This window comes from Nycticebus coucang, chromosome 1, assembly GCF_027406575.1.
Source record: "Nycticebus coucang isolate mNycCou1 chromosome 1, mNycCou1.pri, whole genome shotgun sequence".
In the NCBI taxonomy this organism is placed as follows: Eukaryota; Metazoa; Chordata; class Mammalia; order Primates; family Lorisidae; genus Nycticebus; species Nycticebus coucang.
The window spans coordinates 151889616-151948831 of record NC_069780.1 but is presented as its reverse complement, the minus strand read 5'-3'; the positions used below and the strand labels follow the sequence as shown (position 1 = coordinate 151948831).

Sequence of the window (59216 nt, the reverse complement as noted above, 5' to 3'; positions counted from 1 at the left end):
TGTGTAGAAGAATCACACTGTACTTTTCTTTGGAGAACCTCATTGCATGTGCAGAGCAAATGGGTTGCCAGGGGGTGGGCAGATGACTAAGTCCGAGTCAGAACATCTCTCTTTGAGGCCTGGCTCTGTGACTTCCTGACCATGCAGTCCTTGCCAAATCACATAATCACTCTGAATTTCACTTTCTAATTGGTAAAAAGTGACTAACAAAGGCTGTCTCATTTGGGAAGGCCAAATGAGAGAAGAGATGCAAAAGAGTTTTCTGAACTATAAAGTGCTGGGCAGATGTAAAGAATTAACCATCTATGAGAAAGTAGCAGGTTGGGGAGATGGGGGTGGGTGAATGTATGCTAAGGAGGATGAGGGCGATTTTTATATTCAGTTGTAGGGAAGGCAGAAAGCCAGGGCAAAGCTGCTCTCTCTAGCTGCACTTGAAACCCCCGTTTCCTCTCTTCACTATTTATTAACTGCCCTGCCTATGAGCTAGGAAGTACGGGCCTTTTACCTCCCACAATCTCCCACAATCACAAGGAGGAGGGAGCCAGCGCTGAACCACAGAGAAGCTGAGCTGCTACCAATCACTACTGTTTATTAAGTTCCTACTATGTGCCAGGCACGATGCCAAGGGTTTTACATACACGATCTTATTTATTTCTCATGTCAGAAAATGAGATAGTTCTGATTATTATTCCCCATTTTATAGGTGAGGAAACTGAGAGTAAGAGAAGTCATTTGCTCAAGATTTTAATGAAACAGAAGTCTGCACCGAGAGTCAAATGTAGGTGGTCTGATTCTGAAACCCACGATCTCAAACACTAGGCTCACATATGTCCGTACACTCTCAGCTTCCAGTTTCCAAAGAGACCAAATACAGAGGAGGGGGGTGGGTGCTGAGGCCAACCTGGCCTGGCAACTCCATTTCCTACTCACCCCACAGACCTCTGTTGGCACGATAATGTTCTGTTCTATGGGATTGACTAAGCATTTGTCTGGTAACCTGTATCTTTTTGCTGGGGAAAGAAAAGGAGAGCAGAAAACTTTTGCTCCTAGAGATTCTGGCCAATGGATACCATAAAGTTAGTTAATTCTAGTGAGGCCACAGTGGAATGAGAGCTATAATTAAGGCAGGATTTGGTGAGGTGGTCATAGCCACAAAATACCTGGGACCTGAGGATGGGGGTAGTTGTTAACAGTGGCAGCCGTTAGTCCCCCAACTACATCCCTCATCTCCATAAACCAGTGGAGTCACTGTCTATAGCAAACATATACTTGGCATCCGTGGAGTGCCAGATACATAACATACAATAATGCACTTAAGATGTGAGAGAAAGCAGAATCTGATGAAAAGAGACTGGTGCTTCAGTAAGTAACTGAATTCTAAAGAGAAGACACTTAGGGATGGAGTTGTCAGGGAGACATTTATGAAGGAGGGAGTGAATTGGAATTTCAAGTGTAGGTGGAGTTTGACCAAATGAGAAGGGGTGGGGATTGAAAGGAGTAATGTCAGAGGAGCCGACATTGAGGGAGAAAGTACTGGTGTGAAGGTCAATTCAAAACAAGTGGAAAGGAGCACTGGTGCATTAGAGCGCTTTTAGCTAAACGGAAAGTTCTTAAACAAGGCCAGGTGCCATGGCTCATGCCTGTAATTTCACCCCTTTGAGAGGCTGGATAACAAAAGGAGACTCCATCACTACAAAATTTTTTTAAAAAATTAGCCAGCTGTGGCAGTGTGCACCTGTAGTCCCAACTACTGGGGAGGCTGAGGCAGGAGGAATCCTGGAGCCCAGGAGCTGAAGGTTGCAGTGAGCTATTATTGTGTCACTGGGCTCTGGGTGACAGATGCTGTGCCTAAAAAAAAAAAAAAAAGGCTTATATAACTTTATTTTATTTATTTATTTTTTTTTTTGTAGAGACAGAGTTTCACTTTATTGCCCTCAGTAGAGTGCCGTGGCATCACACAGCTCACAGCAACCTCCAACTCCTGGGCTTAGGCGATTCTTCTGCCTCAGCCTCCCGAGTAGCTGGGACTACAGGCGCCCGCCACAATGCCCAGCTATTTTTTTGTTGCAGTTTGGCCGGGGCTGGATTTGAACCCGCCACCCTTGGCATATGGGGCCAGCGCCCTGCTTACTGAGCCACAGGCGCCGCCCGGCTTATATAACTTTATTTGTGGACTATTTTTACAGAGTCCAAAGTTAAAATGGATTGCCATATTCAGCAGCCAAACAGTGCCTTTAAAGACCAAATCTTTTTCATGTCTCTGCTCTGTAGTTCAGAGTCATCTTCAAAATCAGGCCATGTGCTCCCCTGTTTCACACCCAAGAGGAGCGAGATTGATTTATCTTTCACAGAAATCATAAACTAAACCACTCTCTGTATTTCATTGACTCACACTGGTTTTAGAGCTGCTTGTTCTAAACCTATCACCGATAAAGGAAATGAAATGTTATGATTGGCTTAGACCAGCAGACTCAAGCTTTGGCTTGCACCACAATCACCTTGAGGGCTTATAAAAATATATATTGCTGCTTGCTTTGCCCCAGGTTCTGATTCAGTAGGTCTGGCATTGGAATTTGCATTTATAACAAGTTACCATATGATCTTGTGCTGCTGGTCTGGGGCCACAACTTTGAGAGCTACTATTGTAGAATAATCGCTTGGGGTATAATAAATATTGGGGTGCCAACCACAATGTCTTCTTTAAGTTCAAGTCAGGGACTTTTCTCTACATGTAAACACAGGCTAGCAAATTAGGATTCATCAATAAAATGTGTAATTCCAACTGGGTGATCTTTGTCCTGTGTCCAAGGATCTAAGAGAGAGAGAAAGAGGGAGAAAGGGAGAGAGAGAGAGAGAGAAAAAGAATCTATCAGTTATCAACCACACTTTACATCGTTGGATCCATCCTGATGTGTAGAAAGAGCATTGCTTTTTATGTATATGGAAACTATTCTTTACTCAACATAGCTAGAGTTTTTGCTATCTTTTTTGATTAATATTTTTAACATTATGATTTATTTTATGAAATTATAAGGGATTGATTGCCACTAATTCATTTTATGCCTCATGTTCATTGACTTAGAGTTCTTACAAAAATATGAAACATTTTGTATTAAGCTAAAAGGTTATGTTTTTAAAACTTTGCTCATAATGTGGCTCACAGTAAAAACAGAGTTCAGAAATATAAATGGAATTTGTTGCCAAGTATTTCTGGTTCATCCAGAACTAAAAGTTTTTATTGAAAATTAACAACATCTGGCAGTCTTAGTCCAGGCCATATAATTTTGGGAAGCAAAATAGTAAAAGACTATCCCTGTTTTTCTTTTCTAATCTAGTTTATTTTTCTTGGCTTTTTCTACTTAAACGTTACCAAAGACTGAATTTGAAACTCTATTACCTAGCAGACACCTCCAATCTTACGGAATCAGATTTAACTTCCTTAAGCTCTTTCTTAAGAAACTGATAACAAGCCATGTATGGGATGCCGATTAAGAATTTACTTAAACCACTTCCTTCCAACCCCATGCAAAATCACAAACCTAAGCACAAATCAGATGAGGATCGTAGCCACCTCACTGCTCTTTGCAAAAGCATGAATTGTGAAATTTTAGTTAATACTAGATCGTTTGAACTTTGTTTTAAACCTTTAATTACACTTTCTTTTTATGCCAAAATAACCACATCTGGTTCCAATCCTTCAGGATAAGGACAATTTGGGGTGAGACTAGCAGACTAGCAACATTTAAAGAGTTCAAACCTGGTAGAATTTTTTGAGCTACAGAGATTCTAGCAGTGTTTCGTTCTTAATTTCCATTCATTGTAGGAATCTCCTTAATATGCCTAAAAGATGGTTTTTAAAGTTTAGTTGCTAGGCTTGGCACCTGTAGCTCAAGTGGCTAAGGTGCCAGCCACATACAACAGAGCTGGAGGGTTCGAATCTAGCCTGGGCCTGCCAAACAACAATGACAACTACAACCAAAAAATAGCCGGGCGTTGTGGCAGGCGCCTGTAGTCCCACTTACTTGGGAGGCTGAGGCAAGAGAATTGCTTAACTACAGTTGGAGGTTGCTGTGAGCTGTGATGCCACTGCACTCTACCCAGGGCGACAGCTTGAGGCTCTGTTTGAAAAAATAAATAAATGAATAAATAAAAAATAAAATTTAGTTGCTAATTCCCATTACAGGGAGGCCAGCACTTCAGAGGGTGGGTAATTGGTTTCACTATTGAGTAGCTTTGGCCAGAGTTTTTCTTATAGTGAGTCACAATGCATCTTCCAATACATTTGCTTTAGAGCACTACAGATTATGCTATGGACTGATTTTGCCCCCCGCTAAACTCATCTGTTGAAGTCCCAACCCCCTATGTGACTATATTTGCAGGTTAATTAAGGCAAAACTTGAGATCATAAGGGTGGGATCTCTAAGGAAAGGCCATATGGGGACACAGTGAAAAACTGTGGCCATTTGCAAACCATGAAGAGAGGCCTCCCCAGAAACAGAATATTCTGGTATTTTGATGCTGGACTTCCCAGTCTCCAAACTGTGGAAATCAATTTCTATTGTTTAAGCCACCCAGGCGATGGTGTTTTGTTATGCAGCCTGGATAGACTGACGTTATAAATGCGCTGCCTTTTCTATACCAGCTTTCCCAGTTATCATGTCCATCCTCACGTTTACGTTTTAAAATTAAACTTCACATGCGTTCCATTCTTCTTTATCTGATACGATTTCCAGGTTGCTGTCCAGACTGACTGTCCATTCTGCAGTCACTCCAGTGTGTGTTTGCTTCATCAAAATGATGGTGTCCAGAACACAATAGTCTAAGTGCTTTCTTACTATTAAATACCTTACTATTTAAGGTAGAATACATTAAAACATAACTTTCTGTGAGCTAGAATCCATATCTTCTTGTGGGTCACATGTAACGTTGGTTTTGCTTTTTCCAAAAATGTATCGTATGTAGGTTAAAGTTGTGGTCACCCAAAATCTGCATATTTTTAAGATAAGCTTCTTCCTGGGGCCTGGTAATTCACTCAGTTCTTGGATTATTGAGTATGAAACTGTATGAAAAATGTGTAAGTTTATTATTTTTTATTGTTGTTGCAGTTTGGCCGGGACCAGGTTTGAACCTGCCAGCCTTGGTATATGGGGCTGGCGCCCTACCCACTGAGCCACAAGTGCCACCCAAAATGTGAAAGTTTAAAGAAAACTGATTTTTCACCATATAGATGTGAAATCCAAAAGGCAGTTGGTTTAATGGTGAAATGAATTCTGTATTGAAAAGCTGGCCCCGTGTAAGACCTTCCTATTCAAAAGCTGATGCTCTATAAAGGATTCTGGACTATTAGCAGAATTTAACCCCCAGCTTTACAAGTGGCTTTCAGCAAGTCACTCACTCTTTCTAAGCCTGAATTTCCTTATCTGTAAGGAAGCGTTGGACTGCATTAGTAGATTTTTTAGGTCTGAGATTTCATAGACTATACAATTAAAAAAACAAACAAAAAAATGAGCTTGTGGCTGTAGTTGCAGCTACTCAGAGGGCAGAGGCGGGGGATCACTACTTGTGCCCAGGAGTTCCATCCAGGCTGCAGTACACTCTAGCCTGGGCAATAGAATAAGACCCTGTCTCTAAAAAACAAGCAACACCCCCAAACAAAACTGAAATGAAAAAATATATATTTGGGTGCTTTGCAGCTACTTTTAAATGATTCACTTTTTGTTTTGCCAAATTACAAAGAATGTTAAACATACACATCAAGGTTCTTAGTATCATACCCTCTAAGACAAGAGAATCACACCCCCCCACCCTACACTCAATTATCATCTACTGTCACTACTATTTTACAAAATAAAAGGCCACTTTAACACTAAAATTGGGAAGAACAACACAATCTCAGAATGATAATTGATAAATTTACATGCACATTTTCTCTAAAGGCTGGCTTAAATTGTCACTTAACTGAATAACCTTCTGGAATTCACTGAACTAGATCATCTCTAAGTCCAGACCCTCAAGTTAGGTGTGGGGATTTTGAACTCTGGGTGGCAGGGGGATGATAAACTAGGGAGTGTAAAGTTATTACCCATTAACCCATTCATGTATTAATTCAACAAATATTTATTGAGTACCTATCATGTGCCAGATATTTAAAAGCTGGGTATGTTAATAAACAAAATCGACAAAAATCTCTGTCCTCATGATACTTATACTGTATACTAGAGGGAGGTGAGAGAAAATAAATAATAAACATAATATAGAAGTCACTTGTATACAGTGTACTATTTTAGAAGATGCTAACTGCCATGGAAAACCAGAGAAATAGAGAAGGGTAGGGAATTTGGGGACATTCTTCTGGTCACAGCACAGCAAAGAGTACTGGATTCATTAATATAATTGTCACTTTTCTGCTTCTATGAATTGCCCAAACACAGCCATGAGTAAATTGATTAATTTAGAAATTTATTATTTACATCACATATTTAATATCTCTAATGCAGTGTTCTTGTAGACTATGGTAATTAATTCAGCTTAGGAAATTGTCACTGAGTTATTTATTTAGAATAACAGCTTGTGATTTTATTAGTATAGTATCTGATTTTGAAAATGCCTTTATTCAATCAATTGATTAATCATCCATCATTTAGTCAACAACTATTTATGGACTGCTTGTTATTTATGCAGAAGGCTGAATTAAAGTTACATTTATAGAGGCCAGGCCTGGTGCCTTGTGCCTGGGAGGCCAAGGCAGGGGAAGATCCCTTGAGCTCACGAGTTTGAGACCAGCCTGAACAAGAGCCAGACTTGGTTTCTACTAAAAATAAAAAAATTAGCTGGATGTCGTGACAGGCACCTGTACTCCCAGCTACTCTAGAGACTAATGTAGTAGCATTGTTTGAATGCAAGAGTTTGAGGTTGCTGTGAGCTAGCCATGGCACTCTAGCCTGGTCTACAGAGTGAGACTGTGTCTCCAAAAAAGAAAAAAGTTATAGAATTATGAACTCTAGAATTCCTGGATGTTTATAAACAGGGAATTAACCTAAACAATATTGCTGCCTTTGTTTTGGTGTTTTGCTGTATCATTATGTAAGTACATGTTAGCTGGCCTCATAATACTTCTCTAGAAGATAGGGTAGCATGTTTTCCTCCTTGTACATGGAGGGATACTTGAGTGCCTTACTCTTTGTCATTGAGGAAATGTTATTAATAACATTGCAATGGAGACCTTCAGTTTGGGGGTTATTGTCTAGCAATATCTGACAAAATCTTGAGCCAGTTAGTTTAAGAGGTCACTTACCTTTGGCTCCAGGTCTCTTTGGGAAAAGAGGGGCCTTCAATGTCCCACTCGGATGATCCACTTCTGGGTTCTACACCCTTGGTGCCAAAAAACCTCAGATATCAAAAGTTTTTGGTTCTGTCTCAGCCAGCGTGGTTCAGGGTTCCCTCTGGTCCAAGGTCAGCAAGTAACGAGGAGGGTGCAGGGGTAAGAGTGGGCTGGGTAAGACCAAAAGAGGGAACCCACCATGTTTATTATAGTTCCTTCATCTTGCTGCTACTTCCAGTTTGCTATTTAGCCTTTCCCTACACAATTACAGCAAAAAGGGAAAATAATCATCAAAAAGGAATTCTAAATATGTGATCCCGACCATTTAGCTTTTAGAAATGTCATGTCCAGGCCTTAACTTTTGGACATTCACAAAATGGGCAGAAGGAGTGTTAGCTCATGGGAGAGAGGTATTTTGTTTTGTTTTATTTCATTTTTTTGAGACAGAGTCCCACTTTGTGGCCCTGGGTAGAGTGCTGTGGTGTCTTAGCTCTTAGTAACCTCAAACTCTTAGGCTCAAGCGATCCTTTTGCCTCAGTTTTTCTATTTTTACTAGAGATGGGTGGGTAGGTGGGGAGCTTTTGCTTTTGTTTAGGCTGGTCTTAAACTCCTAAGCTCAGGCAATCCACCTTCCTCAGACTCCCAAGGTGCTGGGATTATTGAAAACACCTTCAGGAAGGTTGTCAACTACAAGTCTCCTCCGTCCCCCAGGATGTCATGCTAGCAAAGTCAGCCCTGGCTACACATTAAAATTAACTGTGAACATGCTTAGGTCTGGGGCCCACCACAAGCCATTCTGAGTTCATTGGTCTGGGGTAGAATCCTGGCTGATATTTTATTAAAGTCCAGGTACTTTTAAGGTTCACCCAGGACTGCTATCCCTAATCCCAGTGTCCTGTTCCCAGGTGTGTCAGAATCTGGAGAGAAAAATTGGAGAAACCCAAGTCCAGTGATCCTCCAAGTGTGATGTGCAGAATAGCACCATCAGCATCACCTGAACATTTAGAAATGGAAATTCTTGGGCTTAACTCCAGACTTTCAAAATCAGAAACTCTCAGGGTATGACCTAGTAACCTGTGGTTTAAAAATCCTTTAGGCAATTTTCATCAAGCTAAATTTGGGAACCACTGTCCTCATCTAACCTATAGTATTCTAACTGTTCATTTGAACATAATTGAGTTAGATATCTTCTTATCTGACAAAGAGAACATTCTAGTTATAAGCAGGAACACAGGGCTTTGTTTAGCAGAAGAAAAAAATTGAAGTGTAAAGATAGGAAGGTCGGACATTAACTAGGTTGGAATCTGGGGGTTGGGACAAAGATTGTATATAATTTTTATTTTGAGGTATAGGATCCTTCCCAGGAAATCACATAATATAGGTAGCCATCTTCTTTTGAGCTAAAGCTCCCCCCTTTTTAGGAGACAAAGCCTTGCTCTGTTGTCCAGCTGGAATGCAGGGGTATCATCACAGCTTACGGCAACCTCAAACTCTTAGGCTTAAGCAAGTCTTCTGCCTCAGCTCCTGAATAGCTGGAGCTATGGGCATGTGCCACTATGCCCGGCTAATTTTTTCTATTTTTAGTAGAGATGGGTTCTTACTTTTGCACAGACTGGTCTCAAACTCTTAGCCTCAAGCAATTCAATTGCCTTGGCCTTCCAGGGTGCTAGGATTGCAGGCATGAGTCACCCTAAGACTCTTTTTTAGTGGACTATAAGTTTATATTATTTTTACCTACTCTAGGCAGGTCCAGGGTCAGCAAATAACAAGGAGGGTAGAGGGGTAAGAGTGGGCTGGGGAAAGACCAAAAGAGGGCCCCATAATCAAGTAAGGTTTTCAAAGACAGAGATGTTTAGCAAACAAAACCTTGCACTGAACAAATGAACAGGGAAATACACAAAGCAACCCTGAACCAAGATGTCTCCCCAGGAACCTCGGGTCCGCTACCACAGTAATAACTCTGATGACATCATGGCAGACTGCTCTGGTTGCCAGACTAGGGGCAGAAGAGTGAGGTTTTCTGATTTGGTGCCTCAATAACCCCTTAGCCCTGCTGGAATCTTTAGATAAGAATCTTCGTAGGTGAAGCTAGGCGCAGTGCCTGTAGTTCCAGCTCTCGGGAGGCCTGAGGCAGAAGGATCCCTTGAGCCCAAAGGTTTGAGTTGAATCCCCTGCCCCTATATATGAATTTTTTTAAAAAGGAATCTTTGTAGGTGGGATAATGTGTGTGCTTTCGGACATTCTGTTTATTATCATATTTCCAGCTTTCAAACATATCGATGAGGAGTTGAACAATGTCTTAAAGCAGGAGAATTATTTTAATCATGAAAAAATCTTCCTAGTTGATGAACTTTCATACAGAGACAAATTCCTTTCTGGTGGCAGAAAGTATTATATTATCGGAGACCTGGGATCATGTTAAATTTTCCTGAAATAGATCCAAGGAGTTAAGTTGCTTCAGAGCTCACCTGTTTCAAATAGCTCATACATTCCTGAGGAGTAAATCACTGTTACTGGGGCTGAAGACATGCTTGAAGTCAGAATGCGATGGTAATGATTCACTCTGGGATTTCATTTCAAGCCACAGGAACTAAAAATGCAAGTACAGTTCCCAATGTGAAACACGACCTGTAATCTTAATCCATTTAACTTCCTCAAATTGCTGTGATATTCAAAACAGTCTATTTCTTCATTGAGCACAGATGAGTTTCCTCTGTGGTAAATGTCACCATCTGAGCCAAAGACATGTCCAGGCTACCTGTGCGTTCTCCTTCAAGGAAAGCAAACCTGCTTGGTCTATTCTAGAGCGTGTGCTTTGGAATCAGATTACCTGGGTTCGAATCCACCAACATGGCTTGGTAGGTATATACCTTTGGATGGATATCTTTTTTTTTTAGAGAGTCTCACTATGTCATCCTCAATAGAGTGCCGTAGTGTCACAGCTCATAGCAACCTAAAACTCTTGGGCTTAAGAGATTCTCTTGCCTCAGCCTCCCAAGTAGCTGGGACTATGGGCACCCACCACAATACCTGGCTATTTTTTTTTTTTCCCTGTTGTAGTTGTCATTGTTGTTTTAGCTAGCCTGGGCAGGGCTCAAACCTGCCAACTTCGGTGTATGTGGCTGACACCCTACTCACTGACCTACGGGCACCGAGCCTGAATGGATCTCTTAACTTTCGTTCTGAAAGTGCAGTTTCCCCACCTCAAATTGGAATAATAATAAAATGGAATAATAATAATAGTGATATCATGGTATTATCAATAGAATCAGTTCTGGTATAAAGGGAGGGGCCGGTAAACATTAGTGCTAATTTGAGGATGCAATAACGTAATGGTTAAGGGCAGGATTTTAAGGGTAGTGGCTTACCATTGAATCCCAGCACTGCCACTTAGTAGGTGAATAATATTGGAAATGTTACCTAATATCTCCCTGTTTCTGTTTCCTCATCTATAAAATGGGGATAGTCATATTATTTCACAAGTTGCAAGAAGGATCAAATAAATTAACACCTGGATGTGTTTAGAATAGTAATTGGCACACAGCAAGCCTGGATTAAATATTTAGGTAATAGTTTTACACAGAAATCGTGACACAGGACTCCTTATGGGATATATAGTAATAGACTAGGAACCTGATCTCAAGTAGAATCAGGTAAATATTATTTTCCTTAACCTATTTGCCTGGTTAACACTGGCTAATTCATCAAAGATGAAGTTGAAAAGGAATCCAGAGGGAATTGGAACAACCTGTCACCTGGTGTGTTCCTCACATTTGTAGTGTTGACCTAAAGAAAGAAGCTGAGGCAAAATTACAGAGAGTTTATTTGGGCCAAGTCTGAAAGCAGTTGTCCAGGAAACACAGGAAAGTGCTCTGGAGAACAAAGGTGAGGCTCAGGTTTTTAAAGAAAAAGGATGAATCAGGAGAGGGGGTGATTACAAAGGTTGTTCATGAGCAATTCTCATTGGTTAATAGGAATGACATTGACTGGTGATTGGCTATACATTGTTGCACTATAAGGTCTGAGTTATGGTGTTCAGTGTTTATCACTTTGTGCATACTTGACATCAGTTAGTCTGGGGCCCTGTAGTAAGTGGTTTCAAGAGGTAATTATTTAGCTTAAGGAGAAAGTGTGAGACATGACTCCTGACACATTATAAATGACTTTTTGGGCCTGATAATTTGAAAAGGTCCACATTCTTCAGATAAAAAATGTTTTTTCCCCCCTTTTTGTTTTCTTTCTTTCTTTTTTTTTTTTTTTTATTGAGACAGGGTCTTACTTTGTCACCCTCGGTAGAGTGCTGTGGTGTCATAGCTCACAGCAACCTCAAACTCTTGGGCTCAAGCGATTCTCTTGCCTCAGCCTCCCAGGTAGCTGGGACTACAGGCGACTGCCACAACACCTGGCTATTGTTGTTTGTTTGTTTAGCAGGCCTGGCCAGATTCGGACCCACCACCCCTGGAGCAGGTGGCCAGCTCCCTAGCCATTGAGCTACAGGCACCCAGCTTTTTCTCCTTTCTTATAGGGCACTGGAGAGAATATAAATGAAGCCCAACTACCACATTTAACACTTAAAAGTTATACACCCAGCTAAACAACTGTTAAATAAAGCATTTTCATTTTCTGTGCTCCTATCTTGACAAATACATCTTCATAGAAACCTAGAAGTTCAGGTTCAAACAGAATTCTTAGAGTCCCATGCCAAAGGTTGGCAGTCCAGAGGGAACCAGCAGCCAGCCGCTGGGCCCCAGGCCCTGGCCTCCAGCTTCTTCCTACCCCCAGCCCCAGTGTCCAGGGTCCATGCCCCAGCTCCTACCCCACACATATACTACCGGTGCAGTGTGCCACCTGGCAATCTCCAGGGAAGGGTACAGCAGGCGTTCTGGAAGCTGGCCTGGGCTCTTGGGGCAAAAATTTCCAGAGTCTTAGAATGTGAATGAGTTCAGAATTTTTTCTAAAGGGGGAGAATTACGGACTAAATCTTTTTGTTCCCCCCAAATTCCCAATGTGGCTGTATTTGGAGATGGGGCCTCTAATGACCCTATTAAGCTTAAGTGAAGTCATAAGGATGGAGCTGACCCAGCAGGCTTGGTGTTCTCATAAGAAGAGACGCCAGCCAGTGCCTGTGCTCATGCTCTTGCGTGTGTTCTGTCTTCTGTCTCTTTCCCTCCTGCCCCTCCAGAGGAAAGGCCATATGAGTACACAGTGAGAAGGAGACCTTGCAAGCCAGGAAGAGGCCCTCACCAGAAACTAACCATGGTGGCACTATGCTCTTGGACTTCTAGAACTGTGGAAATGCATTCTGTTGTTTAAGCTACCCAGTCTCTCTCTCTCTCTCTCTGTTTATGGAAGTCTGAGCTAATACCTGGATGTGGGGCTGGCTCCTGTTAGGCACAGCCCTTGGCCCTGCAGACTCCTTGATTTGTGTTTAAGGAAAGGCAGTAAAAAGCTCAAGTTCCTTCTAAAGAGCAGGTCTCAGGAAAGGGACCCCTCTGAGTTCTAAGGACAGAACTGCTCCCCAAAGGTGCTCAGGGAGAAGTGGAGAAACTTTGAATTTTAATTGTACTTGGTTTAGGAAGAAAGGCTGACTCGGTGTGGGAATTTAGGCCAAGAACTGAGTGGACCTTGACGATTGTGGTAATGGACTATTCAATTCAGCTAGAAATTATCTTTGGTAATGGACTATTCAATTCAGCTAGAAATTATCTTAGGGGTGGACCTTGACGGTTATGGTAATGGACTATTCAATTCAGGTAGAAATTATCTTAGGGGTCATCTAGCTCTCACACAGTTGGAGAAATTGAGGTCCAGAGACTCTGCAGAGGTTGACCAGAACTCTGCTCAGATCATAGCTCTCTAAAATCTTAGGCATATACCCTTCATGTCTTAGGTTATAAAAGTTTCCTAGTTTGTGGATTAACTTTGAGGCCAACTGAGTTAGCTAGGAGAAGATCTTTAGAGTACTTTAAGAATTCTTGTCTCACTGCAGGCCAGAGCTTCTCTTGTTTGCCAAACCCAGAGCTGATGAAGCAAAAGCATTTGGTTAAAAATCATACATAGTTGTGGGTGTAATTATTAGTGTTTCTCTTAACATTTATTAACTAAAGAAAAGAAAAAGTGCACAACAACATTTTGGGGGGTGAGGCTTTGGATATTCACAGATTGTTATTCACCCCGATCAGACAAATATATGACTAACAGAGCAAATATAGCCCTATGAGGTTAAAATGCAATGTTTGTTTACATTAAAAGTCTATTAGGTCACATGAAGGAAGTAGATTTCGAGAGTGGGAAGAGGTGGCCAAGCGGTATCTCAATAATGGAGTTCATATCCCCCTCCCATTCCTGAGGGCCTAGGGAGCAGGGAGGTAGGCAGTCAGGACTTCAGAGGATTGCTGTCTAAAGAAATAGAATCAGCGTCCGGCACACCTGTAGTTCTATGTTGCCTTTGTCCTTCCTTTGACAATGGACACCCCGTTTGATGACATTGACAGTCCTTCCAGGCAAGGAGAAAGGCCTAATTATGGTAATCATTTTTGTTTTTTGAGGGTGTTTTCATTTTCAAATGGACACATTTGAGTTAATTGGCCATGTACTTTTATTATTTCTCCTTGAGAAGTGACAATATTAAGATTCAGAGGGATTAAATGATTGGCACAAAGTCAAAAACTAGGAATTGTGTTTATGTCTTCTGGCTTTAATTCCTCTAGTAGAATGTAGTAAAAATAATATCTAAAACACACAAGGGACTCAAATAACTCAACAGTAAAAAAAAAAAATGAATCCCATTAAAAGGTGGGCAAAAGATATAAATAGACATTTCTCAAAAGAAAACATGCAAATGGGCCAACAGGTATATGAAAAATGCTCTTTATCACTAATCATCAGGGAAATGCAAATCAAAACTACAATGAGGTACCATCTTACCTGATTGGCTACTAATAAAAAGACAAAAAATAACAGATGCTGGTGAGGATGCAGAGAAAAGGAAACTCTTATGCACTGTAGGTGGGAATGTAAACTAGCCACTTACACCAGTATAGAGATTTCTCAAAAAATAGAGAATAGAACTACCATAAGGTCTTCTAATCCCACTCCTGGATATTTATCTAAAGGAAAAGAAATTAGTATGTTAAAAAGATACCTGCACCCCCATGTTTACTATAGCACTAGTCACAAGAGTAAAGGTACAGAATCAATTTAAGTATTCATAAACGGATGAATAGGTAATGAGCATGTGCTATACATACACAAAAGAATACTATTCAGCCACAAAAAAGAATGAAATCATGTCATTTGCAGTAAGATGGATAGAACTGGGGGTCATTATGTTAAGTGATGTAAGCCACGCACAAAAAGACAAACATCTCATCTTTTCACTCAAATGTGGGAACTAAAAAAAGTTTATCTCAAAGAGATGGAGGGTAGAATAATAGATACCAGAGGCTGAGAAGAGTGTGTGGGTGTGGAGGAAGAGAGGTTGGTTATTGGGAACAAACATCCATTTAGATGGAAGAAATAAGTTCTACTGTTTGATAGCAGGGTAGGGTGACTATAATTAGCAACCATGTATTGTATAATTCAAAATATCTGGAAGAAGGAACCCGAAATTGTCTCAAAACATAGAAATGATAAATACTCAAAGTGGTAGATAACTTAAATACCTAGAATTGATCATCACGTATTCTATGCATGTAACAAAATATTGCGTGTACCTCACAAATATGTACAAATATTATGTATTAAAAAATTAAAAATTAAAAAATGAAAAGGACTCAAGAATATGAACATATCTTATTTAGACCTGGCTGTGCTTATTAAGTGATATTACTTTAAGAGGGAAAGCAGATATACATTTCATCTTTTCCTAATAGGGCTCCAAGTTTGTGAATGGCCTTTGCTAGTAGCTTGGGTAGTCCAGGGGGTTTCCAGACCTCTCTTCTATTTCCAGGAGGACAGAGTTGTGGCCCCTTTTTCATATGGCAGCTCTGCCTTTGCCAGAAATGATCAAGGGCCACACCCACTGCTCTTAGGTTTGAGGGGATAAGATCTGGGTAGTGTCTCTAATCTCTCTAATTGATTATCTGTCTTGATTTATCTCCTCAAAGGAGTAAAAGTCACTCAAAACAAATAATTCTCTTCAAATAATCTAATGTGCATTGGCTTTTTTTTAAATTATAAAATACATTTTATGGATTTCTTTGTGGAAAAGTTATGTAGAAGAGTATAGGTGGCCCCTGTGCTCAGTGGGTAGGGCGCCGGCCACATACACCCGGCCCAGGCCAGCTAAAAACAACAATGACAACTGCAAAAACAAACAAAATAGCTGAGTGTTGTGGCAGGTGCCTGTAGTCCCAGCTATTTGGAGGCTGAGGCAAGAGAATTGCTTAGAGTTTGAGGTTGCTGTGAGCTGTGACGCTACGGCTCTCTACCCAGGGTGACAGCTTGAGACTGTCTCAAACAAAAAAAAAAGAAAAAGTATAAAGAGAAAATAAAGTTTACCTCTAATTCCACCCCTCAGAAACAGTCACTGTGAAGAGCTTCAGGTATTTCAAGACTTTTTGCTCTAGGCTGGGCATGGTGGCTCCGGCCTAAAACCGTAGTAATCTGGGAGGCTGAGGCAGGTGGATTGCTTAAGCTCAGGAGTTCAAGACCAGCCTGAGTAAGAGTGAGATACCATCTCTACTAAAAGTAGAAAAATTAGCAGGGCATTGTGGTGGGTGCCTGTAGTCTCAGCTACTCAGAAGGCTGAGGCAAGAAGATTGCTTGAACCTAGGAGTTTGAGGTTGCTGTGAGCTGTGAGACCATAGCACTCTACTCAGGGCATCAGAGTGAGACTCTGTCTTAAAAAAAAAAAAAGATTTTTTGCTCTGTATTTAGAATATTTACACAACAATAGTATATATACAGTGTTTCATATCTCTGTTTTTTCATTTAACATTAAATATTAATGCATTTCCCCATGCCATTAAATATTTTTAAAACCAACATACTTATTTTATGAATGTACTATAATTTACTTAAATGCTTTCCTGTTAGCAGGCATTTAGGTTTGCATGTAATTTTCTAGTTTTATAAATGATTCTATAATACATATTCTTAACACGATTCCCTATTTCTATCGCTAAAATCTTTAAGATTGAATCTTAGAAGTGGAGTTATTAGATTGAAGACCGTGAGTCTTTTATTTATTTTATTTTATTTATTTATTTATTTTTATGGTGAAAAGTTATATATTTAGAATTGGCCAGCTGGACTTGATTTAGATGATCCCAATTTTGTTGGCAACATCCAAAGCATCATAATCAGGAGCCAGTCGAACATATGCCTTCTTCTCACCATCAGGCCTGATCAGGGTGTTGACCTTGGCCACACCAATGTCATAAAGCTTCTTCACAGCCTGTTTGATCTGGTGCTTGTTGGCTTTGACATCCACAATGAACACAAGTGTGTTGTTGTCTTCTATCTTCTTCATGGCAGACTCAGTGGTCAGGGGGAACTTGATGATGGCATAGTGGTCAAGCTTGTTTCTCCCGGGGGCACTCTTCTGAGGACATTTGGGCTGCCTCCGCAGTCTCAGAGTCTTTGGCTGCCGGAAGGTGGGTGATGTACGGATCTTCTTTTTTTTGTGGCTGTGGATGCCTTTTGGCACTGCCTTCTTGGCCTTCAATGCCTTTGCTTTGGCTTCCGCTTTGGGAGGGGCAGGAGCTTCCTTCTTCGCTTTCCGCGACATCTTGTGAAAAGCCGTGAGTCTTTTAAAGAACCTTGATACTTAAAGTCAAATTGCTCTTCAAAGAGGTATTACTGTTAATCCCACCAGAGCAGTGTCGGACAGGGCCTGTTTCACTACAGACTCCCAGGAGATTCTTGCCTAATGGGTTAGCTATGAGATCTGGCTCCTAATCAGGCTGTCTAGGATGAATCCTGACTCAACTGCTTCCTACCTGTGTGAACAGGGCAGAGTTGCTGAGCAGCTCTGTGCCTTGGTTTCCCTGCTATTAAATGAGTGTAGCAGCACTGACTACTTTCTAGGGTTGTTATGAAGTTTAAGTAATATATCATAGGTATTCAATGAATGCTAATCTATTATTAATAAAATTATCTTCCAATTTGACATATGAAAAACTGTACCTCGTTTTTGCATTAAGTTGCATTATTTGATTACTTGTGATGATAAAACTTTTAAATGTTTATTGGAGAATTTGTGTGTGTGTGTTGTTGTCTATTCAAGTCCATTGACTCCGCTTAATTGGAGTAGGTGTTTCCTTGTTACAGATTTGGTAGAGTCCTTTCTGTATTATGGTATTTATCTCATGTATGTCATAAACACTAAAAATATTTTTCATAGTTTTAAATTTGTTTTTAATCCTTGTTTATAAATTTTTTTGATGTAGAGTCTTAAATTTCTAAGTCAACAATGAAATCAAATATAATGTCTTTTTTGACATTTTTTTCTATAGGTTTTTTTGTTTAGAAATCCATCCTTTCTCCTGCAAGACACAACTACAACAGGGACCTTACCTGACAAACGCAAACATTGTTACCTAATCATTTGTATTCTGATTTTAATTTGAAATTAAAAAAAAAAGAAATTCAGCCTCTGTCCCACGTCAGTTATATAATTTATCATTCATAAATCAAAACTTTTTTTTTTTTTTTTTAGACAGAGTCTCATTTACTCACCCTTGGTAGAATGCTGGGGCGTCACAGCTCACTCCAACCTCAAACTCTTGGGTTTAAGAGATTCTCTTGTCTCAGCTTCCCAGGTAGCTGGGACTACAGGCACCCGCCACAATACCCAGCTATTTTTAGAGATGAGGTTTCGCTCTGAATCAGGTTGGTCTCTAACCTGTGAGCTCAGGCAATCCACTCTCCTCTGCCTCCCAAGTGCTGGGATTACAGGCGTGAGCCACTGTACCCGGCCCTATAAATTGAAATTTTTTTAACTTTTATTTTCCTATTTTTGTAGAGACAAGGTTTCACTATGTTGACCAGGCTGGTCCTGAACTTTTGGCCTCAAGTGATCCTCCTAACTTAGACTCCCAAAGTACTAGGATTATAGCTATGAACCACCTCACCAGGCCTGATTTTTTTTTTTATATGTTTTAAGGTTTATTTTGAAGTTCCCTGAAAGATTCTATTTTTGTATCAATACCTTAATTATTTTAGTTCTATAATATATTTCAATACCTGATAGCCTTTTTCTTTCTAACATTTCTTTATAATACTCAAATGCTAATTCTTTCAGTTTATGTTAACATTACTAAGTATCTGCACATTAGAAAATCTTTTTAATTAGATTTGGCTTAAGTCTATATATAAATTTTATTTTAGGGACATGGAATATTTCTTCATTGATTATGATTTTATCTATACAGTTTTGCAAATTTGCTGTTTTTTGTGGTTGGTTTCATATAGCCTACTCATTTCTTGCTAGGATTGTTTCAACCATTTTTAATATTTTTGTTGTATGTGGGTATATTTCTCCTGTTATATTGCCTAACTTACTGCAATAAGACAATGTAATGTCTTAAATGGATGGGACATTTACAGATTCCTGAATATTTTATATTTGAAGAATATATCTGAAGAATATATCAGAAGAATTTTCTTAGGAATTCTAGAAGGTTTGTAGTTGAGCCAGTTTGGTTTTCTAAGTGTATAATCAGATTATCTGGAAATAACATTAATCTTTTTCAAATCATTGTATCTCTTATTTCTGTTTTACGGATTTTGACAGTTGTACTGTCTGAAGCAGGAGTAGCCAACATTTTTTTTCTCCACTGCACAAAGGAAGAATAAGAGTTGCCATGGGTCAAAGATTAAATACACAAACACGAACAAAAGCTGATTAGTTAAAAAACAAAAAAAGTCCATTGTCTTGGGCTACACATTAATCACAGAAACACTAATGGAAGCTGATTAGCAAAAAAACGAAAAAACAAAAAAAAAAAGGTCCATGCTAAAAAAGTCCTTATGAAATCAGCATATGGCCCCATAGGCCAGCGGTTGGACACCCCTGGTATAAAGCAATCTCTTTTTCCTGCTCTCTCCTCTCCTGCAATGAGTGGAGGATGAGGTTGGGGGAGGAGAGGGAGGAGTGGAGCAAGGCTGGTGCTTATGTGGGACAGGGAGGAAGATGCCTGCAGGCTGCAGCAACTATTCAGAGCTGCAGTCAGCCTGGTTCCTGCAGCCTTGGGTGCTGGCCAGGGGATTGCCCAAGGCAGATAATATGCTGTGGTTGGGGATTTGCTACCTTCCTTCCCCTTCTTTCCCTTCCTCAGCTTTGCTCTTCTCTCTCCCTTCTGCCTTGATGGGAACACGGCAGTGGTGACAGCCTCTGCACTGAGCAGGGGCCAACATTATTTTTGCTCTGGTAGAAGCTTGTTCATCTTTGGCTAGAAGATCAGACCTGGACTTGGCGGCAAGGGCCCCTTAGGCACCTGCCCTGACATGATTTTTCCCTCTCTCTATCTTTCCCGCGGCCATTTTCCTTTGAGCCACCAGTAACTCTCACCCTGACTCCAGCAATTGCTTTCCAAATGGCTCTTCTCCAATCTAGAGGGTCATGTTTTAAAAACCCAAATCAAAATGCACTCCCTTATTAAAAACCTTGCAATGGCTAGAGGTGGTGTCATGCACCTATAGTCCAGCTACTTGGGAGGCTGAGGGGGGAGGATTGCTTGAGCCCATGTTTTCAGGTTGTTTTGATGGTGCTTGTAAATACCTACTGCACTCCAGCCTGGGCAACTCAGAGAGACTCTCTCTTAAACCAAATTAACTAACAAACCTTTTAATAGTTTCCCACAGCTGTTAGAATAAAATATAAACTTGCTAACGTGGCCCTGTGTGATTGATCTTTTCCCATCTCCAGTAGCGTCCTATGCCACCTGCCTTCTCCTTGTTCTCCGGGATACTGCTCTGTCTCCTTTCCTGTCCCTAGAGCACACCAAGTGCATTTTCACCCCAATGCTTTGGACTCGCTACTCCCCCTCACTGGACCGTTCTTCCCCCAGCCCTTGCATGTGTTTGCTTCCTCATTACTCAGATCTCATATTCAATATCCTTACTCCATCCCTTCCTGCTCTGAGAGCACCTTGTTTGTGTTTTTCGTGGCATTTACCACCATCTTTAATGACCTTGTTTTCTTTGTTCAGTTATTTACTGTACCTTTGTCACTTGAAATGTAAACACTATGATGGCAGAAAATGTATCTTGTTTACTTCTGACCTCCTGGAATCTAGAACTCCTGTACAGAAAGCACTCAAAAAATAGTTTCGGTCTGGCTTCCCTCTAGAAAGTAAAGGGGGTTACCAGAGGTTGCATGCATTATGGGAAGTGATACCAGGCAAGAGGAGTGAGGTTGAGGAAGTCAAACAGTGGAGGAGGAAAAGCCAAAACAGATGTCTGTCCCAGGTGGTCATGGCGTCTTCTGTGGTGCCCCGTGTCCCAGAAATGTCCATTCAAGGGACAGAACAGGGGATGTCTACCCACCAAATTCTGTTTCAGCTTCAGGGCTCTTATTTCTATGGGTACATGCAGGACAAGCTACATGATTTGTAAGGCTCAGTGCAAAATGAAATTATAGATCCTTGTTCAAAAAGTATTACTAAGATGGAGACAGCAGAGCCTTAAAGTAAGAATGGGCCCGTACGAGCACCGGGTCTTACACTACCACATGCCTCGTCTTTACGCCCTACATGTATGTGTGTGGATGCCAGGCAGCTTCCTGCATTGTTTTAATAGATGTCAGAGTGTCAGAGAGATCCCCACAGCTCAAGAGCTGAAGGGGTGAGGTACAGCTGAAGTCAAGTGTTGTCAGGTCACATCTGCAGGAAGCAGGTTGCTCAGCAGTGGCTAGAGCAAAAGGTGGGCTGAGAGGATGTCAGGCTGTATCCCTTGAGAAATCAGATACCCAAAAGAATAAATGAGTTTAGAGTTCCTACGGCTCACTGACATTCGCCTAAAATTTCAGAAAATGTGAGCAGTAATTATTCTTGTATTTCTAAAGATATTAATGGATATAACTTTTGTGCTTTACCATGAAGCATGACCATGGTATTGGTTTCAGTGAGACTGTATTTCTGTTTTTTTTTTTTTTTGAGACAGAGTCTCAGTCACCATCAGTAGAGTGCTGTGATGTCATAGCTCATAGCAACCTCAGTTGGGGTTCCAAGTAGCTAGGACTACAGGCACCCACCACAATACCTGGCTAATTTTTCTATTTTTAGTAGAGATGGGGTCTTGCTCTTGCTTAGGCTTGTCTCGAACTCCTGAGCTCAGGCAATCCACTCACCTCGGCCTCCCAGAGTGCTAGGATTACAGGCGGGCGCTACTGCGTCTGACCTGAGACTATTTCCTATGTGAAGAATGCCTTATTCCTATGGATTATTATACAATTGATCATTAAATACTGAATAATTAAATAGTTTTGTTTTCTTCTGTTCTGGTCATCTATAGCTGTGTTACAAAGTACTCCAAACTGAGATGGTGGCCTGATGGGCCAGGGGCCCAGCTCCCCTATTCCCCTTCCCCAGGAAACAGGGGTGGGAGGGGAGGCTAAGCAGGGAACACATGCGATGAGGCCTGGAAGAACACACACAAGATAAGGCCTTGCTGATTTCATGGTACACACACAGGTAGGATAAGGTCATGCTGACCCCATTGATGTTAAAAATGTTTTTGTATCTAGCTATTATTTTGCTTAACCAAGTAACCACAAGTGCCGGACGTGCTGGTTGTGGAGTCCTGCGGCTTGCTTGCTACGTCACCCAACCAATAAAAACTGTGCATTAACTCTGGTTGGGGCTGCTCTCCCCTGATCTCTCAGAGACTTGTGGAGCCAGCCAGCTGGCCGGTCTAAATAAAGCCTCCTCATTGGCATTTTGAAGATTATTTGTCTGGTGGTCTTTTCTCACCCCATAAGAAAACTTTAGTGGATTAAAATAACCACCAAGGTTGGGTACAGTGGCTCATGCCTGTAATCCTAGCTCTCTGGGAGGCTGAGGTGGAAGGATCCCTTGAGCTCAGGAGTTGGAGACCAGCCTGAGAAAGAGTGAGACCCTTCTAAAAAAAAAAAAAAAAAAAGAAGAAAGAAAGAAAGAAAAGAAAATAGTTAGATGTTATGTCAGGCACCTGCAGTCCCAACTACTCCATAGGCTGAGGAAGGAGGATTGCTTGAACCCCTGAGTTTGAAGTTGCTGTGAGCTAGGCTGATGCCACAACACTCTAGCCTGGGCAAGAGAGTGAGCCTCTGTCTCTAAAATAAAATAAATAAATAAAACAAAAACAACCCTCCCCACATTTTATTATATCTCATGATTTTGTGGGTTAGGGATTTGGGTAGGGCTTGAGCCATCATGTGACTCGCTTGACTTTACATGGAGAAGAAATTTCTTGGTGGTGACTCAACTGTTGGATGGGTTGGTCTAGAGACACCATGAAGGCTGCGCTGGCATATCTGGTATTTTGACAGGTTGGGTTGGCTCTGCTGGTACTGTCAACCAGGGTACCTCTTTAGCGTGGTGGTCTCAGGGTAGTTAGATTTATTACACAGCAGCTCAGAGCAACTAGAAATAATAGAATATTCAGGGCTGGTTGTGGTGGCTCCCATCTGTAATCCCAGCACTTTGGGAAGCAGAGGTAGAAGGATTGCTTGAGGTCAGGAGTTTAAGGCTCAAGTGAGCTATAATGGCACCACTGCACTCCAGCCTGGGCGACAGACTAAGACCCTGTCTCTAAAATGAAATAAACACGTAATAAAAAATGATTGTTCAAAGAGCCCAGGTGGCAGCTGTTAGGCTTGCTGTGATGAGCCTGGAAGTCTCAGAATGTCACTTTGTCACATTCTGTTTGTCAAGCGAGTCACTAAGGCCAACCTGGATTTAGAAGTGGAGGAATAAACTGAACTTCTAATGCAAAGGATTTGTGGCTGTCTTTAACTTACCACACTCCCATTCAAGTTTTTTACTTAATCAAGTGATATGACAACTGATCCCTGTGTTAGAAACTAGTGGTATCTTCAATTAGGGCTTCCAGATAAAATGCAAATATCACATAAGACATGCTTATCCTCTCAAATTATTAGCTATTCACCTGAAATTCAAATATAACTGGATATCTTTTTCTTTTTTCTTTCTAAATCTGGCAACCCGAGTAAACAGCATATGTGGCAGGGTATCCAAGGCATGAGGGAGTCTGTAACATAAAGCAGCCCTGAGAATTGAACCGCTCGGGAGGAACAACTAGCTGACTTTTCTAATCAACTGAGAATTAGTTGGAAGCCCTTGTGTTTTGACCAAGATTCTGCAAATTGTCTAAAGCAGTGTTTTTCTTTCTTTCTTTTTTTTTTTTTAGAGACCGAGTCTTACTTTGTCACCCTGGGTAGAATGCTGTGGTGTCACAGTTCATAGCAACCTCCAGCTCTTGGGCTTAAGTGGAAAAAAAAGCAGTGTTTTTCAACCTTTTTTTTTTTTTTTAAATCCCACAGCACACTTGAGCCTATAGTTAAACTTCCATGGCATACTTATGTTGATCAAAAAAAAAAAAAAGAGTGAAAAAAAGAATGTACTTACTGTGCTTTGAACTTCTTTTGAAAATAATTTAATTAATGATCTTTAAAAATTTTTGCAGCACCCCCCGAGATCCTCTCACAGATCACCAGTATGCCGAGGCACAGGGGTTGAAAATCACTGGTCTAAAGTGCAGGAAAGGCAACATGCAGCATTTGCTCTGGGGCCAGGCTCTGGAGTTAAACAGATTTGGACTCAAGCCCTAGCTCAGGCCTGACTGACCGTGTGATCTCGTAAAGAAGGTTGGCTCTTGTGAATGCTGCTGCCTTGCTTATAAAAGAAGGGCAATAACTCACAGTGTTGTGAAGGTTGAGTGGGTGTTGGTGAAGTACTTAGCATGGTGTCTGAAACATAATTAGTGCTCAATAACGGTTTTTCTTTTCCCTCTTCTCTTTCCCCTACTCTTCTTCCTTCCCCACTCCGACTTCTTTGTCTAAATCTTAATAAGTAGAATATGCTGAACATAATTTCTTTTCAAAAAAATTAAAATTTGGATGAAAGTCTATTCATGCCAAGACATGTAACAATTTATTTTTCAAAATTCTTACTTAGTATTTTCATATAGTGGGCACATAGAAAGTGTTCAATGAGTAGGCCTATGTGCTTATTGGCCTCATTCATTTACATACGCATTATAGAGGGAAAGCGTGGTTAACAGTTCCAGTGAGTTCACTTTGAGGAAATGAGAGACTACTCAGTTTTTGTACCGTATGACTACCTGATAGTGGCTTAGTGAAACCAGCCGTGTCAGGTTAACCACTGAATCTGCTTTGAGTATTACTGACCAGCACAGGGACACTTTGACACATTATTCTTCAAGGAGTAGAAAAGTGTACACATTAAAAGAACAGATTTGTAATATAAAATATTGGTTCTATGGACTATGTATAAGTTATATACTTTTAAAAAAGCATTAACACAGTTTTCTAAGGCATCCTCAAGAGAACCTCTGTCCAATAGAATGTTCTGTGGTGATGGAAAAGCTCTGTGTCTGTATAGCTCAGTATGGTAGCTGACATGCACATGGGGCCATTAAGGACTTGAAATGTGCTGGGTGTGGTGGCTCACACCTGTCATCCTAGCACTCTGGGAGGCTGAGGTAGGTGGATCACTTGAGGTGAGGAGTTCAAGATCAACTTGGGCAAGAGCAAGACCCCTTCTCTACTAAAAATAGAAAAATTAACTGGGTGTCATGGCGGGTGCCTATAGACCGAGCTACTTGGGAGGCTGAATGAAGCAAGAGGATCACTTGAGCCTAGGAATTTGAGGTTGCCATGAGCTATGATGATATAGCACTCTACTCAGGGCAACAGAGAGAAGGGGGAAAGGGAGGGGAGGAAGGAGGGAGGTAGATGGAGGGAGGAGGATTAATGGGATTACACCTGCGGTGCATCTTACAAGGGTATATGTGAATACTAGTAAATGTGGAATGTAAAGGTCTTAGCAAAATAAGAAAATGCTACGAAAGCTATGTTAACTAGTGTGATGCAAATGTGTCAAACGATCTATGAACCAAATGTATGGTGCCCCATGCTCATACTAATGTACACAGCTATGATTTAATAAAAAAAAATTATAAAAAAATAAAAAAAAAAGGCATTTGAAATGTGAGGAACTGTAATTTAAATTTCATTTAATTTTAATTAATTTGAATTTCAATTATGATGTAGCTGGTGGCTACTGTATTGCACAGTGAGCTACTGACAGTGAATGGTATTTGTACGTTCTACCAATATTAAAATGCATCAGAGCTTTACTTCTATACAGTCTCTCTGTGAGCTCCACTAACTCAGTAAGTTATTCCAAGCCTACTTAATTTTAAAGTAATAGATACTAGGTCCTGGACAAGAAGTTCCATTTCCCTATCTTGTGCCCAAGGCAGACACGGCTAATTGACCATGGCATTTTTATTTTCTCTGAGCTTGGGAGTAGCTTTATACTCTTTCTCACAGGAAGGCTCTGGAAGGTCACTCCTCATAGAGAGGAATTAACAATAGACTAATATTTATTGAGGTATAACTGTATGCCAAACACTTTATCAGTCAACGGTTATTTCAGAATTAGACCCAGCCACTCCAGTCACATAGGTCTGCGTCTTCTTCCTGTTGGGAACTGAAATATTTGTTCAATTTGGTTGGATGTCAACCCGCTCAGCCACTTCCATGGGACAGTGCAGTCAATCACCCAAAGGACAAAGGCACTCATTTCTCTCTTTATAATATTTGACAAAACTGCAAACATTGATCTTCTGACCTTAATAACTGTGTGTATGTAATGGAGGCTGGATGTGGAGAAAGAAAAGAAAAAGAACACTTAGTGTCTATATCAGCACTGAGCAGGATGCTTTGGGTATTTATGTCATTTATCAGCTACAACCACCACCCTGACAGAATATATGTAAAGCATCTTTAATTTTTCTCATCCTCTCCTATAGTTCCCCCCAAATGAATAACTAATTTTGGCAGACAGTGTTTAATTCAGTTTACTTATTAATTCATTCATGTACTTCTTTAGTTATGTTAATTAGGTACTCATTAAGTACAAAAACCAAAGCTAGTTTCTGGGGAGGCTCAGCAAAATCAAGGTCCTGGCCTCAAGGCATTCAGCTTCCCTGAAGAATCAATACAGGACAACATGGGCTGAGGCGATACAGAGAAGAGGTATTTGGGTGAGGAGGCAAGGAAGGCCACAAAGAGAAGGCGGCCTTTGTACTGGATGTTGATGGATAAAAAGGGTTCACCAGGGAGGAAAGGAGATTCTAGGTAGAGGTAAAATTATGTGTAATGGCATGGACGCTTTACAAAACCATGTGACGTATTTGAGAAATTGAAAAAAATTTAGATGGGTGTGGTGGTTCATGCCTGTAATCCTAGTACTCTGGGAGGCTGAGGCAGGTGGATTGCTTGAGTTCAGGAGTTTCAGACCAGCCTGAGCAAGATTGAGACCCCATCTCTAGTAAAAATTGAAAAACTAGTGGGTGTTGAAGTGGGCACCTGGAGTGCCAGCTACTTGGAAGGCTGAGGCAGGAGGAGAACCTGAGCCTGACAGTTTGAGGTTGCTATGGGCTATGATGCCATGGCACTCTACCTAGGGTGACAGAGTGAAACTCTGCCTCAAAAAAAAAAAAAAAAAAGAAAGAAAGAAAGAAAAAAAGAAAAGAACATGGATAGAGCTGGAACATATTCTTCTTAGTAAAGTATCTCAGGAATGGAAGAAAAAGTATCCAATGTACTCAGCCCTACTATGAAACTAATTTATGGCTTTCACATGAAAGCTATAACCCAGTTATAGCCTAAGAATATGGGGAAGGGGGAGAGGGAGGGGGGGGAGGGGAGAGGATGGGCAGAGGGAGGGTGATTGGTGGGATTACACCTGAGGTGCATCTTACAAGGGTACATGTGAAACTTAGTAAATGTAGAATATAAAAGTCTTAACACAATAACTAAGAAAATGCTGGGAAGGTTATGTTAACCAGTGTTATGAAAATATGTCAAATGGTCTATAAAATCAGTGTATGGTGCCCCATGATCACATTAATGTACACAGCTATGATTTAATTTAAAAAAAAAAGAAAGAAAAAAGAAAAGAAAGGAAAAAGGAAAAAAAAAGAAAATTTAGTGTAATTTACCATCACTGCAAGTTCTTCTCTGGGAGTGATGTATATCTGCTTATAAGGGTATGTTGTAAATTACTTTGCAATTTCATGATCAACTCAAAGTACTTATTTGGTATATAAATGAAGCTGTTGTGTTAAGGACATGTCAACATATTATACTATTGAAGTAAAATCAGAAGGAAGGTAATCTGTTGCTAATTAGCTGTCTGACTTCAGGCAGGTAAACTTAACTTTAGGTTTTAGTTGACTCCGCTATAAAATAGAGAGGTTGATATAGAATTTATTCTTTATTCTCTCTACCATTCTAAGAAAAACAATAATCCCAATGAAATTATCAGAATGAAAGAAAAAAGAAAATCAGCAGGTATTTGCTGAATATGCCCCCAAGAGCTCATAAGCAAACACAAAAAAGAAGGTAAGTATATATCCACCCTCAATTTGCACAATGCTATTAAAAACTACCAAGAAAATATTAAAGGAAGTTTGGACTTATGAATTCTAATGGTTGAGGGAGGGTGGGGCATGGTGAGGAAAGTAAGTAAGGGGCTCTATTTGAAGAAGAACTGCTGAACTTGTACAAAGCAATCAGAAAAAGGCTACCACTACGATTTTTATAAATCTTGTTCTTAAAAAACAAGAAGTGATCATTCCTGGAACTCTGATAAGGAAGGTTCCAGTAGGCAGGTCACCTGAGGTTCAGCCAGGAAGCCTATTTATTTAACATTGCTGCTGCCTGGACTAGAGGGAGAAAGGCATTTTTAGTTTCAAACTTAATCTACGCTGTAACACATGGAAAAAGGATTTGTGTGTTTTCTAGGAAGAAGCAGATGTTATCCAACAGAACATAGATGTTGCTGTTGTAAAATTCATAAGTGACTACTTGTATGCATATATGATAAATGCCATATGTTCTTTGTATAAAGAAAGGTAATAATGATTTTCAAGTAATCATATAGTTAAAAAAAATTTGTTTGTTCTAAATTATATCAGGAGGTGAAATCTCTGAGGCCAGCAGGTAACTAACTGTCTGAGGCTCCCTCACCAACAGATTTTATTTCATTTCAACACACATCCATGTAGGAGAGGCACTGTGCTTGGTGCCAGGGATACAGTGGAGGATGAAACAGACACAGCCCTTGTCCTCACTGAACTTAGAGTTGAGTGAGGGAAATATAGCTGGAAAATGTCATAATAAATATTTCATTAATGCCTTATAGGAAAATAACAAAGATGAGGGGAGTCTAATTTAGGAGAGAGGCAATCAGGGAAGCATAGACCCTGGCTACTCTTTTCACTGCCAGTTAAACAGACCCCCATTAAGCTGTCCGTGAGAAAGTCTTATGGATATACCTCAAACAACTAAAAGTAGACCTATCATTCAATCCAGCAATCCCACTACTGGGGGTTTATCTAAAGGAAAAAAGTCATTTTTATTAAAAAGACACACTTGCACTTGAATGTTTATTGCAGCACAATTCACAATTGCAAAAGTGTGGAATCAACCCAAGTGCCCAATACTGAATCAATATGAGTGGATTAATAGAATGTGGTATATGTACACCATGGAGTACTACTCAGCCTTAAAAAAGTAACAACTTAGGTGAAACTGGAGATCATTCTAAGTGAATTATCACAAGAGTGGAAAAAACACTACATATTCCTACTATTAAATTGGAATTAATTGTTCAACACTCATGGGCACACATGGAGGTAAAACTTAATAGAAACCAAGAAGGTGGTGGGGAAAAGGGGTTGGGTAAATTCACACCTAACGTCTGGGTGATGGGTCCATTTATAATGTTGACTCAAACTATATAAGAGCAATACATGTAACCAAAATATTTGTAGCCCGGTAATATTCTGGTGGGGGAGCTGTTCATCAGAATTTCTAAGTATAATTTTCAGAATAAAATAATTCTTTAAGCATTTAAGTGATTTAAGAATCACTTAAATAAGGTAACAAGAGTTTAGAAATCTTCATCCTTGATATGAGTTGAAAACATTTTTCACTTATAGCACCCTGAATCACATAAAAATAACAGTGTAATCCATATGTCGTTTGGGGGTTGCTGGCTCCTTCAGATTTAGATAAATTTTCTTGAAACCTCTCTCATTCCATGAGGCTGATCCATCCTTCTTTTGATGGTCAGAGCTTTTATAGGACATTTAGTGGGATAGAATTTTTTGAATATTTGAGAGGGGATGAGGTGATGAAGAAATTTGTATCAGTCAGGGTAATTCAACCCCTGTAACAAATGAGCACTGTTGTAATAATAATGAAAGGATTGTTTCTTACTCATATTACAGTCCAATGGGGGTTGGCAGGGGCCTGATCCATATAGCCCTTCACAGTCTTTTTTTTTTTTTTTTTGAGACAGTCTCTCTCTGTTGCCCTGGGTAGAGTGCCATGGTATTATAGCTCACAATAATCTCAAACTCTTGGGCTTGAGCAATCCTCTTGCCTCAGCCTCCTGAGTAGCTAAGGACTACAGACCTGGGGCATTATGCCCCACTAGTTTTCTTTCTATTTTTAATAGAGACAGGGTCTCACACTCACATTTGTTTTTAACTCCTGAGCTCAAGCAATCCACCCACTGCAGCCTCCCAGATTGCTAGGATTACAGGTGTCAGCCACCACACCCAGCTAGCCTTCACAGTCTTGAGGCTCCTCTCCAGTGGCTTCAGAATCTTCTAGGGTCATAGAGTCCTCCACTTGATCCTCTGTAGAAGTGGGAAGACAGTGTGAAGGATGGGAATTACATTGTCCAGGCCCAGAGGTTGCACACATCACTTCTGCCCTCACATTCCACTGACTGGTGGTCATCTGACTATCTATACTTAACTGCAAAGGAGGCTGGGAAATATAATCTAATTTATTTATTTATTTATTTATTTTTATTTTTTTGAGACAGAATCTCACTTGGTCACCTTGGTAGGGTGTTGTGGCATCATAGCACACAGCAACCTCAAACTTTTGGGCTCAAGAGATCCTCTTGCCTCAGCCTCTGGAGTAGCTGGGACTACAGGTGCCTGCCACAATGCCCAGCTATTTTTAGAGATAGAGTCTCACTCTTGCTCAGGTTGGTCTTGAACTTCTGAGCTCTAACAATACACTCTAGCCTCCCAGAGTGCTGGGATTACAGGCATGAGCCACTGCTCCTGACTATTGGTTTCACAGAACTAGAAAGGACAAGATTCAAGGGCTTGAAATCACCAGTACACTTTTCTTCTCGGCTTCTTGTTTCTGCTTCTCTCCAGAGAGCTTAGGGGAAAAGATTTCAGTTTCACCACAAAAACGAAAAGACTTAATGTAATACATATACTTACCAATCATATTCTGAAGATTCTGACTGCATATTGGAACTGCAGGAAGAAAACAGTCTTGGCAATCTGTCTCTGCTACAGAATTTATTCTGCAGTAACACACACAGCTTCAAATTTAATATTCATTCTCCTGGTTCTTAGAAATTCCTTAGCCTTCTCACTACTAGGGATTTTTAATGTGATTCCTAGGCTCAGGCCAACTCTTCTTTCATTCTCCACTGTTACTCCTTCCTTCTTTTTCTTTCTTCCCAGAGGCCAACATTCCTGTTAATTTTTTCTTATAGAGGGTTTTTAACTCTCTCTCACTGCCTTATCTCCCACAGGCTTCTGAAACTCTCACTGTCTACATAAATTTTTACTAGAGAATTCTTTGGAGGCCATCCAATTTGAGGCCCTCTGAGGCCTACATGATATATAACATATGGTTATGTTTCTCAAACTGTTGTAAATATATTTGTGGGACCATGAGACCTTGTGCCTGGAAATACATGAGGCCTCAAGATAAAAATAATCTGTTCTTAGCTCAAAGCAACTCCCCAAGGGGCCATGTGTTTATGATATTCCCTTCCTTCTGGGGAATCGTTCTTTTCCACCCTGCGATTCCAATATGCAGTCAGAACCTTCAGAATATGATTGGTAGCTATGTATATTATATTAAGTCTTTTCTTTTTTTGTGGTGAAACTGTGAACTAATAGACACCCTTCTCTCTCTAAACTAGTTCAAAATATGGTCTGTCATTTACAAGTAAAATAATTCTGATTTATACAATAAACATGGTAACTTTCTTGAAGTTTATTCATTAATTTTAGAGATAGGGTCTTGCTGTGCACCCAGGCTTGAATCCAGGGGCACGATCATAGCTCCCTGCAGCTTCTTGATCTCTGCTCAAGCATCCTGACTTGCTGAGATCGCAGGCACGAACCACAGTGACCGACTTTCCCCCATACACTTTAAATCATCTCTAGACTTACGTATGATACTGTATCATGTAAATGCTATACAAAGAGTTGTTATTCTGTATTGTTCAGAGAATAATGACAAGAAAAAAGTCTGCACATGTTCAGCACAGGCACAACCATTAGTGTTTTAAAACTATTTTTGATCTATAGTTGGTTGAATCTACAACAGGAACCCAAGAGAAGGAGGGCAGAGTGCGTGTTATGGAACAGGAAGTTCTGGCTGGGCTCCAGGTCCCCAGGGCTGCACTTACCCTTTCCTACCTACAGGTGCTCAGGTGGTAAAGCTGGAGGATTGTTGTCTGCTTGTCTAAGTTTGACACAGGGTCAGATTACTCTCTTCCCTTCTTGTGAGTTCCTCTGTGGAGGAAGAACCTGTGAAATGGTGAGCCTTATACTCCCTTTCTGGTTGGATGTATTTGGGGTACAGGGTAGTATAAACAGGGACGTGCAAGAACAGCAATGTCTGTACAGCCTGCTGGGCCATCTGTCCTTGGGAGAATTTGCCCGGCCTGCTTCCTAAGGGTTGTGATAAAATTTATAAATAATTTACAACACAAGGACATCAAGAGAGCCTTATAGGAACACTCAGTGCTATCTCAAGCTGTCTGGAGCAAATTATAAGCCCTCAGCTACCGCCCCATGACAAAAAAGTGCCAGTTTTGAGTGGAAAGGAAACACTTATAGCTCCATTTCCTCTCTGGCACAAGTAGCTCTAAAAAAAGAAGCAAGAGTCTCAGAAAAAGGGTTGTAGCTCTCTAGTTTGCTAAGAGTTGAGGAGGTAAAGCAATAGTGTTGACAGAAAGTCTGAGACTAGGACAAACACAAAGAATTGCAAATTAGAAAGTGTACACTAGTGGGACAGACACCTCAGCGAGGCTCCACCTCACTACACGGGACGTGTGTGTTTTGCTAGCTTCCTTTGTTCCACAGTTGAAATTATCTTTATCTTCCGATCAAAACATTGCCTACCTCGTGTTTCTTTTCTTTTCATATGTGGGAGTTTCTATTTGAATTTTACCTAGGTTGTTTTGAGTGGATGATCAGCCACAGCAGGATATGTTTTTTTTTCTTTTTAAGTGAGATTGAGCACAGGGTTAGACCCATAATTCGTGAGGCTGGTTATGCACATAAACACCTGCACTGTGTTTTCCATAGTTATAAATTTTTATAAATAAAGGGATCTCTGAGGAGTCCAAAACAGACTATTGACTCACTTTGGATCCTGGCCAAGTAAATGTCTTATCTTTTCTGTAAAACAGACATCAAATTTTAAGAAAACAATCAAAATGACCTCTACTGGAGTTGTTTAGGATCATTACGTTTATCACAGAAAAACTGCTGGATTTTGGCATTTGATTTGGAGTTTGTCCTAGTCTGTTTTCTGTAGCTTATAACAGAATGCCTGGAGCTTTTAAAGGAAAGGAATTTGTGGAAGCTGAGAAGTCCAAGTTTGAGGGGCTGAATCTAGTGAGAGCCTTCTTGCTGGTGGGGACTCTGCAGAATCGTCTAGCTCATCTCCTTTTTCTTAAAATGAAGCCATCAGTCCCCCTCTCGTGATTGCCCATTGATCCATTAACTCATTCATTCACTAACCTATTAAAATCACCTCTTAAATGTCCCACCACTCAATATTGCCACATTAGGTATTAAGTTCAACGAGTTTTGGAGGGGAGTAAATATTCAAACCATAGCAGAGTTGATCTTAAGACTCAGATGCTAAACATGATGCTTTATTAAACATGATGTTTCAGCGTTAGCATCATGTTTGGTGGTAAGTTCACAGATTGCATTCTGCTACTCATCGATGGAAATGACTTCCATATTAATCTGATTACGGTTAACTTGATGAACAGATAAGGTATAACTCTTTTAAAAGAAAGTTCCAAAGTCACCACGTTTGGTGTGGTGATGTCAGTTTGACAAACACTAGAATATAGCCACTGTGTGGCTCTCGCCTGAGACGGTCACACACTCAAGGACACACCATACGGGTGCATCATGTCAGCAAGGCAGTTTACTTTTGTACTTTCAGTCTGTGGGAAATATCCAAATGTGGCGATGATATCTAGTGAAATAGTTGTGTTAAGTCAATGAATCCCAAATATCCAGAGTGTGACTTGACTGAGTTATAAAATAACCAGGTTGTCTAGCATTATCCACGCACTGGTTCCTCTGCTCATCAGAAACACATGGGGAGATCTAAAAGTTTTAAAAATTTCTTTGAAATACAGATCTAATTAAATTTATTCTTTTTTTGGTTGAGTTCTATGAGTTTTGACAAATGCTTGTTCCTACCACTGCAATCAAGATGTAGAACAGTTCCATCACCCATCCCCAACCCTTCAATTGGAAACTCAACTAATTTCTTATCCATCATTACGGTTTTGCATTTTTCAGAATGTTGTATAAATGAAATACAGTAAGGAAAATGGATTCTATCCCTTTGCATATGTGCTGGAGATTCGTTCTTGTCGGTGCATGTTTGTTCCTTTTCATTGTGGAGTACTGTTTCATTGTATTTATGTATCAGTTTGTTTATACACTACTCAGTAGAGAGACATATGGTAGTTCCCAGATTTGGGTGATTTTGAATGAAGCCTCTACAACCATTCATCTATAGCTAATTGTGTGAGCATGTTTTCACTTATCTTGGGTAAATACCTAGGAATAAGATACCTGGGAAGTTTTGAAAAATATTCCTATGCCCATGAAATTACATTCTCTTGGGTATGGAGCCTTGGAATATGTACTTTTAAAATTTTCCCCAGGTGTGATTTCTTTTTTTTTTTAATGTATTTATTATTTTATTTTAATTTTTTTTTTTTTTTTTTTGTAGAGACAGAGTCTCACTGTACTGCCCTCGGGTAGAGTGCCGTGGCGTCACACGGCTCACAGCAACCTCTTAACCCTTGGGCTTACGCGATTCTCTTGCCTCAGCCTCCCGAGCAGCTGGGACTACAGGCGCCCACCACAACGCCCGGCTATTTTTCTGTTGCAGTTTGGCCGGGGCTGGGTTTGAACCCGCCACCCCCTCGGCATATGGGGCCGGCACCCTACTCACTGAGCCACAGGCGCCACCCCGGATGTGATTTCTTAATGGGTAAAGAGTGTTCTTTGAATTATGAAATGTCTTGGAAAGAGGTAATGTGAACATACTAAATGCCATTGAATTATTTACTTCAAAATGGTTAATGGTTAATTTCATATCATATAATTTTTACCCCAATTTAAAAAAAAGACTAAAAAAATTCTCCGAGGGAATTTTGATGCTTGGAAGCTCTGATCTGGGAGGTTGTACATGAGTGGGTTTTAGGTTAAAAGATGTCTGCATTGGTCTCAGCCTCTGGGTCTTGGTCCGACCCTCTTGTGAATCTGTAACAAATGAAATTTTCCTTAGAAAGTATGAGGGATCTTAACAATTTTGGGTAGTTAGCAGGTGAGCCTGTAACTGGATCCAGTTTCTTTCTTTCCTTCCCTCCTTTCTTTCCCTTCTTACTTTCTTCTCTTCCTCCCTCCCCATCCATTCACCATTCCAGTCTTTCTTCAGGCTCTACTGCCTTAGGTAACCCTACGTCCTTACACTTCCTGTTTTTGTCTTTTCTGTGTCACTTGAACCTTTAGCCATCTGTCAAATCAGAGTATTTTCATGTATCAATGCCTTCTTCTGGGGTTGGTGTGTTCCTAGCCACTTTGAGAAAGAAGGCGGTAGGGAGTTGGTGCTCATAGTCGAGCTCTGTCCCTTTGGGATTTCCTAGGCCGTCCCTGAAGTAGGGTGTGTAGAGTCTTTCTTCAGAACAGGCATGTCCCAAGCCCTGTGTATCTTAAATAGGCCTGAGTCTGGGGATGTAAAGACTGTGGCTCAGTGAGTAGGGCGCTGGCCCCATATGCTGAGGGTGGTGGGTTCAAACCCAGCCCCGGCCAAACTGCAACAAAAAAATAGCCGGGCGTTGTGGCGGGCGCCTGTAGTCCCAGCCGCTTGGGAGGCTGAGGCAAGAGAATCGCGGAAGCCCAAGAGTTAGAGGTTGCTGTGAGCTGTGTGACGCCACGGCACTCTACCTGAGGGCGGTACAGTGAGACTCTGTCTCTACAAAAAAAAAGACTTAGTGTCCAAGGGGCGTCTTTTCTTTCCCTTTCCTTGATCCCTGGAATAGAAGCCACTTCGGATGAATTAGCCACAATGTTACAATGAATTTTACATGTTCATTTTTTCCATTTTCTTGGCCATCTTTGCTTTTTGTCCATGGGGTTTTGCAACTTGAATCATGAAAGGGAAGAAAGGCAGACAGATTGCACTTAAAATAGAGAAGGAGAGAGGGTCCTGGAGGAAGTGCATTGTGTATGATGTTGGGAAAATGAGGGAGGGAATCAGGGCTGGACCTCAGGGAGGTTATAGACCCTGTGAAGAAGAGATCAGTTACTGATGTTCCACCATCTGCCTAGATTGCACCTGAACATGAGCCACAGGAGAAACTTAATAGCCTGCCACCTTCCCCTGGTTCCTCAAACTGACTCAGGCTGAAAGCACCTCTTAACAGCTTAGCCATGGAGATGGGGGACAAGACAAATTTTCAGGGAAGATGGTTTGTTTACTGCCTCTTTATTTCCCTCTCTGGACCTCCCTGCTAGAACCTGGTGAATTTACAGACTCTCAGAGTGGGGAGCCCTTGCTGGCTACCCTAATAGGACTTTATATAATGGAGGGGGTTTTCTGACCTTTTTACTTTTCTGTTGTACATTGGAAGAGTAAGAGTTGTCTTGGGCCACACATTAAATACACAAGCACTAATGAAAGCTGATAAGCAAAAGAAAAGGTCCATGTATACTTTTTTTGTGATATACAACACCACAGAGAAGCAAAACAGTACTCAAATAATCTGCATGCGGTCTGGACACCCCATGACCATTTCTGACCACTTCTCTTTCCTTAACCTTCCTTTTCCTCTCTCCTGTCCTCCCTCTAGAGTTAATGTGAAACTGTATGTAATGTGTGGTGAATGGGAATGTCTTGACATGTTTGCCTTCTTTCCAATCCAGGCAATATTATATTTTCTCCTCACTATCACAGGAAGAAATGAGCTGGACAGGGGTATGAGGAAACATGGTGGGTTGTTAGTGGAGATATTTTTTGATGGAGGGATCAGTTAAATGCATATTATGTAGGAAATTGACTTGAATGTATTGACCTGTGTATATAAAAATCAAAATTCCAGAGTATTTTATGGAAACGTAACATTAGCATGCTTGTGCATGTATCCATCCATTTATCCATCCATCCATCCATCCATCCAGTAAATAATGATGGCAGCCTCCTGTGTACCTACTACTGTAGAAGTGACATATTGTGTGGTAAGTGTTGGGAAGGAGAGGGGATGAAATAAAAATAAAGAAGGTAAATAGCTGACTGAAGGCAGTTATTGTTTGGGATTTATCAGAGAGAGAATTTGGCAGACTTCATAAGAAACTAGCTGGTACATGTTGATGATCCTTAAGGAAAACAATATAACTATCTCATAGACTTACAGCCTTACCGAGGGAACAGGTATTGTAATGACATTCTGGCAAATTGCACCTCAAGACACGTTTCCCACAAGGCTATGGTTCCCTGGTCCTCCCCCTCCTTTGGTTGTAACAGTGGCTAGCAGGCCATGTTCTGTCTTTAGTAACAACTCTCTTTGTGGGCATAGTGGTGTAATTGTGGACAGAAGTTCCTGCTCGATTCTATTTATAGCTTCTGGTGACTCATTAATATGTTTTACCTTAGCAAAGGCCAGCTCCAGAGCCAGGCTTTTATTGCTCTATTAGTGAAAAAAATTTTTTTTCACTGGAATATTCTGGTGAAATAAAAAGCAAACTATAAAACATTCCTAGCAATTTGCATGTCAGCTGTTTAACTGATGTAATACCAGCAACCTTACATTCAGAATCGCAGACTAGAGTTGTCAAAGATTCCTGCGTCTCCAAGCGCTTACCAATAAGTAGGCTTTATTTTAAAATTAAAAAAAAGAATTCACTGGTAGTCTGAAGAGTTAAATTAGCAGTTGATCTGGAAAATATGTTAACCAAACTTCAAAAGTATTTCCGTTCTGGGAAGTCTCCGAACCCTCTGTAACCAGGCCCTTTGTGACATTTCCACACATGTGACCTTCACTCTTGTCACTTTGATTCCAACGGAGAAGTCGTGGTCAGGGCTAAGACTGAACTTGGTAGAGATTGTAAGGTAAGACTTTGAAGCTGCTGTACTTTTATCAATTCACTCTGAAAAGCAATCTCTGTGGTTAAATGTGTTAAATCCCCTGAGCTTTCATAGCAGCTTGGCTAAAGGTTATTATTATGAAGGCAGCAGCGAGAGAGGAGATAACTTAGACCAGAGCGCTGTCACTGAAATAAAGTCAAAGGAATTACTTTATCTTCTGTGCACTTAGCAGAACCTCATAATCAGATATTATCATACATACGCTATGCTTTAGTTTGTTAAAAATATAACAAAGCAAACTTACTAATATCAAGCACTAGCAAGGTTGGAAAGCAACTGGAACTTTCTCACATTGCTGATGGGAATGCAAAATGGTACAGCTACTCTGGAAAACAATTTGGCAGTTAACAATATGAAGTTAAGCATATACCCTGTTTCCCTGAAAATAAGACATCCTCCGAAAATAAGACCTACTTACAGGAAAGATAAGACGTCCCCTGAAAATAAGACCTAGCGCATCTTTGGGAGCACACCTTAAAATAAGACACGGTCTTATTTTTGGGGAAACAGGGTAGAACAATCTCACTCCCAGGTATTTACCCAAGAGAGATGGTCAAGGAGCTTGTGTGTGGTGGGTACAGAGCACTCAGGCAGAGGAGAAGCACCAGATGGACCGTGGCGTGTCTGAGACGCAGAGGATGCTGCGTCTGAGTATGGAGGGTAACCGGGGTGGGCTGGGGGAGGGATTTGGGTTTCTAGTCAGAGAATGTTGAGAGGTGGTTAAAATATTCTCAGCAAGAGAGTGACAGGACTAGATACACATCTTAAAAAGATCAGTCCGGCTACAGTGTGAAGAGTGGGCTGGAGGGAGGTGGGAGAGGTGAGTTGTCTGGGACAATTCCTGACGGGGCTGGATGAGGGCTGTACCCCCGGAAATGTTCTCTTTCAGCCCCCCAAACTCCTGATCTTGCACTGATCTTTTCATATAATAATATTTCTAATAGATATGAGAATAATGAATGACTTCTTTTTAAATATGCTTATACAGAAAAGAATTTATATAGAAAAGAATTTATTAACATTAGTAACATTAAGGTAAATTATGAAACAGAATTAAAAAAACATGCAAAGCCATCTCCCTATTGCAGAACTAGAACATGAGTATTAAGAAAATCTTCCTTAAACAAGATCCTGTACTCAATTTTAAAAAGGGATTGAAAACTCTCCTTGGATTGCAGTGATATCAGGACTTTCTAGAGATCAGGGCTTGTAGGCCTGGTAAGAGGCTGCCCCAAGAGGCTGAGGGAAGATGGGCTGCAGACAGTGTGTGGAAGGGTGTGGAGGAAGACTCCCAAGAGGGAGAGAGGGAGGTTGAGTGGGTGACTGCAAAGGGGCCAATTCTAAAATCCTCTGTGTCAATGCAACAAAAAGCATAAATACACGTTATTATACTTAAAGGCCTCCAGGGGGATTTAAAAACCTGTGGTGTTGGCTTCTTAAAATCAAATACCTAATTATAGCCTTTTGATTTTTAGAACAAATAAGATGGAACCATGTGCATACATATATTCCCAAATATAGCAATGTATGTGGTGGGAGTGTTTTCTTGAGTCCCCAAGGTAGGGGATTAGGAACAAGATGAGAAATTGGATAGAGTGTTTGGATACAAGGAAACAGTTGCAAAAAATTCATTTTCTATTCTATAGCAGGGCTGGTAGACTGTCTTTTGGGAGCTAAATGGGTTTGTATAACCAATGAACGAAGAATGGTTTTTATAATTTGATTAAACTTTAAAACTTGTGAAAGTTGTAGATTCACTTGCAGTTATAGGAAGATAGGAAAAAACAGATAAAATAGACTTCACTGAAATTACAAACTTATGTATGTCAGGAATACTATCAATAGAGTAAAAACGGCAATCCACAAAATGGGAGAAAATATTTGCAAATAAAATATCTGATAAGGATTAATATCTAGACTATATTAGAGCACAACTCAACACCAAAAACCAACCCTCCTTCCCTTAAAATATAGGTAAAAGACTGGGCACAGTGGCTCATGATTATAATCCTAGCACTTTGGGAGGCCAAGCTGAGAGGATTACTTTTGAGGCTAGGAGTTTGAGACCAGCCCGAGAAGCATAGCAAGACCCCATGTCTATAAACAAAATTAAAGATAAAATTAGCCACATATGTTGGGAAGCACCTATAGTCCCAGCTACTCAGGAGTCTGAGACAGGAGAATTGTGTGCAGCTAGGAGTTTGAGATTGCAGTGAGCTATGATGATGCCACTGCACTCTATATGGAGTGCAGAGCAAGACCCTGTGTCAAAAAAAAAATATATATATATATGAATATATATGTATATATACACATATACACACATATATGTATATATAAGCAAAGGATGTGAATAAGTATGTTTCCAAAGAAGGCAGACAAATGGCCAATAAGCAAATGAAAGAGATGATCAACACCAATAATCACAGGGAAATGAAAATCAAAACCACAATGAGATAACACTTCACATACATTACAATGACCATTACCAAAAAGTCAGAAATAACGAGTGTTGGTGAGAATGTACAGAAATTGGAACCCTTGGGCACTGCTGGTGGATGTGTAAAATGGTGCAGCTGCTATGGAAAACAGTATGGCATTTCCTAAAAAAATTAACCATAGAGGGGCGGCGCCTGTGGCTCAAAGGGGTAGGGTGCCACATATGCCGGAGGTGGCGAGGTCAAACCCAGACCCAGCCAAAAACTGCAAAAAAAAAAAAAAATTAACCATAGAGGCCAGACATAGTGGCTCTCGCCTGTAATCCTAGCATTCTGGGAGGCCAAAGTGGGTGGATTGCTTGAGCTCAGGAGTTTGAGACCAGCCTGAGCAAGAGTGAGATCCTGTCTCTACTAAAAATAGAAAAACTAGCTGGGCATTGTGGTGGGTGCCTGTAGTCCCAGCTACTCAGAAGGCTGAGCCAAGAGGATTTCTTGAGCCTAGGAGTTTGAGATTGCTGTGAGCTGTGACATCATAATACTCTAGCCTGGGGCAACAGATTGATACTCTGTCTCAAAAAAAAAAAAAAAAAGAAAAATTAAACATAGAATTATCATATGATCCAGCAATTCCACTTCTAAGTATATATCCAAAAAAATTGAAAGCGGGAACTTGAATAGATATCTGTACACAATGTTCTTAACAGCATTATTCACAATAGGCAAAAGATGGAAACGACTCAAATGTCCACCAACGAATGAGTGGAAAAGAAAATGTGGTATGTACAAAGAAATACTATTCTGCCTTAAAAAGGAATGAAAATCTGGTGCAAGTTACAGCATGGATGACTCTTGAATACATTATTCTAAGTGAAATAAAACAGACATAAAAGGACAAATATTGTGTGATTCTACTTATATGAGGTCTTAGAATCATCAAGTTCACACAGACTGAAGAGGGGTTGTGGGGAGGGGATCACAGGGAGCTATTATTTTATGAGTACAGAGTTTACTTTCAGGATGATGAAAAAGTTCTGAAGAGAGATGGTGGTGATGGTTGTTGCATAACACTGTGAACATATAAATTATAAATTTAAAAATGATTAAGATAAATTTTATATTATATATTTTTTCACTTAAAATAAAAGAAGTAATACTGAGAGACCTGTTGTACTCTTTTACTCAGTTTTCCCTAGTAGTAACATCTTAAAGATTCATACAATATAATAAACAACCAGAATTTTGACAGTGATATGATCCATTGAATCTCATTCATATTTCCCCAGTTTTATACATATTCATCGGTATGTATTTTTGCATTTTTAGATGGTTGGAAATGATAAAACCAATAACATTTTGTGATAAATGAAGATGATATGAAATTTAAGTTTCAGTATCCATAAATAACATTTGATTGGAATATAGCCACACTCATTAATTTACGTATTATCAGTGGCTACTTTTGTGTTACAGTGACAAAGTTAAGTAGTTGGGACAAGGACCATATGGCCTACAAAGCATGAAATGTTTATTATTAGTCCCTTTATAGAAAAAGTTTGTTGACCTATGTTCCGGAGCACAATCAGCTGCCAAAAAAAAAAAAAAAAAAAGTCATGAGTATAAAAATTACTTAAGGGAAGTGACTGGATAATATGTCTAACTTTAGACAAATGAATCATAATGAAAATGGTACATTGTCAAGAATGATATTTATGAAACTTAAGTTGGTGCTATTTGGCCTTGTTGGGAAACTTACTTGTTCCCCAAGTTGCATACTCTTACCTCTTTTCATCAAGGTGAGTGTTCAGGGTATTCTGGTGTTTTGCTTTTCTTTATTTATTGAAACAGAGTCTCACTTTATCATTCTCTGTAGGTAGAGTGCTGTGGTGCCACAGCTCACAGCACCCTCAAACTCTTGGGCTTAAGCGATTCTTTTCCCTCAGTCTCCCAAGTAGCTAGGACTACAGGTGTCCACCACAATGCCTGGATATGTTTTGGTTGCAGTTGTCGTTGTTTGGCAGACTTGGGCTGGGCTCAAACTTGCCAGCCTTGGTGTATGTGGCTGGCACTCTACTCACTGAGCTATAGGTAACAAACCTGGTTTTCTTTCTTTCTTTTTTTTTGTTTTTGGTTCATGGGCCTTTGGTCATTATACCAATGGATGTTCTTTGCTGCAAGTAACAAAACACAATGTCACAATCAGCCTAGACTTATAGGGATTCATCCCTAGATGGAAAAGGGCCCATAGTTTCTGAGACATATGATTATTTAATATGTATTTGAGCAAGACAGAGATTTTTTTTTTTTTATTAAATCATAGCTGTGTACATTGATATGATCATGGGGCATCATTCACTAGCTTTACAGACTGTTTACCAAGTTTCACATATACCCTTGTAAGATGCACCGCTGGTGTAATCCCACCAATCCCCTTCCCTCTACCCACCTCCCCCCTCCCTTCCCCCTATTCTTAGGTTGTAACTGGGTTATAGCTTTCATGTGCAAACCCTAAACTAGTTTCATAGTAGGTCTGAGTACATTGGATACTTTTTCTTCCATTCTTGAGATACTTTACTAAGAAGAATATGTTCCAGCTCCATCCATGTAAACATGAAAGAGGTAAAGTCTCCATCTTTCTTTAAGGCTGCATAATATTCCATGGTGTACATGTACCACAATTTATTAATCCATTCATGGATCGATGGGCACTTGGGCTTCTTCCATGACTTAGCAATTATGAATTGAGCTGCAATAAACATTTTGGTACAAATATCTTTGTTATGATGTGCTTTTTGGTGTTCTGGGTATATGCCCAGTAGAGGGATTACAGGATTGAATGGCAGATCTATTTTTAGATCTCTAAGTGTTCTCCATATCTCTTTCCAAAAGGAATGTATTAATTTGCATTCCCACCAGCAGTGCAAAAGTGTTCCCTTTTCTCCACATCCACGCCAACATCTCTGGTCTTGGGATTTTGTGATATAGGCTAGTCTCACTGGAGTTAGATGGTATCTCAAAGTAGTTTTGATTTGCATTTCTCTGATGATTAAAGATGATGAGCATTTTTTCATATGTCTGAAGGCCGCGCGCCTGTCTTCTTCAGAGAAGTTTCTCTTCAAGTCCCTTGCCCAGCCTGCGATGGTATCCCTTGTTCTATTCTTGGTAATGCGTTTGAGTTCTCTGTGGATTCTGATTATTAAACCTTTGTCAGAGACATAACCTGCAAATATCTTCTCCCATTCTGAGGGCTGTTTGCTTGCTTTACTTACTGTGTTCTTGGCTGTGCGGAAGCTTTTTAGTTTGATCAAGTCCCAATAGTGTATTTTTTTTTTTTTTTTTTTTGGGTTTTTGGCCAGGGCTAGGTTTGAACCTGCCACCTCTGGCATATGGGACCGGCGCCCTACTCCTTGAGCCACAGGCGCCGCCCCCAACAGTGTATTTTTGAAGCTGCTTCAATTGCCTGGGGGGTCCTCCTCATAAAATACTCACCCAGACCGATTTCTTCAAGGGTTTTCCCTGCACTCTCTTCTAGTATTTTTATAGTTTCATGTCTTAAGTTCAAATCTTTGATCCAATGAGAGTCTATCTTAGTTAATGGTGAAAGGTGTGGGTCCACTTTCAGTCTTCTACAGGTTGCCAGCCAGTTCACCCAGCACCATTTGTTAAATAGGGAATCTTTTCCCCACTGAATGTTTTTAATTGGCTTGTCAAAGATTAAATAACGGTAAGTAGCTGGATTCATCTCTTGGTTCTCTATTCTGTTCCAGACATCTACTTCTCTGTTTTTGTACCAATACCATGCTGTTTTGATCACTATTGATTTGTAGTATAGTCTGAGGTCTGGTAGCGTAATTCCTCCTGCTTTGTTTTTATTTCTGAGTAATGTCTTGGCTATTTGAGTTTTTTTCTGATTCCATATAAAACGAAGTATTGTTTTTTCAAGATCTTTAAAGTATGACAGTGGAGCTTTAATAGGGATTGCATTGAAATTATATATTGCTTTGGGTAGTATAGACATTTTAACAATATTGATTCTTCCCAGCCATGAGCATGGTATGTTTTTCCATTTGTTAATATTTTCAGCTATTTCTTTTCTTAGAGTTTCATAGTTCTCTTTATAGAGATCTTTCACGTCCTTCGTTAGATAAATTCCCAAATATTTCATCTTCTTTGGCACTACTGTGAATGGGATAGAGTCCTTAACTGTTTTTTCAACTTGACTGTTGTTGGTATATATAAAGGCTACCGATTTATGAATGTTGATTTTGTAACCTGAGACGCTGCTGTATTCCTTGATCACTTCTAAAAGTTTTGTAGTAGAGTCCCTAGTGTTTTCCAGATATACTATCATATCATCTGCGAAGAGCGAAAGTTTGATCTCTTCTGACCCGATATGGATACCCTTGATCGCCTTTTCTTCCCTAATTGCAGTGGCTAAAACTTCCATTACAATGTTAAAAAGCAATGGAGACAATGGGCAGCCTTGTCTGGTTTCTGATCTGAGTGGAAATGATTCCAATTTAACTCCATTCAATATGATATTGGCTGTGGGTTTGCTGTAGATGGCCTCTATCAGTTTAAGAAATGTCCCTTCTATACTAATTTTCTTGAGTGTTCTGATCATGAAGGGATGCTGGATATTATCAAAAGCTTTTTCTGCATCGATTGAGAGAATTATATGGTCTTTGTTTTTTAATTTGTTTATGTGCTGGATTACATTTATAGATTTACGTATATTGAACCAGCCTTGAGATCCTGGGATAAAACCGACCTGGTCATGATGTATAATTTGTTTGATGTGTTGCTGGATTCTGTTTGTTAGGATCTTGTTGAATATTTTTGCATCTATATTCATTAGTGATATTGGTCTATAATTTTCTTTTCTTGTTGGGTCTTTTCCTGGTTTGGGGATCAGGGTGATGTTTGCTTCATAGAACGTGTTGGGTAGTCTTCCTTCTTTTTCTACCTTTTGGAACAGGTTGAGTAATATAGGTTCTAATTCCTCTTTAAAGGTTTGGTAGAATTCAGACGTGAAACCATCTGGTCCCGGGCTTTTTTTTTTAGGAGGTTTTGTATGGTTGATGCTATTTCCGAACTTGATATGGGCTTGTTCAACATTTCCACTTGATTCTGGCTAAGTCTTGGAAGGTGATGTGCTTCCAAGTATTGGTCAATTTCCTTCAGATTTTCATATTTCTGAGAATAAAGTTTCTTGTAATATTCATTAAGGATTTTTTTGATTTCTGAGGAGTCTGTTGTTATTTCATCTTTGTTGTTTCTGATTGATGAGATTAGAGATTTTACTCTTTTTTTCCTGATTAGGTTGGCCAAAGGTTTATCTAGTTTATTGACCTTTTCGAAAAACCAGCTTTTTGATTTATTGATCTGTTGTATTATTCTTTTGTTTTCAATTTCATTTAATTCTGCTCTAATTTTGGTTATTTCTTTTCTTCTACTGGGTTTGGGGTTGGAATGTTCTTCCTTTTCCAGTTGCTTGAGAAGACAGAGATTTTGTTAGCAAAGAAAAATGTGGAAGAATGAATGATGGGAGGCAACAAATAGTGTTCAACACAGTGATAGTTTGATGTCTGCAAACTCAATTGTGGAGTTCACCGTTTTCATTAAGCACAGGTGTGTAACAGTGATATGCATATTTCTTTAATGAGGATATCTAAATGACTAGACTTCTTCCTTTCTCTTCCCTTTCTTCTTCTAAAAATTTGCAAGCCAATTTGGTTTCTCTTCTAGGGGCATGAGAGATGGAGAAAGAAAGCCTCATATTTTGTGAGACTTTGTTCAATGCTATGGTTGGAATGTTTGTGCTCCTCAAAATTCATATGCGGAAATCCTCACCCCTAGGGTGATGATATGAGGATGAGGTGATTAAGTCGTGCGGGTGATGTCTTCATGAATGGGCTTTGTGCATTTATAAAAGGGGCTTTGAGCTAACTGTATCCCCTACCTGACTTGTGGGAAGTTGCCATTTCAATGAACCAGGAAATGTGCTCTCACCACACACTGAATCTGTTGGGGCTTTGATCTTGGACTTCTCAGCCTCCGAACTATGAAAAATAAATTTCTATTTTTTATAAATTACTCAGTCTATGGTATTTTGTGATAGCAGCCTGAAAGGACAAAGACATTCTGTGTAAATCATGAATACAGACACATTTGTACCAACAATTAATCAACATGTCAGAAAATCTTTATTGAACATCTACTATGTGCCAGAGTCTGGGGACATAGAGGTAATAAAATGGAAAAATCCCCAGTCCCCATGGAGCTTACATCCTAGTGAGAAGATTCATTATGTCAATCTCGAATATTCCTATTCACCATCTCCTTACACCTGGGTCTCAAAGTCTTTTGAATATCGATTTTCCTTTCTCAGGTGACAGAACTCAGTAGTAGTCGTTTCAGTTTGTGGGTGGAAATAAAACATCTTAGTTTGTGGGTAGATGAATCTGGTTCATGCAGAATCTCAAATTTACTCACAGCTAACTCAGCTCCTCTTTTTATGAATAGGAGAAAATGTCTCGGAAAGGTATTTCTGATTGAAATGGAGAAAAAGGATCAGCACTATCAATGAGAGAGCTTCCAGGAGAGTGAAGTTGGAGAAGTGGAGGATGCTCTGAAAGAGTAGGCAAGAAGCTAGACACTTACATGATAGAGTTGGGGCAAAAGAACTAGCAATTCTGGGGTCATGGTAAGACTGTTCTCACTCTGACCTGAGACTGAAATCTTGAGTAATGAGAAGTTTGAGATGGGGCTATTAAGAACAGACCCTCCAGACGAAGACTGGCCTGACCTGGGCTAACCCCATGGACAGCTGCTTTCCCTGGCTTCAGGCCATCCTGGCACATTGGTCCTCCATACTTCTTCCAGAAGGTCTCGTGTGCCTACAAAGCCATAGCTCAAGGCTTGAAAACGTCCGGGGAGGTTGGGCCTCCTCCTCCCATGGTCAGATCTCTTTCTTGTCTGAATTATCTGTGATGCCATTTCTAGGGCCAAAGTGCCTTTACTTTCTTTGTTTTAATGACAAGCTCTCTCTTTGCCACCTAGGCTGGAGTACAGGGATCATAGCTCACTGTAACCTAGAACTCCTGGGCTTAGGTGATTTTCCTGCCTCAGCCTCCTGAGTAGCTGGGATTACAGGCATGTGCTAGCATGCCAGGGTAATTTTTTTTTATGCTTTGTAGACACTAGGTTTTGCGGTTGCCCAGGCTGATCTCGAACTCCTGAGCTTAAGGGATCCTCCAGCTTTGGTCTCCCCAAGTCCTAGGATTATAGGCGTGACCACCACCCAGTGACCACCAAACTTCATTTGTATTGGTATGCTCCCCAATACATGGGATTGATATCCCCCTAAGTCAACCTGGATCTTGGTAAGTGCACTTAGGGAACCAGGGCCTTGTTAGGAAGAGAGGTCGGGATAGCCGGGGGTAGGGTAAATCTTGGGTGTGGAAATGATGGGTTAAAAGCAGTTGCCATTGTTAGTGCCTCCTGGGGTGAAGTGGCAGCATGCCAGGATGATACGAGAGGCACCTGGGACACTCCTAGTGAGCGGAAGTATGAGTGTAAGCAAGGAATTGTGGGGGGGGGGCACATGTCACAATAACCTTCCTTCAAAATCCTCTTTTTCTTGGTGTGGTAAGTACATATTTTTTTGGCTACAAATCCATATACCTATGATAAAACTATAACCACAATGCTTTTGAAAAAAATGTTTTATTAATTTATATCCCTAGTCCCTCTTAGGAAAGGATATATAAAGCGTAACAACTGAGTGTAAATAATAATTAGAAATAAATGAAGTAAAATAAAATAAAATGGAGTCAGAAATGAGACCGGAAGAGGACACCAAAATTAATAGGCATGACCCTGGCTGCAGATTAATTTTGAGTTTCCTAGCAACCAACTCAAACTGGGAACTGTGTTTGGTTGGTTATACAGTTCACATAGTTGATAAGATAAAAAGGTCAGTGTCCCAGAAGAAGTATAACTATTCCTGGAATTAAGACCAAAAAAATTCTTTGGCGAGGCCCCCAGAAAAAAATAATGTGAACTGTTGAATAATGTGCTCAACTATATCCTTAGAGGATAACAGTGATAAGCTCTTTCCAATAGCATCCTTCTATTGTATAGCAAATAGTATAGCAAATTCTACTCAAGGCAGCGTGGGTAATGGTGGTAATTTCTTCGTGTGTTCATGACTTTGAAGAGCCACAAACATATTGCCAGTTTCGGACATTTCAATGTTTCAGTGAGGAAGATAAATAACAGTCTATTTTCTAGTAGAAGAAAGTTCTCTCTCCAAAGCTCTAATATCACTGTTCCTTTCCCCTAACACACACACACACACACACACACACACACACACACACACACACACAGACACACACACCTCCAAATTTTCATTCCATAGCTTGGCTGAATGAAGGAAATGTTATAAGGTAATATCCATTTTTTAAATTAAAAAAGGAGCCACCAATTAAGGAAATGAGGAACTGAGACTAGGCAATAAATATAAATTTAATATTTTTCATTCTTAAACAATGGTGGAGCCAGGTTTTATGTGAGTCCTAAAGCTCATACAATTTTGGGCACTCACTGTAAGGAAAAGAATATAAAGTTATGAACATACAAATAAAATAAATTAAAATAAATATGCAGAAAGAGAAAATAAATCACAGCAGATTAGTGGAGACACGGAGATCTACATCCTTTTCTTCTGAGATTAACTACTTTACCAGAAGGGCTTTCATGGAAACGCTTCCTGATTATAACCTGCCCTCCCTTCCACAAGTACCTAACCCCCAGTACTCACAGGGGTCTGGGCAAGTCAGGGACCCCCAGAAGCCTAAGGTCAATTAATTCATGCATTTATGGAAAATCTTCTCAATTCTCATCACTAAGTCCATCATCTTTTCCTAGAATACTAAGCTTCTTTCTTGTTCCAATAATGCAGACTTTGAACTGTTATTGACAAGACCCCAAGGAAATCAATGCCTTTATTTCTTTGAAAAAGACTTCACATCCATCTGGAAGAAATAATAGCTTCCAGTCTCCCTCTTTTTAAAGTGATCACGTTAGCCGAGTGTTGTGGTGGACACTGGTAGTCCCAGCTACTCAGAAGGTTGAGGCAGAGGATCCCTGGAGCCCAGGCGTTTGAAGTTGCTATGATCTAATTTGATGCCATGGCATTCTTCGCAGGGTGACAGAGCGAGACTGTGTCTCAAAAAAAAAAAAAAAAAAAATAGAAAGAAAGAAAAAAAAATAAAGTGATCAAATGCGCTCATTTGGCCCATAGGGATCTCAATATGGGTATCTTTGGCTGTCATTCAAGAGAAGTTTTTAGAAAACTGGGAGCCAAATAGGAGGAATGTGAGACTGGCTTTGCTCTGTGAGACAAACAGCAGGAAACTGGGAAAATCTGCTATTTCTGCATGCATTTTCTATATCATCTTGTCCTCCATTCAAACCAATCCACCCCCCCTTTTTTTTCTTGGAGAAAAGCACTAATGAGGTTTCCATTTATACGCTGTGAGGATTTTGACTTAACCTTTGGAACTGGTAAGTTAAAAGTGGAAAAGCCTGGTGGAAAAACAATCTCCAACCCCGAAAGTAAAAAGCAAAATTTGCTTCTAGAAAAATATTGCATATGACTTGGAGAAAAATTAGAATCGGATCTGCCTATTTTAAAGTGAAACCTCAAACACGTGAGGGTCATGGTGTTTCCTCTTTGTTTCCTGTCATTTTACTCTGGGATTTAAGCAGTATTAGCATATTTGCCACACAATAAGTTTCCTGTAGTAAGAGGAAAAAAGAGTCATAGGTTGAATTTATTAGAAGGAAGGCAAAGCCCTCTGATGAATGTTTAACAAAGAATGTAAAGTGATCAGATTTTTTTTAAGTGAAATACTGGTTCCCCTACATGCCATGGGGCCTTGGAGTAACCGAGCTCCTGGCAGCTGCTATGTGGTAGTGATTCCCTTCCCAGGCCCCCCATGCCCGGGAACCAGGTAAGTGTGAGTGCCTGGGGGTGGGTGGGTGGAGGGGTCAGGGAGGGCAGGGCAATGGGGTGGGGGGGCGAGATGGAGAGATGGGGCTCTGAGCCAAGGCTGGAGTGCAGAGCCTGGGATCCTCAGGCTGATTATTTAACCTCACTCATGGTCTCTGGGGAAACTAGGAAAGCATTTTAGATTTGACGTCTTTGCTGCCAGCGAGAACGTAACAAGCTGATCAACAAATGTGTTTTTGTAGGAAACTCCATGTAGGAAAAGGGGAGCTATGTACAGGGAGGAAAGAAAGGAAGGAAAGGAAAGAAAATGTAAGCTCGAACCCAATGTACAGAGAAGAAATACTCACCGATAGATTGTTTAGAGGTGTACAGCTGCAGGATCTCTTAGCAACTTACAATAGTCTGAGTTGGACTCAGTCGGACTCAAAGAGGTCTGACCTGATGAAAATGTAAGCTAAACATTAATTATTTTTTTCCTCTTTTTTCAAAAACAGGGTGTCCCTCTGCGGCCCAGGCTGGAGTTTAGTGGCCAGATCACAGCTTGCTGCAGACTTGAACTCCTAGGCTCAAGCCATCTTCCTGCCTCAGTCTCTCAAGTATCTGGGACTACAGGCATGTGCCAAAAAAATTAAAATTTTTTTGTAGTAATAGGATCTTGCTATGTTGCCCAGGCTAGTCTCAAACTTCTGGCCTCTGGTGATCCTCCCTCTTCAGCCTCCCAAAGCACTGGAATTACAGGCATGAACCATGAGACTAGGTCAAAACTATACATTAATATAAAAAGTAAACATAAATTTGTTAATGTAAGGCAATTTAACTTTTGAAAAATCAGATATATGTACAAAGTGAGAGAAGGAAAAGGGCAATTTAGATAGCACAGCAATCTGCCTGCGTTGCTGTCCCAGAGCCGGTGCCTTGGTGGTGCGAGGTGGGACCTGCTTCTTAGAGTGCTGATGTACCCTCTCTCTGAGGGTCAGTCTACTTCTTCCTTGTCTTTTTTTTTTTAAACACAGCTTCTAAATACAAGATGCACATGGAATGAAATGAAGTTCAAATGCTGGAAGAAAATCTGATTATGTATCTAACTTTTAGAGAAATTAAAGGGATCTTTAAGTTGAGCATACACAGTCTCTACCTTTGCATTCTAGTTCCAATCTAAGATGTGACTACCTTGTACCTCAGGTTGAAGGATGGTCTCTAGCTAGAAAAACTGTGTCCCTTTAGGTCACACTCCATCATTGGGCAAATAAGGTTGAGAACTACTTTCCATCCTGGAAAAAGATCTGTGTGTCAAATTGAAGTTCTTCTTGTTTTTTTTTTTTTTTTTTCTCACTCCTCAGTCTCCAGTGAGAATGTCTCAATTTGTCAACTAGCTGTAATCACAGGTGTGGCCTCTCCTTAGGAGAAATAGCAACATACTCTTCTGGGTCAATTTAGCATAAACTTTAAAGTAAAAGGGATTCCATGCCAGGTAGCAGATTGGATTAGAATTTCTCCAAGTTTCCGCCCATACCTCTCACTCTGTGGAAGTATTCCATCAGTCCTAACACTATTGTAAAAAGGCTTTCTGAATAATTTGTAGCCTCTTTTCTCCTTTAACCAAGCACATTAGTTGATCTCCTGATGTGTGACTCATTCCTTTTGCTCCTGGATCATGGGAGCTGTGGGGACCACTGCCACTGTAAACACACATTTAAGCCTCCGCTCCCACGTGGTTCCAGTCACCCATCTTGTGGGGTCAATGTACCCACAGGGAGTGGAATCATTATATTTAAGGAGAATTAAGTGTTATTTGAAAATATTTGGACCCTGGAGCCCCAAGCAGGGGCAGAGGTTTACTTTGGAACCTCTCCCTGGAAGCAGAGTAGTGGGTCAGGGAGCCTGGACACAGGATGGGTGCTGAGGTCTGTTGGGGGAGGCACCAGCCTGGCCTTGACCTTTGCACCTGCCTGGCAGTCATGTCTCTGTTAGGCCATTTTTGCCTTGTTGTGATCCAGTTTTGGCTTTCTTGGCCAGTGACCCCCCTACCTGGGGACCCCCAGGAAACTTTCTCTCCTTTTTTTCAGATGTTGCCACTTCAGAGGCATTTTAGGCTCTAGGTTGCTGCCTCCTCTGACCACTCTCCTTTCTGTATCCCCCATTCCACTGGCTCCTTCAGCTCCACACCTACTTCCTGAGTGTGCTCGCTGGCTGGAGATGGAAGGCCACTCTGGGAACTTCTAAGCTCGGTAAGACTTCTCCTTGATCAAGCCCCAGCCAGGTCTCATCAGGAAGTCCTCATGTGCCTGGTCCCTGTACCACCTGGGACCACCCCCTCCCCTGTTCCCATGGTGCCTGAGACTTTGCTCTGTTTTGAGACATTGCCTACTTGTCTGCCTTTCTCATTAAACTGTTATCTTCTGAAGAATAAGATCTGTACTTTACTCATCCTTCTGTTCTTGCCGTGACTTGTTTATTTTTGGCTTTTAACATTGTATAGTTTCATGTAAAATATAGACAATAGAATCATGAATATGCACTTATCTAGATTTACAATAATGGCTGACCCTTGCCTATTTACCTCGTCTGTTTTTTGCTTAAATATTTTTTTCTAGGTTTCTTTTTAAAATTTATTTATTTATTTATTTTTTATTGTTGGGGATTCATTGAGGGTACAATAAGCCAGGTTACACTGATTGCATTTGTTAGGTTTGCTTAAATATTTCTAAGTGAATTTCTGATGTAATGGTATTTCCCCCCTAGATACTCAGGTACGCATCTCTGCAATTAGGATGTTTCCCTACAGAACTGTTACCGTATCCTGTGTCATTGCCATGCATATTATCACATAATTTTTCATAATTATTATTACCTAATAAATAATGGTTTCCAATATTATCAACTATCCTCAGAAGGTTTTTTTACAACTCAGATCAGAATCCCTTCAGGGACCACATACTGAATCTAGTTGTTACAACTCTAAGTTTTCTTCTTCTTTTTTCATGTTATCGACTTGCTGAAGAAAGAAGACCAATTCTGTTGAAAGTCCCATACTCTTGGTGCTGTTTAACTTCACTAGACTCCATCTCAGGAAAAACTATAGCCAGCACTACGGGAGTGTCCGCCACTTCCAGAACCCTTTGATTCTATTCTCCTCTTGGCCTGCAGATTCCCAGTGCAAATACTCAAGGCACTAAGACTCAAGACTAAAGACTGTGTACCCTGTGTGCTATCATCCACTTAGATGTCCAGTTCCTGCCCTGCAGTCAGCTGATGAATCTTCTGGTAGAGCAGGTCCTGCATGGTTCTCCCTATAGTTGTGAGCAATAATCACATGAAGCCCTGGGTCCTTAACACATGCTGGAGAGGAGAAAACTTTGAACTTGGGGTTTCCTTATGGGTAGCAGCAACCAGAAGCCACCATTTTTCAAAATGAAGTCCTCCTAAAGCCTCCTAACGCCTCCTAACTTTTATGAACTCAATAAATCTCTTAAATTCATCCCAGAAAAACAACCTATTTTCCAAGTGACGTAAGGTTCAGCAACACGGCCCCCACCCTCTTGCCCCGGACAAATGATGTCCAGGCAGACACATCACACAGTGGCTGCTCCTGCCAACACAATAAAAAATAAAAAAGTTTCTCATTGATTTGACAGAGAAATATGAGGGATTTTGGCCATAGTCTCTGCCACAATGTTAACAGAAAGAGTTTAGAAAGAATTGTGGTTTTTGTTGGCTGAGATGCCCCAGCAAATCAGCCAAGAACAGGACCTACTTTTTATTTCATAGGCCCGGGAGGGGGAGACTGGAAAAGAGGAGAATGGAGGATGGGGAGGTTCGGACAGATGGGGGCTCAGATCAGAGGCCCTGGGCTAAGGTCAGCCAGAGAACGTGAAAATTCCAGGCCCAAGAAAGGTGGAGTCCAGCAGGGGTATCACTGGAAACCCTACAGGACGGTTTCTTTTAGGCTGACATGAATATACAACTATTGACTTTGGCTCACTGGATTTCTATTTGTGTTTGTTTATTTATTTTTATGAGTAAAAACTCTCTCCAACAGCCACATTTCCAGGGGTGGAGTCAGTCACATTTTATTCTTCCCGAACATAGTAAAATGCTTGATAAGCAATGGAGGGTGGAGAGGAGAGAACTTTATACTCTTAACTGATTCTCAACATGTGGGTCAGTTAACCCTTTTTATTTTCTGGCACTTCCTCTTAATAACTCTGTTCCTTGTCTTTCCTTGCGGGACGAATCTCTCCCTTCCTGTCTACTTTATTTTCCTACTTTCATTTCAATGGTTGGGAAAATCAGAGGGTTATTTGGTTTTGAAATGGTCACTGAGGAAACTTACGAAATCTTTTTCTCCAAAGTGTTTACTGAAGTGGGTCTGAACCTTTGTTTTTTGCGACAGCTTAGGGAGGGTGTATGCGTGCGTGTGTGTGTGTGTGTGTGTGTGTGTGAGTGCAGGAGGAGGTGAGGGCTTAGGTGACTCCTCTTGACACCCTCTCTTTGTGCTACACAAAAACCTGATCCCCAGAGTGGGGGCAGAGGGCTAGGAGTGGGAAAATCTCTGTTTCCTCCTCAAGATCCCTCTCAAATAACTTGGCCACCACTTTGTTATGTGGTTGGTTTGGAAAGCAGATTGCTGAGAACGACAAAGAAAGCCAGAACCTATACTATTTTTTTTTTTTTTAAAGAAATGGAGTCTTGTTATATTGCCCAGGCTGGAGTGCAGTGGCTTTTTGCAAAATTGATCATGGCACACTACAGGCCCATTAAACTTCTGGCCTCGAGGGATCCTCCTGCCTCAGCCACCCAAGTAGCTGGGACTACAGGCATGTTCCATCCTGCCTGGCTTAGCAACTACATTTTTGAAAACTGCTTTAAAATTGGGGTGGGAGTATGTCCTAATGCCTACTCCAGAGTGGGGTCTGTGTCACCTGTTCATATGGACACACCTACAGCCTTTGGGGGCTTCTGTAAAGAGTGGAAATTCCCTTCCCTGTGTAAAGCCACAGAGGAAAGAGCGGCCAGGGAGTCTCAGAAAGAGCTTCGGCTTTCTGGGAGTACATTAGGAAGCCAACTAAGTGACAGGAAATTCTGTGCTTCATTGAAGTCAGGGAATATAGGAATTGGTAAAGAGAATCATAAAACAAAAAGAAATGAGAGAGAAAAAGAAGACTAGTTGGCATCTTTAAGTCAGGTTTTAGGAAGCAGATTGTGGTGTTCTAAGAGGAGATTGCAGTGTTCCTTTCTAGACTTCTGCCTTTGGTTCTTTTTCCTCTTCTCTTTGCCTCGGCTTCTCTGGAGTCAGCACCCACTTCTTTAATAATTCTTTCCCAGGGCCACCAGATCCCTTTGGGCTTCAAAAAACCCTCCTTTTAATTGCTTGAAGTTCAAGACTAGCTTGGCAACACAGCGAGACCATGTCTGTACAGAATATTTTAAAAATTAGCAGGCATGGTCATGTATACCTATAGCCCTAGGTACTTGGGAGGCTGAGATGGGAGAATCACCTGAGCCCTGATGTTCAAGGTTACAGTGATTTATCATCACATCACTGTATTCTAGCCTGGGAGACAGAGCAAGAACCTGTGGGGGCCGGGGGGAGAAAACCCTCCTCTCACCATCCTTCCCCCAAATTCCAGGGAACAAGGCTCACTGAGCACACAGCAGTCGGACCTATGATCTGGATGGCACCAGAATTCATCAATAGCTGGGGGGTCTTCATGCTGTTCACAGTATCTTGGCTAAAACAGCACCTGGGACCACAGTGGGTGGCTGGGAGTTAAGACCTGCCTATTGAAGGAAGGAAAGAGAACAATTTAATGATAAATATTGTGCTACCCATACATGAAACCACAATCAGAATTTTTGAACATAAAGTTAGCACATATACTTTTCTCTCTCTCTCTCTTTTGTTATTGAAACAGAGTCTAACTTTGTCACCCTTGGTAGAGTGCTGTGCCATCATAGCTCACAGAAACCTCAAATTCTTGGACTCGGGCAATAGATCCTCTTGCCTCAGCCTCCTAAGTAGCTGGGACTACAATTTCCCATCACAATGCCTGGCTATTTTGGGGGGTGGGAGGGTCTCGCTCTTGCTCAGGTTGGTCTCAAACTCCTGAGCTCAGGCAATCCATGTTGGAGAATTTTTCTTCTACTTCATAAGAGAAAAAAAAAGCCATCAGAGAATCCAAATTCTTGCCAGAAACTCACCTTCAGAGGTACTTATTATTTCTTCCTCTCCTTCCATCATAAAGAGATTTCCCATTTTCAAGGCCAGTTCTGTCTCTTCTGCAGCACAATAGGCTTTGTTTCCAAGTTTCTGCAATCCTTAAAATAAAACCCTCCCTTGCTTCCGCATGCCTTTCCTCTAACTTCCTTATCTGTTTTGACAGGTAAGTTTATTGAAACAGGAGTCTCTACTCACCGTCTCCATTTCCTTACCCTGAACTCTCAAATCCTCCTTGACATCCTGGCTTCTACCCCAACATTCCTCTGACACTAGTCTTCTCCAGATCACTAATAATGTAGTTGCTAAATGTTAAGGCTGTTCCTCCAGCATTTTCTGATTTGAATTCTGAGTACCTAATACTGGTGACTAGGGTTTTCTTGAAATTGCCTTCCTTGGTTTCTCTGATATCCATCTTTTCACCACAACTTTATAGAATCTTTTGTGCTTTCTTTTTCTGTTAGTATGTTCACTGCAGAATCTATAGAAAATTCGAAAGTCTACTCGTCCCCTCCACACGGAAACCTCACCTGCGTTTTAGAATGGGCACATCCTCCGTGGAGGTCCTCATTTCCATTTCCAAGCCTACTCTCCTTAGATAGGTTCTTTCTCAGTGAAGGCACCCTCCTCTCTCCCGTGCTCGGGTCAGAATCCTGAAGGCATCCTTGACTCTTCCTTCTGCCATTGTCCTCATGTCCAGTCATTACCAAGACAATCACTTTTACATCTTGAATATCTCCAAATCTTGAATATCTCCAAATCCATTTACAACTGACCCTCGACCAACACAGGTTTGAATTGCAGGGATCCACTTCCACAAAATGCAGTATTCGCAAGATGTGAAACCTGCACACAGGAAGGGCCGACTGCAGGACTTGACTATGAGTGTCATTTGGTAGGCAGGTTGTCCTGGAACCCTGCATATCCTGAATCTACTGAGGGATTTACGTACTTTCTGCTCCCTTTGCCCCTGCGTCAGCTCGAGTCACTATCTCTCTAACTTAGTCAATCCTGACTCATCTCCCTGGCTATTTTTGTCCCCTTCCTTCCCATTCTGCAGCCAGTGTCCTAAACATTCACTCCTGAGCACGTCACCCTATCACCTGTCGTTTACACAAACCCTTTGATGGAGGGTAATCCTGAGGACAAAGTCTAATTTCTCGATGTGACCTTCAAGGATCTGCATTTTGTGTTCTTTGCTTGCCTTCCTCCCACCCCTTTCAGCCTTAGTGAACTCTTTGCAGTGTTATGAACACCCCTTCCCTTCTCCCGGGCCTTATATGTGTAGCTCTTGAAATTTTTCTCTTCTCTTCCTGGCTAATCTAACTCAATTTTTAGATCCGAGGTCAGAGAGATGAATCTTTCAGAGAAGCCTTCCCTGATTTTTAGGTGCTGCCAGAGCCAGCAGAGCACCCCCACCGAAGGCCTTGCCACGCCCCATCATTGGCACCTGTCTGCTCCCTTGTTCCCTGATAACTGTGAGTCCCTCGGGGGCAGGACCCTGTCTCCTTGATTGTGCCATTTTTAACACCTTGCACAGTGTGGGCACAAATAGTTACCAAATAAATGATTGTGTGTGATTCCCAGCCACTGCCAGTGAGCAAAAGAGGTTCAGTGACATGGCCTGTCCTGAGAACATTCAAATTTGTGACCTCACGCTTCTTTCATCATGAAGAATCATATTCACTGAGAACTTCTATGGGTCATGCTATTTTCCAGGGGGTAGGGAAAGAAGCCAAACCACTTCCTTATTTCTTCTATTGAAATGATATTTAAATAAAGTCACTTTCATTTTTTTTTGTTGTTGTTTTATTTCAGTGGTGAAACTGAAGATCTTTTTTTTAGGGACTGGTGCATAAAAGCCCCAAGGACTAAACACCAACATTAAGCAAAACTGACCTCAGTGGGATAGATTTCCTGGTTATTGTTTTTTTTTTTTTTTGGCCGGGGTTGGGTTTGAACTCGCTACCTCCGGTATATGGGGCTGCTGCCCTAGCCACTGCTCACTGAGCCACAGGTGCCGCCCTGGTTATTCTTTTTTTTTTTTTTAAAGATTTTTTTTTTAACTGTGATACTATATACATATTTATTTATTTGTTTATTTTGGATTAATATAAGGGTACATATGATAGGGTTACATTGTTTGCATTTGTTAGGTAACTTCCAAGTTGTAGCTGTATCCTTCAGCCAGGAGGTGTGCCGTGTACTCCTATATTGTACCTGTTAGGTTGGGGCTTGCTGAGCTCCCTCCTTTTCCTCTCCCCGCTTCTTGAATTTGATTGTGTTTTTCTCTTATGTGGGCTTGTAGTTGTTTATCTGCTAGTTTCTTTCTTTCTTTTTTATTGCAGTTTTTGGCCGGGGCTGGGGCTGGGTTTGAACCCACCACCTCCGGTATATGGGGCCGGCGTCCTACTCCTTTGAGCCACAGGCACCACCCCATCTGCTAGTTTCAAATTAGTATTGAGTACATGGGGTGCTTGCTTTTCTCAAAAGTATCT

The 59216-nt window shown here is 40.7% G+C and overlaps 1 protein-coding gene and 2 long non-coding RNA genes across 3 annotated transcripts; 2 read left to right on the top strand and 1 right to left on the bottom strand.

The window, feature by feature from the left end:
- Positions 1 to 16583: 16583 nt before the first annotated feature.
- LOC128585358 (60S ribosomal protein L23a-like) lies at positions 16584 to 17054 on the bottom strand. The gene has a single exon (XM_053590357.1). The coding sequence runs from the start codon at positions 17052 to 17054 to the stop codon at positions 16584 to 16586; it is 471 nt and encodes a 156-aa protein (XP_053446332.1).
- Positions 17055 to 26445: 9391 nt separating this feature from the next.
- Positions 26446 to 51118, top strand: LOC128585361 (uncharacterized). Its single transcript, XR_008380033.1, has 4 exons — positions 26446 to 26552; positions 47006 to 47119; positions 47680 to 47865; positions 50996 to 51118. It is a non-coding gene; the product is annotated as an uncharacterized LOC128585361 (long non-coding RNA).
- A 10-nt stretch (positions 51119 to 51128) lies between these two features.
- LOC128585364 (uncharacterized) lies at positions 51129 to 54128 on the top strand. Its single transcript, XR_008380035.1, has 2 exons — positions 51129 to 52729; positions 53503 to 54128. It is a non-coding gene; the product is annotated as an uncharacterized LOC128585364 (long non-coding RNA).
- Positions 54129 to 59216: the final 5088 nt, after the last annotated feature.

Excerpts from the sequence above, each read along its gene's own strand:
- LOC128585358 (XM_053590357.1), bottom strand. The coding sequence starts at position 17,054 with ATGTCGCGGAAAGCGAAGAAGGAAGCTCCTGCCCCTCCCAAAGCGGAA.